At 44.9% G+C, this 72089-nt stretch overlaps 1 protein-coding gene across 2 annotated transcripts; it reads left to right on the top strand.

Moving 5' to 3' along the window:
- Positions 1 to 33053: 33053 nt before the first annotated feature.
- LOC140729785 (uncharacterized) lies at positions 33054 to 40494 on the top strand. 2 transcript variants are annotated; one of them, XM_073050002.1, is made up of 2 exons: positions 33054 to 33086; positions 36117 to 40494. In XM_073050002.1, exon 2 carries the CDS (start codon positions 36768 to 36770, stop codon positions 37569 to 37571), a length of 804 nt encoding a protein of 267 aa, XP_072906103.1. In that variant the 5' UTR covers positions 33054 to 33086; positions 36117 to 36767; the 3' UTR covers positions 37572 to 40494. The 2 variants fall into 2 exon arrangements, with proteins under 2 accessions (XP_072906103.1, XP_072906104.1); XM_073050003.1 differs by having other exon boundaries at positions 33068 to 33269.
- Positions 40495 to 72089: the final 31595 nt, after the last annotated feature.

The raw sequence follows: 72089 nt of genomic DNA, 5'->3' as shown, positions 1-72089 counted from the left end.
CACACCTTCAGAGGCATTGTCAAGGGACAGCTGACCCGCTTTCACCGCATTTGCACGAGGCCGGAGGACTTCCACCAGGCCACAACCATCCTCTTCTCTGCTCTTAGACACAGGGGCTACAGCAGAAGGAGACTTAGGCACATTAAATCTGACTTTCTGAAAAGTATCACAAATCCCCGACCACAGAACATCACAACACCGAAACTACCCTTGATAACGGGATACAGTGGGATGGCAGTGAATATTCACAGGATGGTCAAAACACGCTTTGAGCAACTGAAAACGGAAGTGGGGACACTGGGACAATACACCATTGTCTCAGCCTTCAAAAGGGGTAGGAATCTGAAAGACATACTAGTCAGTACCAAAGTACGAGCAGCGCCAAACTGTGAGGTGGGAAACTGCAGGGCATGCATATACCTGAGAATTTCAAAAAGCATACACAACAGAGCCACAGGAAAGTGGGCCGAGATAGAGCAGAGGATAACTTGTGAACAAAAGAATGTAGTATATGCCATCCTGTGCACAGAATGCCATATTATATACATCGGGGAGACGGGCAACAGCTTGAGAACCAGACTCACGGGACACCTCAGTAACATCAGAAGGGGAAACCAAAACAGACCAGTTAGCAGGCACTTCCAGGAGCATGGGACGTACCCCTTAAAAATATTAGGCCTGGAAACTAACATAAACTGGTCAAACGCCCAAAGAAAACTAGCAGAGAGGAGATGGATTGAAACACTGCATACTTATTCTCCGTACGGCCTAAATGAGGCCTAAAAAGCTAGGCTGCCCTGAAACTAACATCTTCACAACCCGTAAATACGGATGCTCTTCTCGCCAGGGGGCTAAACTCACCCCACACCACCAGTTATATACCCTTTAAAATAGCATTACCCTCAGAATTACATGCCTTTCATTGACTGGTCCAGGGGAAATACACAAACCAAGCCTGATCAGCTTTGGTGGGGCCACTTCGGGGAGGGTGTATGATGATTAAAGGCCCGAAACACCTGATGATCCGTGGGTGCATCACTGACGATGTGTCCCACTGCACACCCGGTTCGTTGAACCAAGTGGGACCGGACCACGACAATGAAAGGTATGGACCAGATTAACCGGACTTCCCTATATAAGCCTAGCCTCCAATACCAGCTCATACTCAAAACTCGGCAGCCTAACCTCTCCCAGCCAAACATATACATCCACCAGGCCTACACTCAAACCTAATCCTAAAGTCCAAAAGGGGCACACACCCACACAAACCCTAGGCACTTCCCGATTAGCCCTGGCTTCAGCCCCACAAACCCTAAACACACCCCGATTAACCCTTGCTCTCCCAGCCAAACATATACATCCACCAGGCCTGCACTCAAACCTAATCCTAAAGTCCAAAAGGGGCACACACACCCCCACAAACCCTAAGTATACCCTGATTAATACTGGTTTAAATCCCCATAAACTGGATATTCTGTGTTAAGAGGGGCAAGTTTCAATAAAGGCAAGTGTTGGACCTGGTTAATGAAGGCGTGGGCCAGTTCAAAGTGGCAGGGTCGCGTGAAATTGAATCTCAAGTGGCGAGATCAAAAAGCACGAGGGGTCTTTTTTGCCTACTGCCCGCATAATCTCAACCTAACCCTAACCCTAACCCTAACCCTAACCCTAACCCTAACGCTAACCCCTAACCCTAACCCTAACCCTAACCCTGACCCTAACCCTAATGCGGACCCTAACCCTAATGCAGACCCTAACCCTAACCCTAACCCTAACCCTAACCCCTAAACCCTAACCCTAACCCTAACCCTGACCCTAACCCTAACCCTGACCCTAACCCTAATGCGGACCCTAACCCTAATGCGGACCCTAACCCTAACCCTAACCCTAACCCTAATGCGGGGGACCCTAACCCTAACCCACAAACCCTACTAAAGTTTAGATGGGGTACACACCCCCACAAACCCTACTAAAGTTTAGATGGGGTACACACCCCCACAAACCCTACTAAAGTTTAGATGGGGTACACACCCCCACAAACCCTACTAAAGTTTAGATGGGGTACACACCCCCACAAACCCTACTAAAGTTTAGATGGGGTACACACCCCCACAAACCCTATTCACTCCCCGATTAACCCTGGCTTTAGCCCCACAAACCCAAAGCACATCCTGATTGACCCTTGCTAAACCCCCATAGACAGTGTCCCGTGTCAAGAGGGGTAATTTCAACAGGAATAAGTGTTGGGTCTGATTGGTGAAGGCGTCGGCCAGTTTAAATATATCCACTAGCCTAAAATTTAAACCTAATCCTAAGGTCCAAAAGGGGCATACACCCCCACAAACCCTAGGAACTCTGGCTTCAGCCGTACAAACCTAAAGCACACCCTGACTGATCAACAGGGATAAGTGTTGGGCCTGGTTGGTAAAGGCGTGGGCCAGTTTAAAGTGGCAGGATCGTGTGAAACTGAATCTCTGGTGGCGAGATCAGAAAGCACAAGAGGGCTGAATTGCCCACTGCCTGTATGGTTTAAAATTTAAACCTAATCCAGATGGGGTGCACATCCCCATAAATTTTAGGCACTTCCCGATTAACTCTGGTTTTAGCCCCACAAACCCAAAGCACACCCTGATTGACCCTTGTTAAATCCCCATAGACCTAGTGCTCCGGGTCGAGAGGGGTAAATTTCAACAGGGATGAGTGTTGGACTTGGTTAGTGAAGGCGTCGGTCATTTTGAAGTGGCAGGGTCGTGTGAAACTGAATCTCAAGTGGCAAGATCAGAAAGCACAAGAGGGCTGAATTGCCCACTGCCCGCATAATTTCACCCTAACTTAGTAAATTCCCATAAACTGGATATTCTGTGTTAAGAGGGGCAAGTTTCAATGAAGGCAAGTGGTGGACCTGGTTAATGAAGGCGTGGGCCAGTTCAAAGTGGCAGGGTCACGTGAAATTGAATCTCAAGTGGCGAGATCAAAAAACACGAGGGGGCTTTTTTGCCCACTGCCCACATAATCTCAACCTAACCCTAACCCTAATGTGGGGACCCTAACCCTAACCCTAACCCTGACCCTGACCCTGACCCTGACCCTTAAAGGCCCGAAACACCTGACGATCCGAGGATACATTACTGATGATGTGTCCCAGTGCACACCCGGTTCATTGAACCAAGTGGTGTCGGACCATGATAATGAAAGGCATGGGCCAGATTAACCTGGCTTTACCATACTAGCTCATTTGCCATAGCAGTTTATATATCGCCTTTCAAAACTCTGTATTCTAATATCTCCTAGCCAAACATATATATTCACTAGCTTAAAACTTAAACCTAATCTTAAAGTTTAGATGGGGCACACACCCCCACAAACTCTAATTACTCCCCGATTAACCCTGGCTTTAGCCCCACAAACCCAAAGCACATCCTGATTGACCCTTGCTAAACCCCCATAGACAGTGTTCCGTGTCAAGAGGGGTAATTTCAACAGGAATAAGTGTTGGGTCTGATTGGTGAAGGCGTGGGCCAGTTTAAAGTGGCAGGGTTGTGTGAAACTGAATCTCAGGTGGTGAGGTCAGAAAGCACAGGAGGGCTGGTTTGCCCACTGCCCACATAATTTCAAACATATATCCACTAGCCTAAAATTTAAACCTAATCCTAAGGTCCAGATGGGGTGCACACCCCTATAAACTTTAGGTACTTCCCGATTAACTCTGGCTTCAGCCGCACAAACCCAAAGCACACCCTGATTGACCCTTGTTAAATCCCCATAGACAGTGTCCTGTGTCAAGAGGGGTAAATTTCAACAGGGATAAGTGTTGGGCTTGGTTGGTAAAGGCGTGGGCCAGTTTAAAGTGGCAGGGTCGTGTGAAACTGAATCTCAGGTGGCGAGATCAGAAAACACAAGAGGGCTGATTTGCCCACTGCCCACATAATTTCACCCTAACTTAGTCAAACATATACATTCACCAGTCCAAAATTTAAACTTAATCTGAAAGTCCAGAAGGGGTACACACCCCACAAAGGCTAGGTACTTCCCGATTAACCTTGGCTTAGGCCCCACAAACCCTAAGTATACCCTGATTAATACTTGTTAAACCCCCATAAACTGGATATCCTATGTTAAGAGGGGCAAGTTTCAATAAAGGCAAGTGTTGGACCTGGTTAATGAAGGCGTGGGCCAGTTCAAAGTGGCAGGGTCGCGTGAAGTTGAATCTCAAGTGGCGAGATCAAAAAGCACGAGGGGGCTTTTTTGCCCACTGCCCGCATAATCTTAACCTAACCCTAACCCTAACCCTAACCCTAATGCGGGGCACACACCCCCACAAACCCTAGGCACTTCCTGATTAGCCTGGGCTTCAGCCCCACAAACCCTAAGCACACCCCGATTAACCCTTGCTCTCCCAGCCAAATATATACATCCACCAGGCCTACACTCAAACCTAATCCTAAAGTCCAAAAGGGGCACACACCCCCACAAACCCTAAGTATACCCTGATTAATACTTGTTTAAATCCCCATAAACTGGATATTCTGTGTTAAGAGGGGCAAGTTTCAATAAAGGCAAGTGTTGGACCTGGTTAATGAAGGCGTGGGCCAGTTCAAAGTGGCAGGGTCGTGTGAAATTGAATCTCAAGTGGCGAGATCAAAAAGCACGAGGGGGCTTTTTTGCCCACTGCCCACATAATCTTAACCTAACCCTAACCCTAACCCTAACCCTAATGCGAGGGCCCAAACCCTAACCCTGACCCTGACCCTGACCCTGACCCTCACCCTAACCCTAACCCTAACCCACACCCCCACAAACCCTAGGCACACCCTGATTAACCCTTGCTAAACCCCCACAAACTCGATGTCCTATGTCAGGAGGGGCAAAATTCAACAAAGGCAAGTGTTGGACCTGGTTAATGAAGGCGTGGGCGTGTTCAAAGTGGCAGGGTTGCGTGAAACTGAATCTCAAGTGACGAGATCAAAAAGCACAAGAGGGCTGATTCACCCACTGCCCGCATAATCTCAACCTAACCTTACAGTGACATGCTCTTCATTCTCTCAGTCCACAAAGTGCCAAAAGAAAGCCCAGATACACACAAGGCGAGAGAGAACCAGTAAATTAAACCCAAGATGGGACGACAGACAAGTCAGTGCTAAACTCAGGTGCAGTTCTGCTGAATGCCCAGTAAACACTGTCAATTTAACCCATGCAATCCCAGGCATACAGATGCCAGGTAATGATGTTTAAAAATATCATTACCCTCAGAAGTACATGCCTCTCATTATCTTTGTTCCTGGGAAAAACAGAAACAGTGTCTGAGCTGGACACTGTTGGGCCACCTCGGGGAAGGATATAATGATTGACGGCCTGAAACACCTGACGATCCGAGGATGCATTACTGACGATGTGTCGCAGTGCACACCCGGTTCGTTGAACCAAGTGGTGTGGGACCACGATAATGAAAGGCATGGGCCAGATGAACCTGGCTTCACTATACTAGCCCATCCGCCATAACACCTCAGACATCACCACTCAAAACTTTGCAGCCTAACATCTCCCAGCCAAACATATACATCCACCAGCCCAAAAGTCAAACTTAATCTTAAAGTCCAGAAGGGGTACATACCCCCACAAACCCTAGGCACTCTCGATTAACCCTGGCTTCAGCCCCACAAACCCAAAGCACACCCCGGTTAACCCTGGCTTCAGCCCCACAAACCCAAAACACACCCCGATTAACCCTTGCTAAACCCCCACAAACCCAATGTCCTATGTCAGGAGGGGCAATATTCAACAAAGGCAAGAGCTGGACCTGGTTAATGAAGGCGTGGGCCAGATCAAAGTTGCAGGGTTGCGTGAAATTGAATCTCAAGTGACGAGATCATAAAGCACATGAGGGCTGATTCATCCACTGCCCGCATACTCTCAACCTAACCCTAATGCCAAAGTAAATCCAAGAAGCTGGGAGATAACACCTTTAACCCTCCCACACTCCCCCATAAACCCTATGCCTCTCCCCGTCAGGGAGCCAAGTTCACCCCACCTCACCAGTACCATGCCATACCACAAACATCCCCAGTCCTACCCTTTACATTAACCCTAACTTCTAAGGGACCCCAATTAAACCAGACAGCACCCCAAATAACCCAAACCACACTGCACAAAAGGGCTCACATAATGGTCCTTTACCCTGTCCCTAAACCTAACATCTCCAACCATGTTACACACCCCCATAAACCCAAGCCATCAAGGAGACAGGTTCACCCAATATCACCAGCAGTTAGGCTCCTAGTCCAGTCCTCCCCCCTACTGAAAAGGAACACCCCCTGCCCCCACAATGCCATTTGCCACCCTACCCCACCTCCCTTCGCCGGGAATCCTCAACCCTCATTACCGAACTCTATACCCAGGCTGGTCCCTCCCCAAAACAACTTTCAATTAGCTGCTGCACAACCCCCAGATCACAGCTCCCAGTCCCTACAAAAAAAAACCCAATGCCAAAGCACAATCCATAATTAATAACTCTACCATTTTAACTTAAATTGCAGAATGGACGTTAAAGAGGAGGAAGATCCCAATAAAGGCAAGTTGGGGACCTAGATGATGACAACGTGGGCCAAAAAACAAAGTGGCAGGGTGAAGTGATACGCATCTCCAGTACGAGATCCACAAACACTAGAGGGTTATTTTGCCCACTGCCCGCATACACGCATCTTAACTCTAATGCAAGATCCTGCAGCCCCACCTCCCAGCCATACACCTAATCCTAACTCCTCCAACCCTCCTGTACTCCCCCATAAACTTGAGTCCTCTCTGCAGCAGGGAGCCAAATTCACCCCACATCACCAATAGCACGCCACCGCACAAACATCCCCAACCCTACCATTCACCTTAACCTTAACTTCTGCGCACCCAAACTAAAGCGGACAACACCCCAAGTAACCCAAGCCACACCCCACTAGAAGGGTTACGTAACAGTCTTTTGCCCTATCCCTAAACCTAACATTTCCAACCCTCTACACACCCCCATAAACCCTAGGCAAGCCCCGATTAACCTTAGCCAAAGCCCCACAAACTCAATGTCCTGTGTCAGGAGGGGCAAGATCCAAGAAAGGCAAGTGTTTGACCTGGTTAATAAAGGCATAGGCTAGACCAACGTGGCCGGGTTGTGTGAAACTGAATCTCAAGTGACGAGATCAAAAATCACAAGAGGGCAGATTCGCCCACTAGGCAAATATTCTCAGCCTAACCCTAATGTGAGGGCTTGTTGGGGGTGTGGCCAGGGTTAAGCGGGATGTGCCTAGGGTAGGATTAGGGTTAGGTTGAGAGTATGTGGGCAGTGGGCGAATCAGCCCTTTTGTGCTTTTTGATCTCGTCACTTGAGATTCAGTTTCAAGCGACCCTGCCACTTTGATCTGGCCCACGCCTTCATTAACCAGGTCCAGCACTTGCCTTTGTTGAATCTTGCCCCACCTGACATAGGACATCATCGTTGTGGGAGTTTAGCAAGGGTTAATCGGGGTGTGCTTAGAGTTTGTGGGGCTGAAGCCAGGGTTAATCGGGAAGTGCCAATGGTTTGTGGGGGTTTGTGCCCCTTTTGGACCTTAGGATTATGTTTGAGTGTTGGGCTGGTGGATGTATATGTGTGGCTGGCAGAGGTGAGGCTGCAGACTTTTGAGTGGTGATGTATGAGCTGCTATGGCGGGTGGGCTGGTATGGTGAAGCCAGGTTAATCTAGCCCATGCCTTTCATTATCATGGTCCAACACCACTTGGTTCAACGAACCGGGTGTGCACTGGGACACATCATCAGTAATGCATCCTCAGATCGTCAGGTGTTTCGGGCCTTTAAACACTAGAGTTGCTCCCCGAGGTGGCCAAAGTTGATCAGACTTGGCTTGTGTTTTTCCCATGGACCAGGATAATGAGAGGCATGTAATTCTGAGGGTAATGATATTTTTAAACATCATTACCTGGCATCTGTATGCCTGGGATTGCATGGGTTAAATTGACCATGTTTACTGGGCATTCAGCAGAACTGAACCTGAGTTTAGTACTGACTTGTTTTCTGTAGCCCAATCTTGGGTTTAATCTACTGGTTCTCTCTTGCCTTGTGGATATCTGGGCTTTCTTATTGGCCTTTTGTGGGCCGGGAGAATGAAGAGTGTGTCACTGTAAGGTTAGGCTGAGAGTATGCGGGCAGTGGGCGAACCAGCCCTCTTGTGCCTTTTTGATCTCGTCACTTGAGATTCAGTTTCACACGACCCTGCCACTTTGATCTGGCCCACGCCTTCATTAACCAGGACCAACACTTGCCTTTGTTGAATCTTGCCCTTCCTGACATAGGACATTGGGTTTGTGGGGGTTTTGTAAGGGTTAATTGGGGTGTGCTTAAGGTTTGTGGGGCTGAAGCCAGGTTTAATTGGGATGTGCCTAGGGTTTGTGGGTTTAGCAAGGGTTAATCGGGTTAATTAGGTTTGGGGTTAAGGTTAGGGTTAGGCTTAGCTATATTGTGTCCTGCGACAGTGACCTGTCCTTTGTGCATAACATTTCCAAGTCGTGGTTTTCTGCCACGATGTCAGTTCATCAGGTGTGGATAACAGTCCCACCTTTTGGGGTCCTGCTGCAAGGACTGATCTTTTGTAGACAGCAATCCAACCTTGTGCTGTTGTGCCACAATGACAGTTCAGCTGTAGACAATACTCCCACCTGCTGGTGTCCTGCCATAAGAACAGGATAGATGTGGACAACACTCCCACCTAGTGGTGTCCTGTCACAAGGACAGGTGCTGTGTGGACATGACTCCCACCTGGTGGTATCCCGTCGCAATGACAGTTCTGCTGTCGACAACAGACCGACCTGTTGGTGTTCTGTCGTAATAACATGCCCGCTGTGGACAACACTCCCACCCTGTAGTGTCCAGCCGCAATGACAGTTCGGCCATGGATAATACTCCCACCTGATGGTGTCCTGCTGTAACAACAGATCAGATGTGGACAATACTCCCACCTGGTGGTGTCCTGCCGTAACGACAGGTTAGATGTGCTCAACTCTCCCACCTGGTGGTGTCCAGGCAGAATGACAATTTCGATATGGGCAACATTCCTACCTGGTGGTGTCCTGTCGCAATGACAGTTCGGCTGTGGACAACACTCCCACTTGCTGGTGTCCTGCCACAATGACAGGTCCGCTGTGGAATACATTCCCAACTGGTGGGTCCTGCCACGATAGCAGTTCTGGTGTGGACAACAATCCCACCTGCTGGTGTCCTGCCATAAGGACTGATCCCTTGTAGACAATTTCCTGCTGCAATGACAGATCAGGCATGGACATTACTCCCACCTGGTGGTGTCCTGCTGTAACGACAGGTTAGATGTTGACAACACTCCCACTTGGTGGTGTCTTGCCTCAATGACAGGTCCGCTGCGGACAACATTACAACTGGTGGTGTCCTGCTGTAATGACAAACCTGCTATGGACAACATTCCCACTGGTGGTGACCTGCCTTAATGACAGGCCCAGTGTGGACATGACTCCCACCTGGTGGTGTCCTGTCGCAATTATAGTTCCGCTGTTGACAATACTCCGAACTGGTGGTGCTCTGACATAATGATATGCTCGCTGTGGGCATCACTCCCACTTGGTGTTTTCCTGCCACAATGACAGATCCGCTGTGGAATACATTCCCACCTGGTGGGTCCTGCCATGATATCAGTACTGGTGTGGCCAACAATCCCACCTGCTGGTGTCCTAACCCTCATGCCTGATCAAAGTGGCAGGGTTGCATGAAACTGCATCTCAAGTGACGAGCTCAAAAAGCACAAGAGGGCTGATTCGCCCACTGCCCGAACACTCTCAACCTAACCTTACGGTGACATGCTCTTCATTCTCCTGGCCCATGAAATGCCAATAAGAAAGCCCAGATACCCACAAGGCAAGAGACAACAAGGAAATTAAACCCAAGATGGGGCTACAGAAAACAAGTCAGTACTAAACTCAGGTGCAGTTATGCTGAATGCACAGTAAACACTGTCAATTTAACCAATGCAATCCCAGGCACACAGCTGCCAAGTAATGATGTTTAAAAATATAATTACCCTCAGAATTACATGCCTCTCATTATCCTGCTCCATGGGAAAAACACAAGCCAGGTCTGAGCAGACCCTGCTGGGCCACCTCGGTGACGCTGTCTAATGATTAAAGGCCCGAAACACCTGATGATCCGATGATGCATTACTGATGATGTGTCCCAGTGCACACCCAGTTCATTGAACCAAGTGGTGTCGGACCACGATAATGAAAGTCATGGGCCAGATTAACTTGGCTTCACCCTACTAGCCCATCCGCCATAGCACCTCAGACATCACCACGCAAAACTCCGCAGCCTTACCTCTCCCAGCCAAACATATATATTCTCCAGCCCAACATCAAAACCTAATCCTAAGGTCCATAAGGGGCGCACCCCCCCCCACAAATCCTTGGCACTTACCGATTAACCCTGGCTTCAGCCCCACAAACCCTAAGCACACACCAATTAACCCTTGCTAAACCGAGTGTACTTCCCAATCTGAAATACACCCACCCATTTTTTTAAAATTTACTTTTCACGGCTTTTTATCTATTTTTCTTTTTTGTCACGTTGTTATCCCAGTTAGCAGTCATTCCAAATCAATTCAGCTCAACATGATTAAAATTTATAACTAATAGTCTATGTCCTGCGGACTTCAGTTTACCTCTTGGAATGTAAGAGGATTAAATAAACTTGTCAAGTTAAAGCAAGTAATGAGTAGGATAAGATAGTTAAAAGCCAAAGTAGTTTTTCTGCAGGAGACCCATTTAACCCCTGAAGATATAGTTAGATTAAGGAAGAGATGGCTGGGACAGGTTTTTTCAGCGTCTTTTAACTCACACTCAAGGGGGGGTAATTACCCTTATACATAAGTTGGTGCCTTTTCACCTTGTTAATGTTACGGAAGATCAATCTGGCAGATACCTTATTATTCAATGTGAAATTTTCTCAACCAGGCTTAATTTGGTCAATGTGTATGGGACAAATGATGAAAATCCAGCTTTTTTCAGACGTCTGTTTTTATCATTAGTTGCTCTGCCGGGCTACCTTATTATAGGTGGTGATTTTAATTGTGCACTTCAACCTGAACTAGATACCCAGATAAACTAGCTTTTTCTTGCTATTCTAGCATTTGCCAGACCTTTTCCAGAATTGATTATTACTTAGTTTCAGCTACCTTAAAATCTACAATTTCAAGCTGCTGGTATGACAGCATATTAATTTCGGATCATGCTCCAGTTTAATTTACTTGGAACCAGCCTAACGCTTTACATTACTCCCCAAGGTGGCAGCTTCAAAATATTTGGCTTAGGGATCCACAATTTATAAAGTTTATTGGAGAACAGATAGACTACTATTTTGGAATTAATATGGACCAGACATCTGTGGCTATAAGATGGGAAGCCTTTAAAGCTTTTCTAAGAGGTCAGATGATTAACTTCACAAGCTTTAAGCAGAAATCTTTTAGATTTGAAATAGAACAGCTCGAGAAAAGAATAAAAGAGACTAAATCTGAAATTTTTCAATATCCCTCTCAGCAGCTATTTACAGAACTTAACAAACTGAGAGCTAGATATAAGGTATTGTCCATTGATAAGGCAACAAAAAATTTGATGAGATTGAAGCAATCCTATTATGAGCAGGGTGAAAAGGCTAGTAAACTCTTGGCCTGGCATATCAAACATATACAAACAGAAAGGACAATAAACTCTCTACAATCAGATGAGGGGGTGACAACTGCTGACCCAAAAGAAATAAATAATATTTTTTTGAGATTTTACAAAAATTTGTATACATCAGAATATTCAGATTCAACTCCACAAATACAAAAGGAATTTCTGGATTTGCTAGAACTTACACCCCTGGATGAAATGTCCTTGACCTCACTGGAGTATAACTTAGAGGATAAAGAATTGTCTGAAGCCATAACTAATATGAAGGGAGGGAAAAGTCCTGACCCTGATGGCATTCCGATTAAAATAAATAAAATCTTTAAAACTAAATTAATACCACCTCTGCTTGATATGTATCAGGAGTCATTTGATATTGGATCCCTTCCCCCCTGTCTTAATATGGCAGTAATTACACTACTACTAAAACCTGGAAAATCACCGTCCCTATGTGGATCTTACAGACCAATTACAGACCAAATAATGATCTCAAAATTCTTTGTAAGGTATTAGCTAGGAGGCTGGAGCCACTCTTGCCAACGATGGTCCACTCTGACCAAAATGGTTTTGTTAAGGGAAGACAGGGCTTCCACACCATCTGAAGAGTGCTTAATATACTCTACGAGAAGTCTGGAAGCTCTGATAGTGCTATTCTGTTACTGGATGCCGAGAAAACTTTTGACAGAGTGGAATGGCAATATTTGTTTAAAGTTTTAGAAAGATTCGGTATAGGGGGGAAATTTTTACGATGGATACAGCTTCTTTATTCTAACCCACAGGCTGAAATTTTAAATAATGGGCTTTTATCGGCACCTTTCAAACTCCAAAGGGGAACAAGACAGGGCTGTCCCCTATCTCCCCTCCTGTTTATCCTGGTCATTGAGCCGCTTGTTATGGCAATTCAAAAAGAGGCTACAATAGGAGGAATAACTATAGGAGATATAGAACATCGCATAGCCCTGTACGCAGATGATGTAATTTTGTTTTGTTCTAACTTGAAACAAACATTACCTGCCTTAACTGACCTGATAAGTACTTTTGGTACTTTTGTAGGTTACAAAATAAACAACAATAAATCTGTAATATTATTCATGGATAAAGATGAGAGACTCAATCCCTCATTTCAAACTCCATTCATGGTGTCAGTACAGGGTTTTACTTATTTGGGTGTTAAAATCACTCCTACCATTGATGAAATTATCCCAACTAATTATAATCTTCTCACAGACTCAGTTATTCAATTTATAAACAGATGGTCAAAATTGCCTATATCTCTGATTGGACGCATAAACATTCTAAAAATGTCAATTTTACCGAAGTTCCTGTACCTTTTTCAATCTATCCCACCTTCTCCTCCATCATCTTTCTTTTATTTATTAAAGAAAGTTTTTTCTGACTTTATCTGGAATAATAGACGTCCAAGACTCAGGCTTTCCCTATTATATTTGCTGTATGATAGAGGTGGCCTACAGCTACCAAATCTTATATGGTATTTTTAGGCAGCCCAAATTAGAGCTGGAATGTTCTACTTTGTTAAGGATCACTCCGCTACTTGGGTCTCAATGGAATCCCAGTCAATCAATATCCCTCTAGATCTTTATTTGAATATATAGAATAGAATAGAATAGTACTGCACATTACAGGCCCTTCGGCCCACAATGTTGTGCTGACCCTCAAACCCTGCCTCACATAATTCCTCCATATATCTGTCTAGTAGTCTCTTAAACTTCACTAGTGTATCTGCCTCCACCACTGACTCAGGCAGTGCATTCCACGCACCAACCACCAACCATCCAAGTGAAAACCTTCCTCTAATATCCCCCTTGAACTTCCCTCCCCTTACCTTAAAGCCATGTCCTCTTGTACAGAGCAATGGTGCCTTGGGGAAGAGGCGCTGGCTGTCCACTCTGTCTATTCCTCTTAATATTTTGTACACCTCTATCATGTCTCCTCTCATCCTCCTTCTCTCCAAAGAGTAAAGCCCTACCTCCCTTAATCTCTGATCATAATCCATACTCTCTAAACCAGGCAGCATCCTGGTAAATCTCCTCTGTACCCTTTCCAATGCTTCCACATCCTTCCTATACTGAGGCGACCAGAACTGGACACAGTACTCCAAGTGTGGCCTAACTAGAGTTTTATAGAGCTGCATCACTACATCGTGTCTCTTAACCTCTATCCCTCGACTTATTAAAGCTAACACCCCATAAGCTTTCTTAACTACCCTATCTACCTGTGAGGCAGATCCCTCAGATCCCTCTGCTCCTCCACACTACCAAGTATCCTGCCATTTACTTTGTACTCTGCCTTGGAGTTTGTCCTTCCAAAGTGTACCACCTCACACTTCTCCGGGTTGAACTCCATCTGCCACTGCTCAACCCACTTCTGCATCCTATCAATGTCTCTCTGCAATCTTTGACAATCCTCTACACTATCTACAACACCACCAACCTTTGTGTCATCTGCAAACTTGCCAACCCACCCTTCTACCTCCACATCCAGGTCGTTAATAAAAATCACGAAAAGTAGAGGTCCCAAAACAGATCCTTGTGGGACACCACTGGTCACAACCCTCCAGTCTGAATGTACTCCCTCCACCACAACCCTCTGCCTTCTGCAGGCAAGCCAATTCTGAATCCACCTGGCCAAATTTCCCTGGATCCCATGCCTTCTGACTTTCTGAATAAGCCTACTGTGTGGAACCCTGTCAAATGCCTTACTAAAATCCATGTAGATCACATCCACTGCACTACCCTCATCTATATGCCTGGTCACCTCCTCAAAGAACTCTATCAGGCTTGTTAGGCACAATCTGCCCTTCACAAAGCCATACTGACTGTCCCTGATCAGACTATGATTCTCTAAATGCCCATAGATCTTATCTCTAAGAATCTTTTCCAACAGCTTTCCCACCACAGACGTAAGGCTCACTGGCCTATAATTACCTAGACTATCCCTACTACCTTTTTTGAACAAGGGGACAAAATTCGCCTCCCTCCAATCCTCCGGTACCATTCCTGTGGACAACGAGGACATAAAGATCCTAGCCAGAGGCTCAGCAATCTCTTCCCTTGCCTTGTGGAGTAGGCTGGGGAATATTCCATCAGGCCCCGGGGACTTATCCGTCCTAATGTATTTTAACAACTCCAACACCTCCTCTCCCTTAATATCAACATGCTCCAGAACATCAACCTCACTCATATTGTCCTCACCGTCATCAAGTTCCCTTTGTATTCAGCAGATAAGAAAAAACTGATTAAACAAACTAAAAATCCTTTTAAAAAAAATACAATGATGATTTGGCACGATGCTGTTGCATATTTGGAAGAGACATCACAGTTATCACAGTTTACCCCCATCTTTGGTAATGATGGCTTTAGGCCCGGCAGAGCAGACCATGGTTTTAAAACATAGTAAAGACATAGTAAAGGTGTCTGATCTTTATAAGGGCGATACATTTATGTCATTTGAAGAACTCAAGGCCACATATGGAATTTCAACAAAACACTTTTTTAAATACCTTCAATTGCGAAGTTTTATTATGTCCAGGCAAGGCAGCAGTTTGAAACTCCCTCCTTTATCTACCCTAGAAAACATCACTCTGAACTTATCTGAAGCTAGGGGACATGTTTCTGTACTATACAATTTACTTGCAAGCAAATGCAAAGAGTCATCGAACAACATACTTTAAGCATGGAGAATTGATTTGAATGAGAATCTATCTCTGAAAGAATGGTCAGAAGCTTGTTCCTTAGCTCAAACCCAATCAGTGAACACTCAGTCTAAATTATTACAATATAAATGGATAACCAGACAGTACATTACTCCAGTCAGATTGCATCATTTTAACCCCAATATTTCAGACACTTGCATTAAATGTAACCATCAAAAGGGGTCTTTGTTTCATTGTATGTGGGAGTGCCCCCAGATAATCTGTTTCCGGAAGAAGGTGCTGGATTTGATTAGTCAGATTATTGGGAAAAAGGTGCCCCTCAATCCTAAATTACGTATTCTGAATATTTATCCAAATGACTTTGTAACTTCCAAAAAAGCAAGGTCTCAGCTTAACATTTGTTTTTTGGAAGTTAAGCACTGCATAGCCTGTTCATGGAAGAAACCATCAACTAGTGGACTCTCACAATCGTTGAAAGGAATGACTTCTTATCTTCTTCTGGAAAAGAAAAGCTACATTACAAAAAACAAACTTGACAAATTTCGAGAAAAAATGAACATTTTCTACAAGTTCCTGGAGAATAATGTTCAAGATGATGAAAGTAATGAACTGAATTGACTGCTTTTTTTCTTCACGGTGGGATGGTTGCGTCTTTTTCTTGATATATTTTTTTTCTATTTTGTTTTCCAATTTTTTTCCTTCAACTTTGTTGTATTTTCCACTTATGAATGATATATATTTTGTTATTTTTTCTTTTTATTCCATAAAAATAAAGAGATGTTTTAAATAAAACCCTTGCTAAACCCCCACAAACCCGATGTCCTATGTCAGGAGGGGCAAGATTAAACAAAGGCAAGTGCTGGACCTGGTTAATGAAGGCGTGGGCCAGATCAAAGTGGCAGGGTCGCTTGAAACTGAATCTCAAATGACGAGATCAAAAAGCACAATAGGGCTGATTCGCCCACTGCCCGCATACTCTCAACCTAACCTTACAGTGCCATGCTGTTCAATCTCCCGGCCCATGAAATGCCGATAAGAAAGCACAGATACCCAAAAGGCGAGAGAGAACCAGTAAATTAAACCCAAGACGGGGCTCAGAAAACAAGTCAGTACTAAACTCAAGTGCAGTTATGCTGAATGCCCAGTAAACACCGTCAATTAAACCCATGCAATCCCAGGCATACAGATGCCAGGTAATGATGTTTAAAAATATCATTACCCTCAGAATTACATGTCTCTCATTATCCTGGTCCATGGGAAAAACACAAGCTGTATCTGATCAACTCTGGCTGGGCCACCTCGGGGAGGATGTATAGTGATTAAAGGCCCGAAACACCTGACGATCCGAGGATGCTTTACTGACGATGTGTCCCAGTGCACACCCGGTTCGTTGAACCAAGTGGTGTCGGACCACGATAATGAAAGGCATGGGCCAGCTTAACCTGGCTTCACCATATGAGCCTATCCGCCATAGCACCTCAGACATCACCACGCAAAACTCCGCAGCCTTACCTCACCCAGCCAAACATATATAACCACCAGCCCAACATCCAAGCCTAATCCTAAAGTCCAAAAGAGGCACACACCCCAACAAACCATTGGCACTTCCCGATTAACCCTGGCTTCAGCCCCACAAACCCTAAGCACACCCCGATTAACCCTTGCTAAACCCCCACAAACCCGATGTCCTATGTCAGGAGGGGCAAGATTCAACAAAGGCAAGTGCTGGACCTGGTTAATGAAAGCGTGGGCCAGATCAAAGTGTCAGGGTCGAGTGAAACTGAATCTCAAGTGACGAGATCAAAAAGCACAAGAGGGCTGATTCGCCCACTGCCCGCTTACTCTGAACCTAACCCTAACCCCCAACCTAATCCTAACGTCCAAGGTACCACATACCTCAACTAAACCAGACGGCACCTCAGTGGACCCTGGCCACACTCCCACAAGGGGGCCTACTTAACGCTGGAATCCATGCACCTTTTCTTCCCACCCCCCCCCCCCCCCCATTGGGAAGTCTGCATGCACCGTCCTTGGCTGTAATCCTAAGCAACTTCATCCATCCTATGCACCCCCATAAACCTAAGACCCCTCACCCTACTACACCATTGGTTTGGGTACTCTAAGCCTAACCCTAACCCTCCCACGACCACAAGGTCCCGTGGTCCCATGGCCCAGCCATACACCTCAGCCTAACATCTCCAACCCTTCAGCACTCCCCCATAAACCCTAGGCCTCTCCCCTCCAGGGAGCCAGGTTCACCCCACATCACCAGTACGCCACCCCACAAACATCCCCAACTCTACTTCACTATAATCCTAACTTTCAATGGATGCCGCACTCCAACTAAACCAGACAGCACCCCAAATAATCCAAGCTAGTCCCCAAAAAGGAATTTACTTAACACCGGCCCCCACCGTCCCCTCTCACACCCCACTCCACCATCAGCCCGGGTGCGCTCTCAACCACTCTCTCCACCGCAAGGTCCCGCAGCCCTATCTCCTAGCCATACCCCTAATCCTAACACCTCAAATCTCCTACACTCCCCCATAAACCAGAACCCTCTCCCCACCAGGTAGCCAAGTTCACCCCACATCACCAGTACGCCACCCCACAAACATCCCCAATCATACCCTTCACCCTAACCCTAACTTCTAATGGACCGCGCACCCCAGCTAAATTAGACAGCATCCCAAATAACAACAGTCCCCAAAAAAGTGTTTACGTAACACCGACCCCCACTGTCCCTTCTTGCACCCCACCCCAGCATCAACTCTAACCCTAATATATCCAACCCTGCTACACACCCCCATAAACACAAGCCATCAAGGGCCAAATTCACCTAATATCACTAGCAGTTAGGCTAGTTTACGTAACACTGGCCCCCACCCCACCATTGGCTCGGGTGCTCTTTCTACCACTCTCTAATACAAGGTCCTGCAGCCCCATCTCCCAGCCATACCCCTAATCATAACACCTCAGACCCTCCTACACTCCCCCATAAACCTGAACCCTCTCCCCACCAGGGAGCCAAGTTCACCCCACATCACCAGTACCATGCGACCCCACTAACATCCCCAATCCTACTTTTCACGCTAACCCTAACTTCCAATGGGCCGCGCACCTCAACTAAACCTGACAGCACCCCAAATAACCCAAACCACACCACACAAAAGGGCTTACGTGATGATCCTTTGTCCTACCCCTAAACCTAACATTTCCAACCCTGCTACTCACCCCCATAAACCCAAGCCATCAAGGAGCCAATATCAAGGAGCTGCTCCCCAATATCACCAGCAGTTAGGCTCCTATTCCAGTCCTCCCCCCTACTGCAAGGACCCAACCCTCCCCCGCAATGTCATTTGCCACTCCACCCCACCTCCCTTCGCAGTGAATCCTTAACCCCCCCCCCATTACCTAACTCTATCCCCACGCTGGTCCCTCCCCACAACACCCCTCAATTAGCTGCTGCACAACCCCCAGATCACAGCACCCAGTCCCTACAAAAAAACCCTCAAATCCAAAGCACTACCCATAAATAATAACTCTACCATTTTAACTTAAACTCCAGAATGGAGGTTAACAAGGAGGAAGATCCCAATAAAGGCAAGTCAGGGACTGAGATGATGACAATGTGGGCCAAAAACAATGTGGCAGGGCTGCATCTCCAGTACGAGATCCACAAACACTAGAGGGTTATTTACCTACTGCCCGCATACTTGCATCCTAACCCTAACCCTAATGGGAGGCCACCGAAAGGGATCAGCCAGGCGCACAGACTGACCAAATTTATTAGGCCTGCGAATCCTTCTCAAGAAACGCTTCGTAAAATTGCTGCGAATGCGGACGCTTGGGCTAAAGAAACAAGACGATTTTTAATTGGGCATTACCAAAGTAGCCTGCAAGAATTGGAACTAAAATTTATTGAATCGAATCTGACTGATCGCTTACAAGAAGCGGTAGCCAAAGCCGTAATCTGGAACAAACGAAATTTAAAGGACAATTTTCAAATCAAATTGGAGGTGGCCAGCAACATATTTTCGATCTGGTCTCGGGACCTGTGCCAGAACGGCAGGCCGCTGCGAATCGGACCCACGAGGGACCCCACGCTTCCCCACTGACCACAGAAGCCGCATCCCAGGGGGAAGAGAGGAACAGACCCTGGATCTCCAGACACGGCTTCTGGGTTTGCCATGACCAGACCCGTGTCACACCCGAGCCCCGGGGAAAGGCCGTCCAGGCTGCACCTCGTCCGTCGGCACCGAGTAAAGCGAGCCTGTGTCCACTGATACAGCTGCGGTACATTTTGGGACCGGCATGTACAGTGGAAGTACCGGCACAGTCCACCCGAGGGCGCTGGAACTCATTAACCCTCTCGACGCCGATGCGGCCCCACTGCCCCTGCCGCAGAAACAAAGAAGACGCCGGGTGCGCCCCTCCCCAACCACGAGCCCCTCTGAGAAGACGCAATCCAACCTAGGAACACAGGAGACCCAGCCCGCCACCCCCACGACTTCCCCGACCCAGGACTCTGGGGAATCAGCACCCCACTCCACACCTGTACGAATGGGTAGACAGACAAGGGGAGTCAGTGCACAAGGACCGAGCAAGTCTTCCACCCCAGGGAACCACACAGCCCGAGAGTCGCAGGACAGCGAACAGACAAGAGGACAGGTAAGCCCCATTTGCAACAGCCATGGGGGGTCAAATAACTAGGCATCCTAACTCTAAACAGAAAAATGTAACTTGGGAACTAAGGCCCCTTAAACCTACACTAAGTATAGGGGACTCTAACATTTTCAGATTAAAAGATGCCCTAATAAGGATGTTCAATTGGACAGCTTTCCAGGAGCCAAATTCATCCATGTCACTGCTATCCTGGAAAAGTTAGAGCCACAGCTAGAAACTAAGAAGGTTATCCTTTCCTTTGGAATAAACAACAGGTCACATAAACCAACAACTGTGACTAAACAGCTTCAGCAACTACTAAGAATGGCCAGTATTAAATTTCTCCATGCCAGTATCTGGGTGCCAGAATTAAACTTTAGCAACAGTTTGACAGAGGCAGAACGAGCAACCCTGGGCCAACTAAATGAGGTTATTAGAACTAAGAATTATATCCCTGCAATCCCGGCGAGGCAGTTTAAGATAGACACAGACCATATCCATTGGACAGACAGCACAACCCAGATGATAGTCAAGAGGTGGATGCAGTCTTTAAACAAGAGTGGAGACAAAGTTGAGAGAGGCAGGGTCCACGAATGGGAGAGACCATCGTGAACCTCTCCCGTACGTTCACCCCTACAGAAACCCAGCAAAAAGTTCTGAACAGGGGCCTCACTTTTGTACCGACTGCAAAACTCCATAAGGAGCAGATTAAGAGGGACATGGATAAGTTCTATAGGAGACTGGTACTTGTCAACTATTTCGGTGAGTCAGAACATAGAAAGACCCCTTTCACCTCTCCCTCAGACTGGATGCCCAAGAGGAGGTACAGGTCAGAAGGGGTTCTAGAATTTGAGAGCACACTGGATGAGATAATAGAGAGGGAGAGAGAAGTACAGGATAAACCCAATCTAACTAGGAAGGAAAGAGCAGCCCTGAAAGAGCTGAGGGAAAACATGGATATTGTTATCAAGCCAGCGGACAAAGGGAGCAGCATAGTTATCATGGACAAACAGCAATACCTACTTGAGGCACACAGACAATTAAGCAACACGGAGCACTTCACTGAACCCATATATTAGGAAACACACACAGAAATCAGGAACATTTTGCAAGAACTAGAAAGGACTAGATACCTTGAAGGAAAGTAAGTGGAGTACCTGACAGGGATATAGCCACGAGCAAGAAAGTTCTATATCCTCCCCAAAATACTCAAGAACCCAGATGCATGGACTGTTCTGGGGGAAGTACCACCTGGCAGGCCCATCATGTCAGACTGCAGCAGAGAGTCATACAGGATAGCAGAGTTCATTGATGCCTTCCTTAACCCACTATCGCAGAAACACTCCAGCTACATCAAGGACACATACCACTTTGTCCAGATAGTCAATTCCATGTCAGTGCCCCTTAAGGCCATACTCTTCACCATGGACATTGAAAGTCTGTACACCAATATCGAAATGGACAGGGGTATAGAGGCAGTTAGGTATACACACTCCTACACACAGGGAGCCACTATCCCAAATACACCTTCAGAGGCATCGTAAAAGGCTGACCCAGTTTCACCGCATTTGCACCAGGGCGGAGGACTTCCACCAGGCCACAACTATCCTCTTCTCTGCACTTAGACACAGGGGCTACAGCAGAAGGAGACTTAGACACATCAAATCTAACTTTTTAAAAAGTATCACAAATCCCCAACCACAGAACAACACAACACGGAAACTACCCTTGATAATAGGATACAGTGGGATGGCAGTGAATATCCACAGGACGGTCAAAACACACTTTGAAGAACTAAAAGCGGAAGGGGGGACACTGGGATAATACACCATTGTCTCAGCCTTCAAAAAGGGTAGGAATCTGAAAGACATACTAGTCAGTACCAAAGTACAAGCAGCGCCAAACTACGAGGTGGGAAACTGCAGGGCAGGCATATACCTCCCAGCTTCCCTCCATAGGGTACGATGCATCCCAAACACATGGCCCTGCCCTGAAACCTTACATCTACACACCACATAAGCACAGGTCCTCTTCTCGCCAGGGGGCCAAACTCACCATACACCACCAGTTATACCTTCCACCGCCCAGCAGACCCCCCCCTCAACACTACCCCCCAACCTAATCCTAATGTCCAAGGGACCACATACCCCAACTAAACTGGATGGCACCCCAGTGGACCCTGGCCACACCCCCACAAGGGGGCCTACTTAATGCTGGACCCCATGCTCCTGTTCATCCCACCCCCCCATGGGGAAGCCTGCATGCACATTCCTCGGCCGTATCCCTAAACATAACTTTGCCCATTCTACGCACCCCCATAAACCTGAGCCTCCTCTCCACCAGAGGTCCAAGTTCACCCCACTACACCATCGGTTTGGGCACTATGACTAACCCTAACCCTCCCATGACCACAAGGTCCCGTGGCCCCATGACCCAGCCATGCATCTCAGCCTAACACCACCAACCCTTCAGCACTCCCCCATAAACCCTAGGCCTCTCCCCACCAGGGAGCCAGGTTCACCCCACATCACCAGTACCACGCTACCCCACAAATATCTCCAATCCTACCCTTCATGCTAACCCTAACTTCCCATGGACTGCGCACCCCAACTAAACCTGACAGTACCCCAAATAACCCAAACCACACCACACAAAAGAGCTTATGTAATGGTCCTTTGCCCTACCCCTAAACCTAATATCTTCAACCCTGCTGCACACCCCCATAAACCCAAACCATCAAGGAGCGAGATTCACCCAATATCACCAGCAATTAGGCTCCTATTCCAATCCTTGACCCTACTGCAAGGGCCCAAAATCCCCCCCCCCCACTGTCATTTGTCACCCCACCCCACCTCCCTTCGCCATGAATCCTCAACCCCCATTACCTAACTCTATCCCCAGGCTGGTCCCTCCCCACAACACCCCGCAATTAGCTGCTGAACAACCCCCAGATCACAGCTCTCAGTCCCTACAAAAAAAAAACCCAAATCCAAAACACTACCCATAAATAATAACCCTACCATTTTAACTTAAACTCCAGAAAGGAGGTGAACGAGGAGGCAGATCCCAATAAAGGCAAGTCGGGGACTGAGCTGATGACAATGTGGGCCAAAAAAGAGTGGCAGGGTGAAGTGATACTGCATCTCCAGTACGAGATCCACAAACACTAGAGGGTTATTTTGCCTACTGCCCACATACTCGCATCCTAACCGTAACCCTAACCCTAATTTAACCCATGCAATCCCAGGCATACAGATGCCAGGTAATGATGTTTAAAAATATCATTACCCTCAGGATTACATGCCTCTCATTATCCTGGTCCATGGGAAAAACACAAGCCGGGTCTGAGCAACCCTGGCTGGACCACCTCGGGGAGGTTGTCTAATGATTAGAGGCCCGAAACACCTGACAATCCGAGGATGTATCACTGATTATGTGTCCCAGTGCACACCCGGTTCGTAGAACCAAGTGGTGTTGGACCACAATAATGAAAGGCATGGGCCAGAATAACCTGACTTCACCACGTGAGCCCATCCGCCATAGCACCTCATACCTCAGCACTCAAAACTCCGCAGCCTTACCTCTTCCATCCACACATATACATCCACCAGCCCAACACTCAAATCTAATCCTAAGATCCAAAGGGGGCACACCCCCCCAAAAAAACTCTTGGTACATCCCGATTAACCCTGGCCAAACCCCCACAAACTCGATGTCCTGTGTCAAGAGGGGCAAGATCCAACAAAGGCAAGTGTTGGACCTGGTTAATGAAGGCGTGGGCCAGATCGAAGTGGCAAGGTCGCGTGAAACTGAATCTCAGGTGATGAGATCAAAAAGCACAAGAGGGCTGATTCATTGACTGCCTGAATACTGTCAACCTAATCTTACAGTGACATGTTCGTCAATCTCCCAGCCCACAAGATGGCAATAAGAAAGCCCAGATACCCCCAAGGCGAGAGAGAGCAAGGGAATTAAACCCAAGATGGGGCTATAGAAAACAAGTCAGTACTAAACTCAGGTGCAGTTATTCTGAATGCCTAGGAAACACTGTCAACTTAACCCATGCAATCCCAGGCATACAGATGCCAGGTAATGCTGTTTAAAAATATTATTACCCTCAGGATTACCTGCCTCTCATTATCCTGGTCCATTGGAAAAACACAAGCTGGGTCTGAGCAACCCTGGCTGGGCCACCTCGGGGAGGATGTCTAATGATTAAAGGCTCGAAACACCTGATGATCCGAGGATGCATTACTGATGATGTGTCCCAGTGCACACCAGGTTCGTTGAACCAAGTGGTGTCGGACCACGATAATGAATGGCATGGGCCAGATTAACCTGGCTTCACCATACCAGCCCATCCACCATAGAACCTCAGACATCACCACTCAAAACTCTGCAGCCTTACCTCTTCCAGCCAGACATATACATCCACCTGCCCAACACTTAAACCTAATCGTAAGGTGCAAAAGGGGCACACCCCCCAAAAAACCCTTGGTACATCCCGATTAACCCTGGCCACACCCCCACAAGCCCTAGGCACACCCGGATTAACCCTGGCCAAATCCCCACAAACTCAATGTCCTGTGTCAGGAGGAGTAAGATCCAACAGTGTTGTACCTGGTTAATGAAGGCGTGGGCCAGTTCGAAGTGGCAGGGTTGCATGAAACTAAATCTCAAGTGACGAGATCAAAAAGCACAAGAGGGCTGATTCACCCACTGCCCGAATATGCTCAACCTAACCCTAATGCGAACACAGGGCTCCAGGCATAGGGAAGGAAGGGAACAGTCCAGCCTCAGGGTCATGGCAATGATGGCCTGACTTACCCAATGGAGGCAAGGACCGGGAGGGGCAGATCCCACCGTAGGGTAACGGCAAGGATGGCCTGACTTACTCTATAGAGGCGAGGACAGGATATAACCATATAACCATATAACAATCACAGCATGGAAACAGGCCATTCCGGCCCTCCTAGTCCGTGCCGAACTCTTAATCTCACCTAGTCCCACCTACCCGCACTCAGCCCATAACCCTCCACTCCTTTCCTGTCCATATACCTATCCAATTTTACCTTAAATGACTCAACTGAACTGGCCTCTACTACTTCTACAGGAAGCTCATTCCACACAGCTATCACTCTCTGAGTAAAGAAATACCCCCTCGTGTTCCCCTTAAACTTTTGCCCTCTAACTCTCAAATCATGTCCTCTCGTTTGAATCTCCCCTACTCTCAATGGAAACAGCCTATTCACGTCAACTCTATCTATCCCTCTCAACATTTTAAATACCTCGATCAAATCCCCCCTCAACCTTCTACGCTCCAATGAATAGAGACCTAACTTGTTCAACCTTTCTCTGTAACTTAAGTGCTGAAACCCAGGTAACATCCTAGTAAATCGTCTCTGCACTCTCTCTAATTTATTGATATCTTTCCTATAATTCGGTGACCAGAACTGTACACAATATTCCAAATTTGGCCTTACCAATGCCTTGTACAATTTTAACATTACATCCCAACTTCTGTATTCAATGCTCTGATTTATAAAGGCCAGCGTTCCAAACGCCTTCTTCACCACCCTATCTACATGAGACTCCACCTTCAGGGAACTATGCACTGTTATTCCTAGATCTCTCTGTTCCACTGCATTCCTCAATGCCCTACCATTTACCCTGTATGTTCTATTTGGATTATTCCTGCCAAAATGTAGAACCTCACACTTCTCAGCATTAAACTCCATCTGCCAACGTTCAGCCCATTCTTCTAACCGGCATAAATCTCCCTGCAAGCTTTGAAAACCCACCTCATTATCCACAACACCTCCTACCTTAGTATCATCAGCATACTTACTAATCCAATTTACCACCCCATCATCCAGATCATTTATGTATATTACAAACAACATTGGGCCCAAAACAGATCCCTGAGGCACCCCGCTAGTCACCGGCCTCCATCCCGATAAACAATTATCCACCACTACTCTCTGGCATCTCCCATCTAGCCACTGTTGAATCCATTTTATTACTCCAGCATTAATACCTAACGACTGAACCTTCTTAACTAACCTTCCATGTGGAACTTTGTCAAAGGCCTTGCTGAAGTCCATATAGACTACATCCACTGCCTTACCCTCGTCAACATTCCTCGTAACTACTTCAAAAAATTCAATAAGGTTTGTCAAACATGACCTTCCACGCACAAATCCATGCTGGCTACTCCTAATCAGATCCTGTCTATCCAGATAATTATAAATACTATCTCTAAGAATACTTTCCATTAATTTACCCACCACTGATGTCAAACTGACAGGTCTATAATTGCCAGGCTTACTTCTAGAACCCTTTTTAAACAATGGAACCACATGAGCAATACGCCAATCCTCCGACACAATCCCCGTTTCTAATGTCATCTGAAAGATCTCCGTCAGAGCTCCTGCTATCTCTACACAAACTTCCCTCAAGGTCCTGGGGAATATCCGGTCAGGACCCGGAGATTTATCCACTTTTAAATTTCTTAAAAGCGCCAGTACTTCCACCTCTTTAATTGTCATAGGTTCCATAACTTCCTTACTTGTTTCCCACACCTTACACCATTCAATATCCTTCTCCTTAGTGAATACCGAAGAGAAGAAATCGTTCAAAATCTCTCCCATCTCCCTCGGCTCCACACATAGCTGACCACCCTGATTCTCTAAGGGACCAATTTTATCCCTCACTATCCTCTTGCTTTTAATATAACTGTAGAAGCCTTTCGGATTTACTTCCACCTTATTTGCCAAACCAAACTCGTAACTTCTTTTAGCTTTTCTAATCTCTTTCTTAAGTTTCCTTTTACATTCTTTATATTCCTCGAGCAATTCCTTTACTCCATGCTGCCTATATCTATTGTTGACATCCCTCTTTTTTCGAACCAAGTTTCTAATATCCCTTGAAAACCATGGCGCTTTCAAACCTTTAACCTTTCCTTTCAACCGAACAGGAACATAAAGATTCTGTACCCTCATAATTTCACCCTTAAATGACCTCCATTTCTCTATTACATCCTTCCCATAAAACAACTTGACCCAATCCACTCTCTCTAAATCCCTGCGCATCTCCTCAAAGTTAGCCTTTCTCCAATCAAAAATCTCAACTCTAGGTCCAGTCCTGTCCTTCTCCATAATTATATTGAAGCTAATGCTATTGTGATCACTGGACCCGAAGTGCTCCCCAACACATACATCTGTCAGCTGACCTATCGCATTCCCTAACAGGAGATCCAACACTGCCCCATCTCTAGTCGGTACTTCTATGTATTGTTGCAAAAAACTATCCTGCACACATTTCACAAACTCTAAACCATCCAGCCCTTTTACAGAATGAGCTTCCCAATCTATGTGTGGAAAATTAAAATCTCACACAATCACCACCAATCCCACAAATATCTGCTATCTCCTTACACATTTGCTCTTCCAACTCACGCTATTGACGGGATGAAACCCAAACAGAGGCAAGGACAGGATACTGACAAGGCGAACCAGCCCCTACACTCGAATGCAGGGCCACTTATACTCCCGGCCCCAAGACGAGAATCAGGTGCCCACGATTAAGCTCCTAATGAGGCAAGGGACAGCCGTAAGACCCGGAGTCTGGAGTTCACGGGCCAGACCGTGAGCCGGAACATGGACTTCACAGACTGGACCATGACAGTATCAGATGATGAGAGGCATTGATCGTGTGGATAGCCAGAGGCTTTTCCCCAGGCATGAAAGGGCACAGTTTCAAGTGCTTGGAAGTAGGTAGAAGGGGAATGTCAGAGATAAGTTTTTGACACAGAGGGTGGTAGGTGTGTGGAATGCACTACCAGCAAGGGTGGTAGAAGTGGATAGAATAGGGTCTTTTAAGAGACTCTCAGGTACATGTAGCTTAGAAAAATAGTGGGCTATGCTGTAGGGAAATTCTAGGCAGTTTCTTGGGTAGGTTACATGGTCAGCACAACATTGTGGGCTGAAGGGCCTGTAATGTGTTGTAGATTTCTATGTTTCTAAAAATTCAAACATCAGAGATACAAAAGAACTCTCGGAAGTTTAATTTACAGTTTGTGCCTGTGGTAAAGAAGGCAAATGCAATGTTGCCATTTATTTCAAGGGGAATAGAATATAAAAGCAAGGAGATAATGCTGAGGCTTTATAAGACACTAGTTGGCAACAGTTTTGGGCCCCATATCTCAGACAGGATATGTTGTCGTTGGAGAGAGTCCAGAGGAGGCTCACAGTAATGATTCGGGAAATGAAGAGATTAACATATGAGGAGCGTTTGGCAGCTTTGGGCCTGTACTCACTGGAATTTAGAAGAATGCCAGGAGCTTTCATTGAATCTTATCGAATATTGAAAGGACTATATAAGATGGATGTGGAGAGGATGCTTCCTGTGGTAGGGGTATCCAGAACTGGAGGGCACAGCCTCAAAACTGAGGGGTGATCTTTTAGAACAGAAGTAAGGAGGAATTTTTTTATCCAGAGTGTAGTGAATCTGTAGAATGCTCAGCCACAGACTGCTGAGGAGGCCAAGTCCATGGGAATACTTAAAGTGGAATTTGATAGTTTCATGATTGGTCAGGGCATGAAAGGATATGATGAGAAGGCAACACACACAACACGCTGGGGGAGCTCAGCAGGTCGGGCAGCATCTGTGGAAATGACTAGTCAATGTTTTGGGTTGAGACCCTTCAGCAGGATGAGAAGGCAGTTGTATGGGTTTGAGTGGGATCCAGAATCAGGCATGATGGAATGGCGGAGCAGACTGGATAGGCTGAATGGCTTAATTCTGCTCCTATGTCTTGTGGTCTTATGGAGAATGAAGAGCTAAAGTCAGATCTGTTAGTGCTACAGTGGTTCAAAGAGAATTATTGGCATAAGAGAGGAGCTAGCCATAATTGATTGATGGGGAACACTTGCAGGGATGACAGTAGAGCAGCAATGTCTGGAATTTCTGGGAACAATTTGGAAAATATAGGAGATATTCCAGTTTGATATATTCCAGTTTGAACTGGAAGAAATATTTTAAAGTCAAGGTGACCCAACCATGACTGACAAGAACATTCAAAGCCAACATAAAAGCCAAAGAGAGGGCATATAATACAGCAAACATTAGAGGGGTGTTAGAAGATTGGGGAGCTTTTTAAAAAGCAACGTAAGGGAATTAAAAAAGTCACAAACAAGGAAAAATTGAAATATGAAGGTAAGTTTGCCAATAATATTAAAGAGTATACCACAAGTTTTTCAGATGCATGAAGTGTACAGAGAGGCAAGAGTAGACATCAGAATGCTGAAGTGGTAGTATTGGAAGAACAGAATCGGGTATTTTGCAGTAGCCTTCACTTTGGAAGACACGAACAGTACACTGGAAGTCTGAGAGAGTCAAGGGGCAGAAATGTATGAACTTGTCATTACTAGACAGAAGATACTTGGGAAACTGAAAGATCTGAAGGTAGATAATTCAACTGGACCAGATGCCATATACTCCAGGGTTCTGAAGATGGTGGTTGAAGAGATTGTGGAGATATTAATAATGATCTTTGAAGAATGAATAATTTCTGGTATGGTTCCAGAGAAATTGAAAGTTGGAAATGTCACTCCGCTCTTCAAGAAGGGAGAATGGCAGAAAAAAGGGAAATTATAGGCCAGTTAGCATGACCTCAGAGACTAGGAAGATGTTGGAATTCATTGTTAAAGATGTGGTTTCAGGGTACTTGGAGGCACATGATAAAATAGGCCGTAGTCAACATGGTTTCCTCAAGGGAAAATCTTGCCTGATAAATCTATTGGAGTTCTTTGAAGAAATAACAAGCAGAGTAAACAAAGGAGAGTTTGTGGATATTATGTCCTTGGAACTTCAGAAGGCCTTTGACACTGTACCACACATGAGGCTTCTTAACAAGCTACAAGCCCATGGTATTACTGGAAAGACACTAGCATGGATAAATTAGTAGCTGATTAGCAGGAGGCAAAGAGTGGGAATAAAGGGAGCCTTTTCTAGTTGGCTGTTGTTGACTAGTGGTGTCCCACCGGGATCTGGGTTGGGACTGCTTATTTTTATGTTATATGTCAATGACTATGATAATGGAATTGATGGTTTTCTGACAATACAAAAGTAGGTGGAGGAGTAGATAGTTTTGTTTAAGTAGAGAGGCTATTGAAGGACTTAGACATTAGGAGAATGGGCACAGAAGTGGTGGATGGAATACAATGTTGTGTCATGCATTTTGGTAGAAGGTTGAGTCAGTGGTGAGGAAGGAAAATACAATGTTAGTGTATATTTCAAGAGGATTGTAATATAAAAGGAAGGAGATAATGTTGAGTCTTTATAAAGCACTGGAGAGTCCTCAACTGGAGCAGTGTAATAGTTTTGGGTCCCTTATCTAAGAAAGGATGTGCTGACATTGGAGAGGGTTCAAAGGAGCTTCATGTGAAGAGCGCTTGATGGCTCAAGGCATGTACTCACTGGAATTCAGAAGAATGAGTGATGACTTCATTGAAACCTATTGAATGTTGAAAGGCCTCCACAGAGTGGATGTGGACAGGATGTTTTCTATGTTGGGGGAGTCAAGGACCAGAGGACACAGCTCAGAATAGAGGGATGCCCTTTCAGATGAGGAGGAATTTCTTTAGCCAGAGAGTGGTGAATCTGAGAATTTCATTGCCACAGGCAGCTGTGAAGGCTAAGTCATTGGGTATAGTTAAAACAGCAGTTGATAGATTCTTGATTAGTCAGGGCATGAAGGGATACATGGAGAAAGCAGGAGATTGAGTTAGGGATGGGCTGATCCTCTTCTGACTGGCTGCTGGTTACCAGTGGAGTTCCACAGGGGTTGGTGTTGGGACCACTGTTTTTTACGATGTACTATATGTCAATGATTTGGGCTATGGGATTAATGGATTTGTGGCTAAATTTGCCGATGATACAAAGATAGGTGGAGGAGCGGGTAGTGTTGACGAAACAGAGAGCCTACAGAGAGACTTAGATAGTTTAAGGGAATGGGCAATTAAGTGGTAAATGAAATATAATGTTGGAAAGTGTATGGTCATGCACTTTGGTGGAAGAAATAAATGGACAGACTATTATCTAGATGGAGAGAGAATTCAAAATGCAGAGATGCAAAGGGACTTGGGAGTCCTTGTGCAGGATACCCTAAAGGTTAACCTCCAGATTGAGTCCGTGGTGATGAAGGCGAATGCAATGTTGGCATTCATTTCTAGAGGTATAGAATATAAGAGCAAGGATGGTGTTGAGGCTGTATAAGGGAGTCGTGAGATCACACTTGGAGTATTGTGTGCCGTTTTGGGCTCCTTATTTTAGAAAGGATATAATGACATTGGAGAGGGTTCAGAGAAAATTCATGAGAATGATTCCAGGAATGAAAGGGTTACTGTATGAGGAACATCTGGCAGCTCTTGGGCTGTATTCCCTGGAGTTCAGGAGAATGGGGGGGATCGCATAGAAATATACTGAATGTTAAAAGGCCTGAACAGATCAGATATGGCAAAATTATTTCCCATGGTAGGGGATTCTAGGACAAGAAGGCACGACTTCAGGATTGAAGGGCATCCATTTAGAACAGCGATACAGAGAAATTACTTTAGTCAGAGGGTAGTAAATCTGTGGAATTTGTTGCCACGAGTGGCTGTGGAGGCCAAGTCATCGGGTGAATTTAAGACAGCGATAGATAGGTTCTTGAATAGCCAGGGCATCAAAGGGTGTGGGGAGAAGGCAGGGAAACTGGGATGACTGGAAGAATTGGATCAGCCGTGATTGAATGGTGGAGCAGACTCGATGGGCCGAATGGCTTACTTCAGCTCCTATATCTTATGGAAGCACTTCAGCGAAAATGGCTCTGCATGCAGCATGCAGTGGGCTAGCAATGCAGTGCTGAAGTGAACTAATCTGAATACTACAGGACTTCTGGTTTGTGGTTTCATACTTAATGTACACATGCTTTTTGCCATTTGTGTAATTTGTTCTTTTTCAGTACAGTGGGTGTTTGATGTTTTCTTGAATGGTTCCATGGTGTTTCTTTGTTTCATGGCTGCCTGCGTAAGTTGAATCTCAGGGCTGTATTCTGTATACATTCTTTGATAATAAATGTTCTTTGAACCTTTGAATCTGCAGAAATCACCTGACTGTGTGGCTAGGCATATCTCAAATGCAATCTATAAATTGCTGTTGATACATCCATTGTTGGTAGAATCTCAGATGGTGACGAGAGGGCATACAGGAGCAAGATAACCTTGTACTCAATGTCAGTTGGACCAAAGAGCTGTTTCTGGACTTCAGAAAGGGTAAGACGAGGGAACACATACCAATCCTCATTGAGGGTTCTGAAGTGGACTGAGTGAACAATGTCAAGTTCCTGGATGTCAATATCTCTGAGGATCTAACCTGGTCCCAACATATTGATGCAGCTATAAAGAAGGCAAGATAATGACTATACTTCATTAGGAGTTTTAGGAGATTTAGTTAGTCACCTAAAACACTCAAATTTCTACAGATGTACCGTGGATAGCATTCTTACAGGCATCATCACCATCTGGTTGGGGGGGGGGGTTACTGCACAGAATCATAGCGATCTGCAGAGCATTGTAAAATTAGTCAGCTCCATCATGGGTATTGGCCTCCATAGTTATCAAGACATCTTCAAGGTGCAGTGTCTCAGAAAAGCGTCTTCCATCATCAAGGACCCCCCAAGTCGTGCCCTTTTCTCACTGTTACCGTCAGGTAGGAGGTACAGAAGCCTGAAGGCACATGCTCAGCGATTCAGGAACAGCTTCTTCCCGACTTTGAATCTATGTATTTAACAAACACACATACACACAGACAAACACGCATATATTTACTATAATTAAGTCTTTTCTATATGTATTTATGTATTGCATTGACCTGCTGCTGCAACGTTAGTGACCCAGCGATCAAACACGCAGGCGTAAGGGTCAGAGATAATTTCTAAAATCGCGCATGCGCTTAGTGGACGAAAGCCTCTGGATGATCGGTAGCAGGTAGGAGTGGGTTCCGGGTAGGGAAGGGTTTCAACTGTGTCCGCACCGCAACTGAGGGACAATTGCTGCGAGCTCCGGACATACTATGGCCCCGCAAAACCGGGACAGTCCCGATTTTTTTTCTTCTCTCTCAGCTCCATGATCCTACCCGGCCCCCGGAGAGCTTTCCGCTGATGAGCAAAGGTGCTGGCGCCATTTCTTCGGCGCATGCGCAGCACTGGGTTCCTGACGGATAAATGAGTAGTTTTCGGGGTTTTGAGGCGGCCAAGGGTGACATTTAGTCCCTTTACCCAACACGCTAGTCTGTACGGCGTGTTTAGAAGCGCAGGCGGAGGGAATGGCTGTGCCAAACACTGCCGAGCTCCAGCTATCTAAATCCAAGGATTAAGAACTCGGAACAAAATTACAGTTCCGAGTTGATCGCGAATGAAGAGTTTACCTTCCAGTCAATGAAAATGTCAAGTAACACATACAAAATGCTGGAGAAGCTCGGCATCTATGGAAAAGAGTAAATAGCGGACGTTTCCTTTCGAGACCTTCATCAGGACTGGAAAGCGGTGGGGGGGGGGGGGTGAGTAGAATACAACTTTGGGGGAGGAGAGGAAGAAGTACAACGTGGCAGGTGACAGGTGAAACGGGAGTGGAGGGCCCATGAAGTACAGAACTGGAAATATGATTGGTGAGAGAGAAAAGGTTGGAGAAAGGAATATCTGATAGGAGAGGACAGAGATCATGGAAGAAAGGGGAGGGAGCACCAGAGGGGGATGATGGGCAGGTAAGAAGAGAAGGTATGAGAGGGAAACAAGAATGGGGAATGGTGAAGGAGGGGGTTGTTTCAGGAAGTTAAATCAATGTTCATGCCATCGGTTTGGAGGCTATCCAGATGTAACATAAGGTGTTGTTCTTCCAACCTGATGCACCATCAATAACTCACTCTGAGACGTAAGAAGCGAGATATCGGCTTTTATTGACCGGAAGAATGAACAACACTACATCCTGGAGAATGAGGCCAGGCTCAGGCCTCAATCGCCTTTATACAGGGGTCTGTGGGAGGAGCCACAGGAGCAGTCAGCAGGGGTCTGTGGGAGGAGCCACAGGAGCAGTCCAGACAGGTATATGTAGTTCACCACACAACCTAAGTGTGTGCTCATTGTAACAGTAGAGAGGGTCGTGGACTGACACGTCAGAATGGGAAGTAGAATTGAAATTGGTGGCCATTGGGAAATACTGCTTTTTGTGGCAGACAAAGTGAAAATGCTTAATGAAGTGGTCTCAATCTATGTTAGGTCTCATTGATAAAAAGAGGTTGCCATGTCGGGAGCACTGGATACAGTAGATGACCCCAACAGGTTCACAGTGAAGTGTCGCTTCACCTGAAAGAACTGTGGTGTCCCAATTGATAGTGATGGAGGAGGTATAGAGATAGGTGTGGCACTTGTTCTGCTTGCAAGGATAAGTGCCTGAAGGGAGATCAGTGGAGGGATGATTGAACAAGGGTTTTGCGCAGGGTGTGATCACTGTGGGGAATAGGTGGAAGGGAAAGATGTGCTTTGTAGTGGGATCCCATTGGAGATGGCAGAGGTTATGGAGAATTATGTGCTGGAAGAAGGGGCTTGTGGGGTGGTAGGTGAGGACAAAAGAAACTCTATCCCTGGTGTGGCAGCAGGAAGATGGGATGAGGGCAGATGTGCACGGAATGGAAGAGATGCGGGTGAGGGCAGTGTTGATGATGGAGGAAGGGAAGCCCATTTTTTTGAAATAGGATGACATTTCAGTTGTTTTGGAATGAAAAGCCTCATCCAGTGAGCAGGTCTGCCAGAGTTGGACAAACTGAGAAAAGAGAATGGCATTTTTACAAGTGACAGGGTGTTAAGATATTTATGAGAGTCAGTGAGTTTGTAAAAGATATCAGTAGATAGATTGGCCCTAGAGATGGAGACATAGAAATCGAGAAAGGGGAGAGAGGTGTCAGAAATTGACCAAGTAAATTTGAAGGTAGGGTAGAAGTTGGAGGCAAAGTTGATGAAATTGACAAGCTCAGCATGGGTGTAAAAAGCAGTAACAATGCAGACGTCAGTGCAGTGTAGGAAGAGTTGTGAAGCGATGCTGGTGTAGGCTTGAAACATGAATTGTTCCATGTATCCAACAAAAAGGTAGGCATAGCTGGGACTCATACCAGGATCAGTTCTGCCAGACAGAGGAAGCTGATGATGCAGGGGAACTGGTTGGGTCTGTTGACCGGGGTAACAAGTAACCTATAGCTTTCACATCAGAAAATTGCCACACTCCAGTGAGAAAAACTAGTGCCCTCCCCTTTGTGTAACACACACAAAATACTGGAGTAACTCAGCAGACTAGGCAGCATATATTGAAAAAAGTACAGTTGATGTTTCGGGCAGAGACCCTTTGACAGGATTGGAGGAAAAAATGAGTAGATTTAAAAGGTGGGGGAGGGCAGAGAGAAAAACAAGGTGATAGGTGAAACCAGGAGGGGGAGGCATGAAGTAAATAGCAGGGAAGTTGATTGGTGTAAGAGATACAGGCTGGAGAAGGGGGAGTCTGCAAAGTGGGGATAGAAAGCCATGAAGAAAGAAAAAGGGGAGGAGTACCAGAGGGAGGTGATGGGCAGGCAAGGAGATAAGCTGAAAGAGGGAAAAGGGGATGGCGACTGGTCAAGGAGAAGTCGGGGGAGTGGGGCCATTACCAAAAGTTCGAGAAATCGATTTTCATACCATCAGGGTAGAGGCTACCCGGACAGAATATAAGGTGTTATTCTTCCAAGATGAGCATGGCCTCATCACGACAGTCAAGGACGGGCCTATTGAAGATGAGCAGATGACACAGATAAAAACAGAGAATTTGAGATCAGTCTGGGTGCCTGCACTGTGTCTAGTTAGAAGATAAGTTTCTCCAATTTGGGTTGAACCTTGCTGTAACAATGTGAAATCAGAGCTTACAGTAGAGACTAAAATTACCTCATATGAAATATTGTCCTTCACCCATTGATGACTTTTGCAAATCTTTTTACAGGTTAGAAACAGCAAAGAATTTGCGTACAGGAATCTCAATCACAAGAAGTCAATTTTGCTGCCTCTGTCCAGATATTTAAGGAATGACCAGATATTTCCTTTGTAATAGCAATATATCTGTTGTTGATCCTTGGAGATAAAGAAGTATCTCATCTCAGCTGGAAACATGCTTTGTGTCTGAAATGAAGTTTTCTGTTGTAACTCAGTGAATTCCATTGGAACTGAGGTGCTGAGAACACACCAGCATTTGTTCACTGGAGATCAGTTCTTCAGCTGCATTGATTGTACAAGGGATTCACTATGTCTGATATCTGACTTGATGGATTGCCAGAGAATTGATAGCACAGAGATGTCATTCACCTGGTCTCAGTGCAGTAATGCTGACCTACACCAGTGAGTTCACAATGGGGAGAGGCCATTTACCTGTACTGTGCGTAGGAGGGTATCTACGCAGTCATCCAGCCTGAAGATACATCAAGTTCACACCACAGTGAAAAAGTTCACTTGCTCTCACTGCAGGAAGTGATTCATTCTGTTGTTCAAGCTTAAAATACATCAGAAAATTCACAGCATTGAGAGGCTGTTCACTTGCTCAGTACGTGGGAAGAGATTCACTCACTCATCCCACCTATAGACATACCAGTGAGTTGTTATGGGAGAGAGAGTGCTAACTGTTCCATGTATGCGAGGAGATGCACTCAGTCACCCGATCTGCTCTGAATGTGGGAAGGGATTCACTTTGTCGTCCCACGTACAGGCACATCAGTTAGTTCACACTGGGGAGAGGCTGTTCACCAGCTCAGACGGTGGGAAGGGATTTTCTCGATCATCTGACCTAATGGCACACCACACTGGGGAGATACCATTCATCTGCTCAGATTGTGGGAAGGGTTTTACTCATTTATGTCACTTAATGATACACCAGCGAATTCACACTGGGGAGAGGCCATTCACCTGCTCAGACTGTGGAAAGGCATTTGCTCGGTCATCAAACCTGCAGAGACACCAGCGAGTTCACACAGGAGAGAGGCCATTCATCTGTTCTGTGTGTGGGAAGGGATTCACTCAGTTAAGCAACCTTCGGACACACCAGTCAGTTCACACTGGGAAGAGGCCGTACATCTGCTCTGAATGTGGGAAGGGATTCACTCAGTCGTCCCACCTACAGACACACCAGTCGGTTCACACCGAAGAGAGGCCATTCACCTGCTCAGACTGTGGGAAGGGATTCACTCGGTCATCTCAGCTACTGGCACATCAGTCAGTTCACACTGGCGAAATGCCGTTTACCTGCTCCGACTGTGGGAAGGGATTTCCTCGATCATCTGAACTGAGGCTGCATCAGCGAGTTCACACTGGGGAGAGGCCGTTCACATGCTCTGAATGTGGGAAAGCATTTACTCAGTCATCCAACCTTGTGACACATCGACGAACTCACACCAGGGAAAAAGTTTAAATAAGTGGCCTGCTGGATATTTCACCATCGTGGTTGCTGAAAGCAGAGGCAAGTTCAAAAGTGGCTGTTGGTGTTGAGCTGTGCAATTATTGTTGCTGCTTATTACACCCATTTCTGACCCTGGTCACTAAGCATGGGAAGCACAGGAGTTTAATATTAAGGATCTGTGACAAATAAATCAGTTTTATTTTAAACAATGTCTTAGTGAATCTGCAACACACCCAGTGTACAGTATGAAGTCAACTCAGCCCAGTTGGTGCCTGCCAGTGTTTCTGTTCCAAAACAGTCCTTTTGAATCCATCTCTGCTGTTCACAGCTTGCTCTCCCTGTGTGATGGGATCCAAACAGTCACCACACTGTGGGTGAATAGGTTTCCCTTGAATTTCCTGCATGACTTTCTGCAGGCTGAAGAAGACCATAAGGCAAAGGTGCAGAATTAAGCCATTTAGCCCATTGAGTCTGCTCCACTGTTCAATCATGGCTGATCCTTTCTTCCTCTCCTTAGCCCCACAAGATGAGATGATTGCAATTATGTCTAATGTGTTCTTTGTGCCTCAAATTTCTGGGCTGAGAAAGAAGGACATTGGTAGTTAATCTCCTTATTCTTGCTCATTTCAACGTTATGGGTCATTTTCACTGCTTTTAAAGGGCTGTGTCTCACACAACTGGCTTGTTAGAATATACCACTGTAACTCTCGCTTGGGCTAGCAGCTTAATATGGGGGATGATAGCCTCCTGGCCCAGCCAAATTCAAGAAATCTTGTTTGGGTGGATGCTGCATGATGTGTCCCTATTACAAATCAGTACCCCGAAATAATAAACAGTACACAATATGCAGTTAAACTTTATAATTCTTACTTTGACTATATAGTAGAGAAAAGAAATAAAAGGAAAAAAAGGGCCCAATCTTATTAAACAGCCTGTTGCGCAAAGTTGGACCTCACTGATAAATTGATCGTTCACCATTGACCTTCGATCATCACCGCCCTTTGGACCCTCGCTCCGAGTCCACCCCGTCTGGCAGTCTACGATCTCTCCATTCGTGTCTTCTGTCCTCATCTCTCCCCGGCAAAAGCCCGCAAAAAATTTACTTCCTGATTCACAAGAGAGCAACAAAATCCTGATTGGCTAACATGCATACAACAGTCCTGTTTTCTCCAGCCATAACCCAAACATTGCTGCTATAGCGAAACCATTACCTCAGCAGTGAATATTACAGAGAAGCCAATTCATTAGCCTTAGCAGTGAAACACTACAGAGAAGCCATTATAGCGCGTTACACCACTGTCCTCTAAAATCTGAAAGCAGAATAGGGAACCATTAGTTGGATGAATAAACTCTTCTCTGGTTTCCAGCTGGGCCCTGTTGTCAATTGTAACAATGTTTCAATGGCAAACTCTACCATCTTCTTCAGGGATTATGCCTGGGCATGTCTCGTCCAGTGGTATTTATAGCCTTTCACCCATTGATATCTTTTGAAAACTTTTACCGGACAGAAAAGGCAAAGGATTTGTGTACAACAATATCAAACACAACTCATGAGTTCTGTGAATGTCAGATCACGAGCACTTGAATACCATTGATCTTTGAATGTGCCGTTTCAGATATTAGATAGCATTCTAGATAGATACCACACCAGTCATAGTAAGGAGAACCCGGCCACATGTCAGATTTGGATGAAGCAACCTGTAGCTAAATCTTGTAAATTGTCTCCAAGTTATTGAAGAAGTGAACACCAGGGTCCTTAGAATATTCCAGCATATCTTCATTAGAGATCAGATGCTCAACTGCTTGAAGTGTGTGTAACCGCAGTATATCAGTTGTTGATCCTTGGAAAATAAGGCATATCTCATCCCAGCTTGAATTGTGCATCTGCTTTGTATCTGAAATGAAGTTTTCTAGTTCGCACTAAAAAGGCCATTTATCTGCTCAGACTGGAAAAGGATTCATTCAGTTATCCCAACTTGTGAGGCAATAGTGAGTTCACACTGAGAGGCTGCAAAGTGGTTTACTTGGTCAACCCACTTGTTCAAACACCAATGTTCACACGGGGAGGTAGTTTAAATAACTATGTTAATTTTTAACATTGCATTTGGTGAGCCCAGTTGCAAATTTAACAGTGAATGTTGGTGCCAGATTATGCAGTTATTTCTGCTGTTCATCACAGCTGGAGCTGAACCCTGGTCACTGGGCACAGGAGGGGTTTGTTCTGATGACACTAGCCTTTAATTGCATTGGTGGTAAATACTGTAGATATGTCATAAATAAATCAGTTCTATTTTAAATCTTGTGTCTCTTGTCCTTGCTGCCTCTGCACACGCTTATTGTACTGTAGAGTGGCCATTCTTGCCCTCTGGTCCCTTCTTTACCTCTGTTCACTCAGCTTCCTTTAAATCCATCCTTGCTGTTCATCTCCGACTCCCCCTATAGTGATGGTTTCTGAATGGTCACCACTCTGGATGAAGTGACATCACTGATCAACTAGTCTCTGATAAGTTACACTCGTTCTTCATTCAAACTTAATTAACTTGTGCATAAGGGCAACAGTCCAACCTTGTCTTTGAATTGCTCTGAAACTTCTGCTCAGAATTGTCAAATTTTTATGGGTATTGACGAATTGAAATCTTTGACATCACTTCTCCAGAATAAGTTGTTGACATTTCAGGTCGAGACCCTTCATCATCCACACTCTAGGTCTTGCTATTCCCCACGCCTCCCGTAATCCCCATCTGCTCTCCCCATCTCATGATTTCCCCCTTCTCTGGGTCTCCCCTCTCAACAGTCTTTAGGTGGCTTCACACCCTGCTCCTCTGTCCCTTCTCTGGGTTGCTCAGTTTCCTCAAACACGTCTCTGGGATGCCTCCCTCACCCCACATCTCTGGGTTGCTCCTATTCTCCCAATGTCTGTCACCCCTTTACCCCCTTCCTCCTACACTATATCACTCCCTTCTGCCCTCCCCTGTCTACTGGGTGACCCATTCCCCTGCTCAGTCTGGGTTTCACTCTTCCTCTCCTCACCCCCTCCAGCTGTAACATAGAAAGCCTACAGCACAATACATGCCCTTCGGCCCACAAAGTTGTGCCAAACTTGTCCTTACCTGAGAAATTAACGAGGGTTACCCATAGCCCTCTATTTTTCTGAGCTCCGTATACCTGTCCAGGAGTCTCTTAAAAGATCCTATCATATCTGCCTCCACCGCCATCACCGGCAGCTCATTCCATGTATTCACCACTCTGCGTGTAGCCCACCTGGCTTGCCGCTCATGTTCGTCTAGGGAAATCAGCTTTCGGCCCCGCTGAACAGGGTATTCAAGTTTGGGTGGATGCTGTGTAATGTACCCCAGTACAAACCCCCAATACAAAATATAAGACAGTACACAATATGCGATTAAATGATTACAGTACACTTTATATCTCTTACTTTGCTATGTGGTTGGTAGAGAAACAAAATATAAAAGGAAAAGGCGCCACTTTTATTAAATAGTTCATGTACAAAAATCTTCGGAGCTCACACATCAGGTGTTCCTCCGTAAATGACCTCCGCTGAAATGTCGCCAACCTCCGGACCCTCGAATTCCCATATACGCCATCCAGTGTTCACCGAGCACTCTTCACACTCATCCTTCCTCCTCACTCTCCTCCACCAAAAGCCCACGAAAAACCCCGCTTCCAGACATACAAGAAAGAATAACATTTCTCCCATTGGTTCACTACCCGTTATCAGTAGTTATAACCCAAACATTACTGCTATAGAAAAACCATAACCTCAGCAGTTAACATTACAGAGAAACCATTACATTAGCCTTAGCAGTTAACATTACAGAGAAGCCATTACATGCATAAAACACTTACCCCTGATGTCTCCTCTGTACCTACTTCCAAGCACCTTAAAACTGTGCCCTCTTGTGCTAGCCATTTCAGCCCTGGGAAAAAGCCTCTCACTATCCATGGGATCAATGCCTCTCATCATCTTATACATCTTTATCAGATCACCTCTCATCCTCTATTGCTCCAAGGAAAAAAGGCCGAGTTCACTCTACGGTTTCCACATCCTTCCTGTAGTGAGGCGACCAGAACTGAGCACAGTACTTCAAGTGGGGTCTGACCAAGGCAGCAGCTTTGAGTGTCCTATGGACTTGGACCCCAAGATCCCTCTGATCTTCCACAGTCAAGAGTCTTACTGTTAGTACTATATTCTGCCATCCTATTTGACCTACCAAAAGGAACCACCTCACACTAAACTGGGTTGAACTCCACCTATCATTTCTCAGCCCAGTTTTGCATCCTATCAATGTCCAGCTGTAGCCTCTGACAGCCCTCCACATGATCCACAACACCTCCAACCTTTGTGTCATCAGCAAATTTACTAACCCATCCCTCCACTGCTTCATCCAGGTCATTTATAAAAATCATGAAGAGTAGGGTTCCCAGAACAGATCCTGAGGCACAGATCCCTGAGGGTCCCTCCAGGCAGAATATGACCCGTCTACAACCACTCTTTGCCTTCTGTGGGCAAGCCAGTTCTGGACCCACAGAGCAGTGTCCCCTTGGATACTGTTCCTCCTTACTTTCCTTATAAGCCTTGCATGGGGTACCTTATCAAATACATTGCTGAAATCCATATACACGACATCTACTGCTCTATCTTCATCAATGTGTTTAGTCACATCCTCCAAAAATTCAATTAAGTCACCCACTTCCCTCAGCTTCACAGCTTCCATCACCAGGTTAACCTTGCCCCCTTCCATATCCTCAATCACCCCCCCACCCCTGTCTCTGGGTTACCCCTGTCCCATCTCCCTCAGCCCATTTCTGTGTCGCCCCTTCCCACCTCCTTTGCTTACCACCACTCCTACCACGTCTCTGGGTCACCCTCTTTCCCCACCACTGCTGTTCCTGGGTCACTTCACCCACCCACATTTGAATTGCTGCATTTCACCCTCTCCCCTCACCTTTCTCTATATTGATCCTTTTTCTGTCCCCCAGTGTCCCTGGGTCTCCCTCTTCCCAACTCACTCATCCCTTCAGGTCTCCTATCACCCTCCCTCCCCTGATGGTGGGTTGCCCCCTTCCCGTAGTCTCCGGAGCTCCTTCCGTATTCCCTCATCTCTAAATCTCCTCCCCTCTACTGTCATCTTTGGATCTCCTTCTACCCTCGACTTTGGATCTCCTTCCCCCTACTTGCACCTATAGATCGCCACCTTGCCCCTATCCTCGTCTCTGGATCTCCTCCTTCCCACTGCCGTCATCTCTGGATCTTCTTCTCCTTTGGTTCAAGAGTATGAGGTTTGAGGGGTAATAACTGTCCCTAGCCATGGTAGTGTGAGTCCTGAGGCTTCTGAACCTTCTTCCTGATGGCAGCAGTGAGAAAAGAGCATGCCCTGGGTGGTGGGCATCCCCCATGATGGTTGCTGTATTCCTGTGACAATGCTTCATGTAGATGTGCTCCATGGTGCTGAGGGCTTTACCTGTGATGGACCGGACCATATCCATTTCTTCTGGTAAGATTTTCCATTCAAGGGCATTGCTGTAACAAGAAGGGGTCAATAAATACTGGGTGTTTTTTATAGACCACCCAGTAGTAACAGGGACATTGAGGAGCAGATAGCGAGACAGATTCCAGAAATGTGTAAAAATAACAGGGTTGTGGTGGGAGATTTAAATTTCCCAAATATTGATTGGCATCTCCCTAGAGTGAGGTGTTTAGATGGGGTGGAATTTGTTAGGTGTGTTCAGGAAGGTTTCCTGACAATATGTAGATAAGCCTATAAGAGAGGCTGTACTTGATCTGGTATTGGGAAATGAACCTGGTCAGGTGTCAGGTCTCTCAGTGGGAGAGCATTTTGGAGATTGTGATCACAATTCTATCTCCTTTACCATAGATTTGAAGAGAGATAGGAACAGACAAGTTTGGAAAGTGTTTAATTGGAGTAAAGTGAAATACGAAGCTATCAAGCAGGAACTTGGAAGCATAAATTGGGAACAGATGTTCTCAGGGAAATTATGGCAGGAATGTGGCAAATGTTATGGGGATATTTGCATGGCGTTCTTCATAGGTACATTCCAATGAGACAGGGAAAGGATGGTAGGGTACAGGAACTGTGGTATACAAAGGCTGTTGAAAATTGAGTCAAGAAAAGAAAAGCTTATGAAATATTCAAATAACTAGGTAATGATCGAGATCTAGAAGATTATAAGGCTAGCAGGAAGGATCTTCAGAATGAAATTAGGAGAGCCAAAAGGAGCCATGAGAAGGCCTTGGCGAGGAGGATTAAGGGAAACCCCAAGACATTCTACAAGTATGTGAAGAGCAAGAGGATAAGACATAGGACAATAGAACCAATCAAGTGTGAAAGTGGAAAAATGTGTATGGAACTGGAGGAGATAGCAGAGGTACTTAATGAATACTCTGCTTCAGTATTCACTATGGAAAAGAATCTTGGCGATTGCAGGGATGACTTACAGCCAATTGAAAAGCTTGAGCATATAGACATTAAGAAAGAGGATGTGCTGGAGGTTTTGGAAAGCATCAAGTTGGATAAGTCGCCAGGACTGGATGAGATGTACCCCAGGCTACTGTGGGAGGCAAGGGAGAAGATTGCTGAACCTCTGGCAATGATCTTTGCATCATCAATGGGGACGGGAGAGGTTCCTGAAGATTGGAAGCTTGCAGGTGTTGTTCCCTTATTCAAGAAAGGGAGTAGAGATAGCCCAGGAAATTATAGACCAGTGAGTCCTACTTCAGTGGTTGGTAAGTTGATGGAGAAGATCCTGAGAGGCAGGATCTATGAACATTTGGAGAGGCATAGTGTGATTAGAAATAGTCAGCATGGCTTTGTCAAAGGCAGGTTGTGCCTTACAAGCCTGATTGAATTTTTTGAGGATGTGACTAAACACATTGATGAAGGTAGAGCAGTAGACGTAGTGTATGTGGATTTCAGCAAGGCATTTGATAAGGTACCCCATGCAAGGTTTATTGAGAAAGTAAGGAGGCATGGGATCCAAGGGGACTTTGCTTTGTGGATCCAGAACTGGCTTGCCCACAGAAGGCAAAGAGTGATGTCGATGGGTCATATTCTGCATGGAGGTCAGTGACTAGTGGTGTGTCTCAGGGATCTGTTATGGGTCCCCTCCTCTTCGTGATTTTTATAAATGACCTGGATGAGGAAGTGGAGGGATGGGTTAGTAAATCTGCTGATGACACAAAAATGGGGGGTGTTGTAGATAGTGTGGAGGGCTGTCAAAGGTTACAGCTGGACATTGATAGGATGCAAAACTGGGCTGAAGTGGCAAATAGAGTTCAAACTGGATAAGTGTGAGGTGGTTCATTTTGGTAGGTCAAATATGAGGCAGAATATAGTATTAAAAGTATGACTCTTGGGCAGTGTGGAGGATTAGCGGGATCTTAGGGTCCAAGTCCATAGGACACTCAAAGCTGCTGTTGACTGTGTGGTTAGGAAGGCATATGTTGCATTGGCCTTCATCAACCATGGGATTGAGTTTAAGAGCCAAATGGTAATGTTGCATCTATATAGGACCCTGGTCAGACCTTACTTGGAGTACTGTGCTCAGTTCTGGTCACCTCACTACAGGAAGAATGTGGAAATAATAGAAAAGGTGCAGAAGAGATTTACAAGGATGTTGTCTGGATTGGGGAGCATGCCCTATGAAAATAGGTTGAGTGAATTTGGCCTTTTCTCCTTGGAGTGATGGAGAATGAGAGGTGGCCTGACAGAGATGTATAAGATGAAGAGAAGCATTGATCATATGGATAGTCAGGGGCTTTTTCCCAGGGCTGAAATGGCTAACATGAGCAGGCACAGTTTTAAGGTGCTTGGAAGAAGGTACAGAGATGTCAGGGTTAAGTTTTTTTACACAGAGGGTGGTGAGTGCGTGGAATGCACTGCTGGTGATGGTGGTGGAGGCAAATACGATAGGGTCTTTTAAGAGACTCCTGGAAAGGTGTATGGGGCTCAGAAAAATAGAGGGCTATGGGTAACCCTAGGTAATTTCGGAAGTTAGTACATGTTCAGCACAGCATTGTGGGCCGAAGGGCCTGTATTGTGACCCTCTCCACCTCTGACCCTCCGATGAGTACTGTTTCATGAATATCTGATTTCTCTACCTTGAAATCTACAATCAGTTCCTTGACATTGCATGAGACGTTGTTATTACACCACTCATCCAAGTTTTCAATCTCCCTCCTGTATGCTGATTCATCACCCCATTTACCCCACAGCAGAGGTGTCATTAGCAAACTTGTATATGGTGTTGGAGCTAACCTTAGCCACACAGTCATAGGTGTAATGCGAGTAGATTAGGGGGCTAAGTACACATACCTGCAGTACTCCTATGTTGATGGAAATTGTGATGGAGAGGTATTTGCCAATCCATAACTGACTGGGGTCATCAAGTGAGGAAATCCATGAGCCAATTGCACAAGAAGGTATTGAGGCCCATGTCTTGGAGTTTACTGATTAGTTTTGAGGGGATGATAGTGTTAAATACCAAGCTCCAATTGATAAAATGCAACCTAATGTATGCACCTTTGCTGTCCGGATTTTCTAGGGTTGTATGAAAAGCCAATGAGATAGCCCATGTCTCGTTGAGACTCATGTCTTGAAGTTTACTGATTAGTTTTGAGGGGATTGTAGTGTTAAATACCAAGCTCCAATTGATAAAAAGCATCCTGATGTATGCATCTTTGCTGTCCGGATGTTCCAGGGTTGTATGAAAAGCCAACAAAATAGCATCTACTGTAGACCGCTACTTCAGTAGACAAATTGGAGTGGATCCAAATCACCACTCAGACAGGAGCTGATATGCATCAACACCAGCCTCTCAAAACACTTCAGCACTCTGGATGTAAGTGCCACTGGGCAATAGTCATTTAGACAGATTACCACACTCTTCTTGGACACTGGTACGATTGAAGCCTGCTTGAAAACAGTTGGGTACAACACACTGCTGGAGCAAAAATTTCAAGATATCCGTGAATACACATCCCAGTTGGTCAGCACAAGTCTTCAGTACTCAACCAGATACTCTGTCTGGACTGAATGCTCTTTAGGCTCTATCTGTATGCAGGTAGTAGGAAGACAGCCAAGTTATCTGACTTACCAACATGCGGTCGCGATAGACATTCTTTATCATAGGTGTGGCAGTGTAACAGGTTATGTGCTATAATTGGGCAGGGTTTTCTTTGAACAGGATTGGTTAAAATCACCGACGGTAATTTGATGACATCATTGCCATCACCCTCCATCTGGCCCTAACCCACCTGGACAAAAAAGACACGTACATTCGAATGCTGTTCGTAGACTTCAGTTCAGCAATCAACACAATCATTCCTCAGAAACTGATTGGAAAGCTGAGCCTACTGGGCTTGAACACCTCCCTCTGCAATTGGTTCCTAGACTTCCTGACTGGGAGACCCCAGTCAGTCCGGATCGAAAGCAGCATCTCCAGCACCATCACACTGAGCACAGGAACCCCCCCAGGGCTGTGTGCTCAGTCCACTGCTGTTCACTCTGCTGACCCATGACTGTGCTGCAACACACAGCTCGAACCACATCATCAAGTTTGCCGATGACACGACCATGGTGGGTCTCATCAGCAAGAATGACGAGTCAGCATACAGAGAGGAGGTACAGCGGCTATCGGACTAGTGCAGAACCAACAACCTGTCTCTGAATGTGAACAAAAGAGATGGTTGTTGACTTAAGGAGGGCATGGAGTGACCATTCTCCACATTGACGGCTCTTCGGTAGAGATTGTTAAGAGCACCAAATTTCTTGGTGTTCACCTGGTTCCTCAACACCAGCTCCATAGCAAAGAAAACCCAGCAGCGTCTCTTCTTTCTGTGAAGACTGAGGAAAGTCCATCTCCCACCCCCCATCCTCACCACATTCTACAGAGGTTGGATTGAGAGCATCCTGAGCAGCTGCATCTTTGCCTGGTTTGGAAATCACACCATCTCGGATTGCAAGACCCTGCAGCGGATAGTGATGTCAGCTGAGAAGATCATCGGGGTCTCTCTTCCCGCCATTACAGACATTTACACCACACGCTGCATCTGCAAAGCAAACAGCATTATGAAGAACCCCAAGCACCCCTCATACAAACTCTTCTCCCTCCTGCCATCTGGGAAAAGGCACTGAAGCATTCAGACTCTCACGACCAGACTTTGTAACAGTTTCTTCCCCCAAGCCATCAGACTCCTCAATACCCAGAGTCTGGACTGACACCAACTACTGTGCCTATAGTCTTATTTATTATTTATTGTAATGCCTGCACTGTTTTGTGCACTAGTCTAGTGTAGTCTAGTGTAGTTTTTTGTGTTATTTTATGTAGTTCAGTGTAGTTTTTGTATTGTTCAATGTAGCACCATGGTCCTGAAAAACGTTGATTCATTTTTTACTGTGTACTGTACCAGCAGTTATGGTCGAAATGACAATAAAAAGTGACTTGTCGACTTGAAATGCGTTGCATTGGGTCATTTCTTGTTTACAGACAGCATCGTGCAGTTTCCAAGTCTAATCGGCTTCTGGTGATATGTAACCTGTAGTCAGGATCATGGATGAGATCTCCCAAGGCAAGTAGAATCATTTAATCATTAGCTGTTCTAAATCAGGGGAACAAGAAGTCGACATAACCTCAAAGTCAATGTAATGAGAATTGACTAAACAGCATATGCAGTCTCCTCTTTTCTTACCAGAATTTGAGGTTGAATCCATTCTGAAAATCATTAAACCTTCCGGTTAGGGAGCTGTGTGAACGGAGTGTTCACTGTTAACCTAGTCCCAATGCAACACACAATTGAGATCTGCCTCTGATACAGCAGCATTGCCCCAAGATCATCAGTCTTATTTTCAAGTGACTGTATATTACATAAGAACATAAGAGATAGGAGCAGGAGTAGGCCAATCGGCCCCTCAAGCCTGCTCCGCCATTCAACAAGATCATGGCTGATCCAATCTTAACTCTAGTTTTCACCGAATCCCACAAGGCAACAGTGCCAACCAACAGGGCACCATGCCGCCCATTTTATTTTATTATTCATCCCGCCCAAACCCATGTGATCACCCGGGGAAAAAAAAACGAGTTGCCAATTGAGGAGAAAAAATCTGGAAAATTCCTCTCCGACCCTAGGATGCAAGCCATCCGGTCCAGGGGATTTATCCACCTTCAGTCCCATTAATTTATCAAGTACCGTTTCCTTGGTGATTTGAATTGTAGTTAGCTTCTCTCCCCCTAGAGCCCCCTGTTTATCCAGTGTTGGGATATTTTGAGTGTCCTCTACTGTAAAAACTGATACAAAATATTTGTTCAGCGTTTCCGCCATCTCCATGTCCCCTACCATTAATTTCCCGGTCTCATCTTCTAGAGGACCAACATTTACTTTAGCCACCCTTTTTCTTTTTATGTAACTATAAAAACTCTTACTATCTGCTTTTATGTTTTTCACCAATTTACTTTCATAATCTATCTTCCCCTTCTTAATCAATCTTTCTGTTATTTGCTGCTGATCTTTAAAAGCTTCTCGATCTTCAATCTTCCCACTAGATTTAGCTACCTTATATAACTTTCTTTTTAGTCGTATACTTTGCTTTATTTCTTTACTTAGCCACGGATAACTATTTTTTCTTTTTCACCCTTTTTTCTTCAGTGGAATATATTTTTCTTGATAGTTGTAAAATAACTCCTTAAATATACACCACTGTTCAAGTACCGATCTACCCTTTAATCTATTTTCCCAATCCATCTTAAGCAATTCTGCTCTCATACCATCATAGTCTCCTTTATTTAAGCTCAGTACACTTGTTTGAGATCCAACCCTCTCATCCTCTAATTGAATATGGAATTCGACCATGTTATGGTCACTCATTCCAAGGGGATCCTTTACTAGGACATTTTTTATTAGTCCTGTCTCATTACACAGGACCAGATCTAAGACTGCTTGCCCCCTTGTCGGCTCAGTAACGTATTGTTCAAGGAACCCATCCCGAATACACTCAATAAACTCTTCTTCAAGGCTGCCGTGTCCAACTTGATTAGTCCAGTCAATATGAAAGTTAAAATCCCCCATAATTATAGCTGTTCCCTTATTACAAGCCCCAACTATTTCCTGATTTATGCTCCGACCAACTGAGTTACAGCTGTTTGGAGGCCTATAGACTACTCCCACCACTGCTTTTTTCCCTTTACTATTTCTTATTTCTACCCAAATTGTTTCGTTATCCTGATCCTTTGAGCCAATATCATTTTGCTTTATTGCAGTGATTTCTTGCTTTATTAACATAGCCACCCCACCTCCTTTTCCTTCTTGCCTGTCTCTCCTAATTGTCGAATACCCTTGTATGTTTAATTCCCAGTCCTGGTCACCCTGCAGCCATGTTCCCGTAATTGCCACAATATCATAACCATACGTAATTATTTGTACTGTCAACTCATCAATTTTATTCCTAATACTACGTGCATTCAAATAAAGGACTTTCAAATATGTTTGACACTTATTTCCTACCTTTTCCTTTTGTACAACTTTACGCTTATCTCCGTACATTCTTTCCCCTCCTGACACACTCTGTCTTTTTATTCCTCCACTTTTACCTACATCAATTACCTTCTCCATTGTCTTTTTAATTATTTGCTCTCTAGAATCCTCCCCCCCACTAGTTAGTTTAAAGACCTCTCTGCAGCCCTAGTTATATGATTCGCCAGGACACTAACCCCAGCCCGGTTCAGGTGAAGCCCGTCCCTCTGGAACAGTTCTCTCCTGTCCCAGTACTGGTGCCAGTGTCCCAAGAAGCAAAACCCACTTCTCCCACACCAGTCTTTGAGCCACGCATTTAACTCCCTAATTTTATTTAACCTAGCCAAATTTGCTCGTGGCTCAGGTAATAATCCAGAAATTATTACCCTTGAGGTTCTGTTTTTTAATTTGACCCCTAGCTGCTCATATTCCTGTAACAGAACCTTCTTCCTTGTCCTATCTATGTCATTAATACCGACGTGTACTAAGACAACTGGATCCTCCCCCTCCCACTGCAAGTTTCTCTCCAGCCCAGAAGAGATATCCTTAAACCTGGCACCAGGCAGGCAACATAGCCTTCGGGACTCTCGCTCTCGGTTGCAGAGAACCCTATCTACCCCCTTGACGATACTGTCCCCTATTACTACAACATTTCTATTGACTCCCCCCTCTGGAATGGCCCCCCACTCCACGGTGCTATGGGCAGGTTGCTCATCCTCCCCACAGTCCCCGCTCCTGCCCTCACAGGGAGTTAAAGCCTCGAATCTGTTGGACAAGAGCAAGGCCTGCATCTCCTCCAGCCCTACCTCCTGGATTCCCCTACTTGCCTCACTCATAGCCACACCATCCTGTGCTTGACTGCAATCTACATTAGTTAATCTATTAGGTGTGGCTATCTCCTGGTACACAGAGTCCAGGTAACTCTCCCCCTCCCTGATGTGTCGCAGTGTCTGAAGCTCGGACTGCAGCTCATCAATATGAAGCTGGAGTTCCTCGAGCAACAAACACTTGCTGCAAATGTAGTCGCCGTGTCCCTCAATGGGGTCTACCGGTTCCCACATCTCGCAGCAGTAACACATCACCTGCTCCATGCTATATAGTTAATTTAATGTACTAGTATTAGTTATGCAAGAACCCTTTGCCCCAATACAGCTAACTATCACACTATTTAACAATACTTTTAAAGTTATAAGTGTAAAAGGAAGCAGGACTACTTACCGATACTTACCAAGCAACTAGCTGTCAGAGCTCTGCAGCTCTGGTCTTCCTCGCCTCGCCCGGTTCCGCCGAAGCCCGTTGAGCCAAAGCCCTTAAGCCTCCACTCTACTCCTGGCTCACTCGACTGCCCGCAACGATATTTGCCAACAAGATGGTAACATGCCCCTGCTCCTCAGTCTGATTTGAATTCCACCTCTCCTGCTGCGTTTTCGGCCTTGTTCTTAGCCTTGGCATTGACCCTTAAAGGTACCATGCTTTAAGAGACTACATTTAACCATTGAGTGTGAGATCTGAAGATCATTGATGTAATTTTGTAGTTCATTAAGAGGAAATTTACATGTTGCAGATTGCAGCGAAAGTAGTTCAACAAAAGGAGTATATTTAAGAGGAAAACTGATACAAATTCCTGCAGCCCACAAAGTTGCTGATGAACGGTGTATTATTATTATTATTGAGACAAAAAGATATTAGTTAAAAGCAGGGTTAAATAAATAGGTATTGAGTTGGCGTTTAAAAGTGTCAACAGAGTCTGCATCCCTTATAGTTTTAGGTATTGATTTCCACAGTTTAGGAGCGTAGTTCAAAAAAGGTGACCTTGTAGCGGTGTGCTACACGCAGCGCTAAAATAACGACACGGAGTCGGTAAACTGCAGTTAAAGAAAGATTTTATTCGAACTTCACAGCCTTGCTTTAAAGCCTCCCTGATCCCGCCCTCCCCGGGCGCGGATGCTGTAGGGGCACGTACTCACAATCCCCCGCAGGCTTTTCCCTTTGTTGGTGAAGCAGACCTGGCGCCCTTTTGGGACTGGCCTTTGTGCCGGCGCGCTGGCTATTTGTGAGCCGGTTCGAGTGCGCTAGGAAGTGGGTTGCCACAACCTGTCAATTATCTTTTGAGGGACATCGTTTAAATTTAAGATACTGCTGGAAAAAGATCTGGGAGCTCGAGCAGGATTATAAAACAAAAGAGATTTTGTGATGTACTCTGGTTCAATACTATTGAGAGCTTTAAAACAAGTAAGAGAATTTTAAAATCAATTCTAAAAGGTACAGAGACATGTCAAGAAGCTAGGACAGGAGTGATATTTTCCCTTATCCTGGGTTTAGTTAAATGTCTAGCAGCAGCATGAGTTGAAGTTTGTCAATTGATTGCTATAGAAGGCCAATAAAAAATGCATTGCAGTAATCTCGTCTATAATATAAATGCATTAATTAGTTTTTCAACATCATTACGTGACAGAAACAGAAATAATCTGGCAAGTACTTGGTAAGGCTCTGAAAACCTGTGCCAGCCAACTAGCGGAAATATTCAAGGACATTTTCAACCTTTCACTGCTACAGGCGGAAGTTCCCACTTGCTTCAAAAAGTCAACAATTATACCAGTGTCTAAGAAGAATAATGTGAGCTGCCTTAATGACTATCACCCAGTAGCACTCACATCGAGTGATGAAATGCTTTGAGAGGTTGGTCATGACTAGACTGAACTCCTGCCTCAGCAAGGACCTGGGCCCATGTGCAATTTGCCACAAGAGGTCAATGGCAGACACAATCTCAATGGCTCTCTCCATGGCTTTAGACCACCTGGACAATGCAAACACCCATGTCAAGGTGCTGTTCATCGACTATAGCTTAGCATTTAATACCATAATTCAGATGGTGAAAAGAGGGCATATAGGAGTGAGATATGCCAACTAGTGGAGCGGTGCCTCAGCAACAACCTGGCACTCAACATCAGTAAGATGAAAGAGCTGATTGTGGACTTCAGGAAGGGTAAGATGAAGGAACACATATCGATCCTCAGAACGATCAGAAGTGGAGAGAGTGAGCAGCTTCAAGTTCCTGGGTGTCAAGATCTCTGAGGATCTAACCTGGTCCCAACATATTGATGTAATTATAAAGAAGGCAAGACAGCGGCTATACTTTATTAGGAGTTTGAAGAGATTTGACATGTCATCAAATACATTCAAAAATGTATATAGATGTAGTGTAGAGAGCATTCTGACAGGCTGCATCACTGTCTGATATGGAGGGGCTACTGCACAGGACCGAAAGAAGGAGCAGAAGGTTGTAAATCTAGTCAGCTCTATCTTGGGTACTAGCCTACAAAGTACCCAGGACATCTTTAGGGAATGGTGTCTCAGAAAGGCAGTGCCCATTATTAAGGACCTCCAGCAGCTGGGGCATGCCCTTTTCTCACTGTTACCATCAGGTAGGAGGTACAGAAGCCTGAAGGCACACATTCAGTGATTCAGGAACAGCTTCTTCCCCTCTGCCATCTGATTCCTAAATAGACATTGAATCTTTGGACACTACCTCACTTTTTAAAATATATAGTATTTCTGTTTTTGCACGGTTTTTAATGTATTCAATATATGTAATTGATTTAGTTGTTTATTTATTATTTTTTTCTCTGCTAGATTATGTATTGAATTGCTGCTGCTAAGTTAACAAATTTCATGTCACATGCCAGTGATAATAAACCTGATTCTGATTCTTAGATTTCTTATGTGTAGAAATGCTGCCCTGGTCATTTTCTTTATGTGGAAAATGAAAAATCCATCTTGATCCATCTGAATCAAGGATAACATCCAGGCTAGTTACTTTTGATTTTTTTAAGAGGAGCCAAAGTTCCCAAGTTATCAAGCACTTAATTTCTTTTGGTTTTGGGACCAACCAAAAGTATTTCCGTTTTATTTTCATTTAGCTTTGGAAATTACTGCTTATCCATTTGTTTATTGCAGATATATCAGAAGTCAGAGAAGATAGAGTGTTATTATCATCAGGCTCAACTGCTATTTACAATTCTGTGTCATCTGCATAACTGTGGACATCAAGTTTATGCTCTCTAATGTTGTCTCTTAAGAGGAACATGCATAAGGAGAGGAGTATGGGACTAAGACAGCCTCCCTGAGCAACACCAAAATGTACATGACAGACCCTCCAGATGGAGACAGGAGTTAGAGTACAGGCCGAGTAAGAGTTGTGGGGTCACTTCTCTCTCCAACAACCACTTCCCTTCCATATATCATTCATTTCTTATCTCCCTCTCTACATGTATGGCTGCCTACCTTAAATGTGGCTTATCTCCTTCATTTGTTCTCCATTGAACCTAAGTAAAGCAGCCAGCATAATCAGAAACACCTATCCCTGATATTCTTTCTTCTGTCCACCAGGTTCAAAGATACCTTCTACTCTTCTGTAATAAGACTATTAAATAGTCCCCTAGTGAATGGATTTTTGACTTCACAATCTACTTTGTTATTAGAACCATAGAATCATAGAACATTACAGCACAGAAACAGACCTTTTGGCCCTTTTTGGCTGTGCCGAACCATTTTTCTGCCTAGTCCCACTGACCTGCACTTGGGCCATATCCCTCCAAACCCCTCTCATCCATATACCTGTCCAAGTTTTTCTTAAATGTCAAAAGTGAGCCCACATTCACCACTTCATCTGGCGGCTCATTCCACACTCCCACCACTCTCTGTGTGAAGAAGCTCCCCCTAAAGTTCCCTTTAAACTTTTCCCCCTTCACCCTTAACCCATGACCTCTGGTTTTTTCTCCCCTAGCCTCAGTGGAAAAAGCCTGCTTGCATTCACTCTATCTATATCCATCATAATTTTATACACCTCTATCAAATCACCCCTCATTCTCCTACGCTCTGGGGAATAAAGTCCTAACCTATTCAACCTTTCTCTGTAACTCAGTTTCTCAAGTCCCGGCAACATCCTTGTAAACCTTCTCTGCACTCTTTCAACCTTATTAATATCCTTCCTGTAATTAGGTGACCAAAATTGCACACAATACTCCAAATTTGGTCTCACTAATGTCTTATACAACCTCATCATTACATTTCAACTCTTATACTCAATACTTTGATTTATAAAGGCCAATGTACCAAAGGCTCTCTTTCCGACCCTATCTACTTGTGCCGCCACTTTTAGGGAATTGTGTATCTGTACTCCCAGATCCCTCTGTTCTACTGCACTCCTCAGTGTCCTACCATTTACCTTGTATGTTCTACCTTGGTTTGCCCTTCTGAAGTGCAATACCTCACACTTGTCCGCATTAAACTCCATCTGCCATTTTTCAGCCCATTCCTCCAACTGGTCCAAATCCCTCTGCAAGCTTTGAAAACCTTCCTCACTGTCTACTACACCTCTAATCTTTGTATCATCAGCAAATTTGCTGATCCAATTTGCCACATTATCATCCAGATAATTGATATAGATGACAAATAACAATGGATCCAGCACTGATCCCTGTGGCACACCACTAGTCACAGGCCTCCACTTGGAGTAGCAATCCTTCACTACCACTCTCTGGCTTCTTCCATTGAGCCAATGTCTAATCCAATTTACTACCTCTCCAGTATAACTAGCGACTGAATCTTCCTAACTAACCTCCCATGCGGGACCTTGTCAAAGACTTTTTAGACCAAGCTATTAGCCTGGTTAATGTGCCTTAATGACTACCAACCAATGGCTATGACATCCACCATGATAAAGTGCTTCAAGAGGCTGGTCATGGCACATATCAACAACAAACATCCCAGACAATCTTAACCCACTGCAATTCGCCTACCGCTACAGTAGGTTTGCTTCAGATGCCATCTCCCTGACTCTACTCTCATCTTTAGAGCATCTGGACAGTAAAGACACCTACCTTAGACTGTTATTTATCGACAACAGCTTGGCCAAGAAAGCTCTTGAGCGCCTCTACTTCCTCAGGAGGCTAAACAAATTTGGTGTGTCACCTTTGACCCTCAACAATTTTTATTAATGTTCCATAGAAAGCATGTTGCATACGGCTCAGTATGGCAATTTCTCTGCACGTGGCAGCAAGAAAATACAGAGAATAATGGACACACCTTAGCACATCATGGAAACCATCATGGACTCTGATTATTCTGGCTACTTTTCTGAGGCAGCAAGAGTATAGATAGAGTCCATGGTGATGCAGAGTCCATCCCACCCACCCTCGACATTCTCTCTTATCCCCTCTCCCATTAGGCAAAAGATACAAAAACCTGAAAGCATATACCAACAGGCTCAAGGAAGCTGTTATAAGACTATTGAATATTCCCCTAGTATGATACAATTTTCTTACTGTATGCTTTCCTTTACTCCTTAATCAAACAATGCAGAAGGTTGTCATAGGTTACAACAGGACATTGGTAAGCTTGCAGAGCTGACCTGAAAAGTGGCAGATGGCATTCAACCTAGGCACTAGACACTAGAAACTAGAATACTACAGCACAGTACAGGCCCTTCAGCCCTCGATGTTGTACTGACCCATATATTCCTTATAAAAAGTACTAAACCTACACTACCCCATAACCCTCTATTTTTCTTTCATCCATGTGCCTGTCCAAGAGGCATTCAACCTGGAAAAGTATGAAGTGATTCAGCTCAAACTTGAAATAAGAATACAAGATTAATGAAATGTAGAGGAACAGAGGGATTTTTGATGGACCCACGTCTGTAGATCTCTCAAAATTACTGGATCAGTTGACAGGGTTGTTCAGAATGTGTATGATGTATTGGCCTTATTTAGTTGAGAAACTAAGTTCAAGAGTCTCAAGATAGTGCTAGAGCTCTTTTCAGCTCTGGTTAGACCACATGAAGTATTATGTTCAGTTCTGGTTGCCTCATTATAGGAAATTTGTGGAAGCTTTGGAGAGGTACAGAGAATATTTACCAGGATGTTGCATGCATTAGAGAGCATATTTAATGAAGATGAGTTGAGCAAGATAGGACTTTTCTCTTTGGAGAAGAGGAGGATGAGAGGTGACTTGATAAGGGCACAGATAAAATGGACACCAAGAGACTTTTTCTAAGGGTGGAAATAGCTTATACAAGAGGGCATAACTTTAATGAGGAAATTAGGGGCAAGTAGAAAGTAGGGAGGAAGAGGGGTGGTGGTAGAAGCAGATACATTAGGGACATTTAGGAGACTCTTTACATAGACACATGGATGAAAGAACTATTGAGGGCTATGTGGGAGGGATGGTTAGAATGATCTTAGACTAGGTTAAAGGTCGGCAGTACATCATGGCAGAAGGGTTTGTAGTATTCTGTAATGTTCTATATTTTGATGTTCTTAGCCCTCCAGGTTCCCCAGAATGCCTTTCTTGGCTTTCACCCTTATGGGAACATATTGGACCCAAACATATATTAACACTTTAGCTGAGCACAGCCTTTTTTTTTTTTTTACCATTTTCTGTCTTTGACTCTAACTGTAACGGCCCCACCCTCAAGGACATCCCCAACAAAATATTGTCCCTTTAGTCATTTGCAAAATTGAAATTATTCTGATATCTCCCTGGAGCGATGCATATGCTCTCTACCTAAACTGTGGCTTGTGAACAAACATTCTAAGCTCCAAAAACTCACTGTTTTAGAAGTTATCCTGGGGAAATCTCCCAATTAATCATGTTTGATTCTTTGTCAATGATATTTTCAACATAGAACAGATTTCCCACATTCTATAAATTAAAACTCTTTGCTGATCAAAGCAAAGTATATATTTAAATGGAATATGTAATGTCTTTCATTAACAAAAATAGATTACAGAAGAAAAAATTTAAATGTCTAAAAATTCTTTGAATGCAACAAAAACAGTTGTGAGTAACTTAACTGTTTCATCAACTTAATTACACTGGGAAAATGAACCTATTCATTGTGAGGCTGGTCTTCTTCCTTTTGATTTATGCTTGAGACTTACCACATGCACCCATCCCTTGGTGTGGTTAGCTAATGCCATGTCAACTCAATCCAAATGCTCTGAAAAAAAGGTTTTTTTAGAAAAATAGTAGCAAGCTGGATTTAGGATCTCCAGACCTAAATTGCCTCCAAAAGTAGAGGCAATTTTTGTTCACTAAAGGTTTGAATAATTCTGAATATTTTGAATTAGAGTGTCTCTCCTTGTATTTAATTTCCATGACCAGGAATCATAGTCATTGATAGTAAATCACTCAGTTTTTAATAACTCTTTTTATCAGATTAAAAGACTTTTGGTTAAGTCTTTTAATCAGTGCTTGCTTATCATTATTAGTATTATTATTCATACATAAAGTGGCATTACATTTGACTTTACTAAACACAAGCTATCAATCCACCCTTTCTAGTTTATGCACATAACATAATGATCACGAGAGAGTTTACTTGTATTATGTTCACTCCCAAAATTAAACAGACAGAAAATGCTGGAAATGCTTTGTAGTTCAGGTGGCATCTGTTAACAGATAAATAATTAATATTTTGGATCCAGGCTCCCTCATGGAAACTGGTAAAGAGAGAAAAAAGTTAGTTTAATTCACAGAGGAAGGAAGGGTAGAATGAAGGGACTATCATAAACACAAGAAATTCTGCAGATGCTGGAAACTCAGAGCAACACACATTGTTAAGGATCCTACCATTATTCCTGTACCTTCCCTTCAAGTCTGACCTTCCAATGTGAATCAATTCACTCTTTTCTAGATTGAACTCCACTTGACACTTCTCAGCCCAGCTCTGCTTCCTACGTCTTATTGTAACCTACAGTAACCCTCCACACTCTCCACAACCTTTGTGTCATCTGCAGACTTACCAATCCACCCTTCCACTTCCACATCAAAGTAATTTATAAATATTACAAAAGAACAGGGGTCCCAAAACAGATTCTTGCAGAACACCACCGGTCATTGACCTCCAGGCAGGTTGCACCCCATTCTCTACCACTCTCTGCCTTCTATGGGCAAGCCTATTCTGAATCCACACAGCTAAGCTTGAGGAGAATGTGTCCAGAACCCCAAGCAATTGCTTCCAAAACAACGTCCACATTTCTGCAGTGCATTTCCCTGAGTTCATCCATTCACAATTTAAACTCCCAAGCCATTGTGCAAGCTGCCTTCAGGAGGGTGAACCAACAAAAAGCATCCATTCCAGATGGGGCACATGGCTACATTCTAATGTCCTGCACTGATAAACTGGCTGGAGTGTTCAATAAGACCTTTAACCTCTTGCTTTGGCAGTCTGAGGTACCCTCCTGCTTCAAGCAGTTCCAGTTTCCTAGCATGGTTTGTGAAGAGCTGTGGCTGAATGCAGAAAAAAGCTGCAGCTGGAAGAAAAGAGAGAGGCATACACATTGAATAAGCAACTGAGAATTAGTGAATCTCTATATAACTGCAATTTTAAGAATGCACTTCAGAGGGAAGATAGGAGGACAAAAAGATGAAGAGAGGAAAATCTAGCAGGCAAATTATGGCAAAACCCAAGAAACTCCCTAGGTGTATTGAGCAGAAGGTTCACTTTGGACAACATGGCTACCTATGTATGGAACCAAAGGAAACAAGACCATAAGATACAGGAGCAGAATTAGGCCATATGGCCCATCGTCTGCTCCATCATTTCTTCATGGCTGATCCATTTTTCCTCTCAGTCCAAACTCCTGCCTTCTCCCCAATTCCCTCCATGCCCTGACAAATCAAGAATCTATAATGGTCTGCCTTAAATATAAAGACTTGTCCTCCACAGCTTCCTATGGCAAAGAATTCCATAGATTCACCACTCTCTGGCTGAAGAAATTTCTCCTTATCTCCATTCTAAAAGGGCACCCCTCTATACTGAGGCTGTGTCCTCTGGTCTTAGACTCTCCTACCAAAGGAGACATCCTCTCCACATCCACTTTATTAAGGTCTTTCAATGTTCGATAGGTTTCAATTAGATGATAGATAGATAGATAGATAGATAGATAGATAGATAGATAGATAGATAGATACTTTATTCATCCCCATGGGGAAATTCAACATTTTTTCCAATGTCTCATACACTTGTTGTAGCAAAACTAATTACATACAATACTTAACTCAGTAAAAATATGATATGCATCTAAATCACTCTCTCAAAAAGCATTAATAATAGCTTTTAAAAAGTTCTTAAGTAGTTTACTTAAATACATTAAATACAATCAACCCCGGCACTTTAACATATCTTACTCCTGGCGGTTGAATTGTAAAGCCTAATGGCATTGGGGAGTATTGACCTCTTCATCCTGTCTGAGGAGCATTGCATCGATAGCAACCTGTCGCTGAAACTGCTTCTCTGTCTCTGGATGGTGCTATGTAGAGGATGTTCTGGGTTTTCCATAATTGACCGTAGCCTACTCAGTGCCCTTCGCTCAGCTACCGATGTTATACTCTCCAGTACTTTGCCCACGACAGAGCCCGCCTTCCTTACCAGCTTATTAAGACGTGAGGCGTCCCTCTTCTTAATGCTGCCTCCCCAACACGCCACCACAAAGAAGAGGGCGCTCTCCACAACTGACCTATAGAACATCTTCAGCATCTCACTGCAGACATTGAATGACGCCAACCTTCTAAGGAAGTACAGTCGACTCTGTGCCTTCCTGCACAAGGCATCTGTGTTGGCAGTCCTGTCTAGCTTCTCGTCTAACTGTACTCCCAGATACTTGTAGGTCTTAACCTGCTCCACACATTCTCCATTAATGATCACTGGCTCCATATGAGGCCTAGATCTCCTAAAGTCCACCACCATCTCCTTGGTCTTGGTGATATTGAGACGCAGGTAGTTTGAGTTGCACCATATCACAAAGTCCTGTATCAGTTTCCTATACTCCTCCTCCTGTCCATTCCTGACACACCCCACTATGGCCGTGTCGTCAGCGAACTTCTGCACATGGCAGGACTCCGAGTTATATTGGAAGTCTGATGTGTACAGGGTGAACAGGACCAGAGAGAGTACGGTTCCCTGCGGCGCTCCTGTGCTGCTGACCACCGTGTCAGACCTACAGTCTCCCAACCGCACATACTGAGGTCTATCTGTCAAGTAGTCCACTATCCAATCCACCATGTGAGAGTCTACTCCCATCTCCGTTAGTTTGTGCCTTAAGATCTTGGGCTGGATGGTGTTAAAGGCACTAGAGAAGTCCAGGAATGTAATCCTCACAGCACCACTGACCCCATCTAGGTGAGAGAGGGATTTGTGCAGCAAATACGTGATAGCATCCTCCACTCCCACCTTCTCCTTATACGCAAACTGAAGAGGATCCCGGGCGTGCCTGGTTTGTGGCCTCAGATTCTGTATTATCAGCCGCTCCATGGTCTTCATCACGTGCGACGTCAAGGCAACAGGTCTGAAGTCATTCAACTCCTTTGGTTGTGGTTTCTTTGGTACCGGGACAATACAGGATGTTTTCCACTGTCTGGGTACTCTTCTCTGCTCCAGGCTCATGTTGAAGATGCGCTGTAGTGGTTCTCCCAGCTCAGTCGCACAGGCCCTCAGTAATCGTGGGGAAACTCCATCCGGTCCCGCCGCCTTGCTGGTACAGATCTTCCTCAGTTGACCTTCTACCTGTGCAGCCGTAATCCTGGGCGTGGGCAAGGTCTCCTGTGAGTGGCTATTTTCCTGTGAGGGAAGTAAGCCTGGTGTGGAGTTCTGCGGTGAGGATGAGATTGTGCTGTCGAACCTATTGAAGAAGTTGTTCAGCTGGTTCGCTTTCTCCACATCTCCACTTATGTTTGCCCCCCGCTTTGCACCGCATCCGGTGATGATCTTCATCCCATCCCACACCTCCTTCATGCTTTTTTCCTGCAGCTTTTGTTCTAGCTTCCTCCTATACTGCTCCTTTGCCCCCCTTATCTGTACTCTGAATTCCATCTGAACTCTTTTAAGCTCCAGCCGATCACCATCTTTAAAGGCCCTCTTCTTCTGGTTTAGGAGGCCTTTGATGTGACTAGTGATCCAGGGCTTATTATTGGGATAGCAGCGAACAGTTCTAACAGGAACAACGGCATCCACACAAAAGTTAATATAGTCCGTTGTGCATTCAGTGACCTCCTCAACGCCCCCACAGAGCCCCCCTTGCAGTACATCCCAGTTAGTAGTACCGAAGCAGTCTCTCAGGGCCTGTTCAGCTTCAGGAGTCCACTTTCTAAAAGAGCGTGTGATAGTGGGATGCCTCATCACAATTGATTTATATCTGGGCTGTAACAAAACCAGGTTGTGATCAGCTTTCCCCAGTGAAGGCAGCGGGGATGCACTATATGCATCCTCTACGTATGCATACAGTAGGTCAATAGTCCTATTACCCCTGGTGTAACAATCCACGTACTGGGAGAAAGCAGGTAGTGTCTTGTCCAAAGTCACATGGTTGAAGTCCCCTGTAGTTATCACCAGTGCCTCAGGGTGCTGTGTCTGAAGCCTAGCAACAGCGGAGCTGATGACGTCACACGCTACCGTTGTGTCGGCACGCGGCGGGACATACACATTCACCACAATGACGTTTGCGAATTCTCGCGGCAGGTAATATGGCCTCATACTCACGGCGATCAGCTCAATACACAGGTCCAGAACCATTAAATGCTCTTCATAAGACAAACCATTGAATCCTGGAATCATTTTCATGAACCTCCTTTGAACCCTCTCTAGTGTCAGCCATCCTTTCTAAAATAAGTGGCCCAAAACTGCTCACAATACTCCAAGTGAGGCCTCGCCAGTGCTTTATGAAGTATCAACATTACATTTTTGCTTTTATATTCAAATTCTCTTGAAATGAATACTAACTTTGCATTTGCTTTCCCCACCACAGACTCAACCTGCAAATGAACCTGTAGTGAATCCTGCACAAGGATTCTCAAGTCCTTTTGTGCCTCAGTTTTTTGTATTTTCTCTCCATTTTTCTACCAAAGTATATGATATTACACTTTCTGACACTGTATTCCATCTGCCACTTCTTTGTTTTTTCTCCTAATCTGAGTCTTTCTGTAGCCTTACTACTCCCTGAAAACTACCTGCCCTCCACTTATCTTCATATCATCTGCAAACTTTGCAACAATGCCATCAAAGGGAGCCTTTTCTGGTTGGCTGCCGGTGACTACTGTTGTGCTTTTTACATTATATGTCAATGACCTGGATGAAGTACAAGTGTGTAGTTCACTAAAAATGGTGTCACAGGTATACAGGGGGCTGAAGAAGGCATTTTGGCGCTGAGTATAGGAGTTTGGAGTATTCCTGTTATATAAGACATTGGGTGAAGCCTCACTTGGAGTATTGTGCATAGTTTTATTCACCCTGTTATAGGAAAGATGTAATTAAACTAGAAAGAGTGCAGAAATGATCTACCTTGACTTGAGGACATCATCTCTCTAAGATCTGTAACTTCTCGTTTCTAACTATTTTGTTTCTAATCACTTAAGCAAGTTCCAGAGAGCCAGACACTGGTATTCCTTCCATACACCTTTACTGTATTCTCCACCTTCAAAGATGATGCCACCACTGTTCTCAAGCATTTGATACCTCATGGCCTCATGGTTTGTGTTAAATTTTAATTAATTTTATTGCAAGTTCTCATCAGAGATTTTGCTGTGTTAAAGGTGCTTTGTAAATGCATGTTAACATTTGTTGTCTCTGGAAAATCATTTTGATGTAGCCTGCTGTGTAAGGGTCTCAGCCCAAAACATCAACTGTTTATTCATTTCTATAGATGCTGCCTGACCTGCTGAGTTCCTCTAGCATTTATTTTGTGTTTCTCTGGATTTCCAGCATCTGCAGAATCTCGTGTCTCTATTTTAACCACTACCTTCTTTCACATGAGTTCTTCCTTTTTAACCTGTGTGAATAAGTTGCATTAAAATATTTCTCTCAAAACACTGAAAAAGATCAAAAATCTGAAACATCTGAATGAAGTAAGAGAGGAATAATTCAGTGCTGTTCTTCAATCATCCTATTCACTGTAGAATGGATAGTTGGTTATGACTGTCAAAGACAGTAAATCAATGAAATTGCAAGATGTGGAGAGGATCTATTTTCAAAAGCTTCTCATTGAAACTTCCTTTGATGTAGACTGATTATTATCCAGTTCCTAGCAATCTGCTGATTTTTTAAAAATAACCAAAGCAGAATTTGTGGTCATCTGATTTCATTTATAGTTTAATCTTTGTACATTCATCATTTCTTCCAATGCACAAGTGCCACTTTTCAGGAACGGAAGTATGGAAATGTGAAACTCCTCCTCAACTTGAACTATATAAATGGATCAGTAGAAATCAGACTTGCTTCTCACTGTGGGTTATCACTTCTAGTTTCAAATGGAGACAATAGACTTTGCATCACAGCCTAAGGCAGAAGAAGCAACAGGAAGCAGGAAACCTCAACAGCCCAGTACTACGGTGGTGGATATGAAGGGCATTAACCAGCCCCAACCCCAGCCCCGTCCCATAAAAGACTACATCATCTGGTCCCTGTTTAATGCATTCTATTTAAATGCATGTTGTCTTGGATTCCTTGCACTCGTCTATTCAATCAGAGTAAGTCTACATTTTTATGTTCATGTTGTAGTTACTGGTTCATTATTAAAGTCTCCTGTTACAAAGACCAATATCTTTGATGTTTCACTTGGTGCTTTGGCTGACAGACTTGTGCAGTTGTAGAGGAACCATTATCATCTGAAACATGGAAAAGCAGGATTTTTGTCAATAATATTTGTTACCTCTTGGAAGTTTCATATAAATGAGGGTCATTCTTCCTTTAGAGACCAAGATAATTGATCTTCTGATGGTAATGTTTAGCAGTTTGAGATATAGAACTGAACCTCAGTAACTATATAGCTCAAAACTTAGAATAATTCATTAATCTTAGGGTGAATGGATTTACTAAGTGAATGAAGGTTTTACATTGTAACTTTCTGCTAAATGATTTGCATCAAATGCTGAACTGTGGGATGACTGAAATGTCAGACAATGCTTCACAGAGGGAGTTCTGTATCATCAGAGGAGGTGAGGTTGAGCAAGTGTTGCATTTCAAAGGGAACAGGTCTGAAATGTACCTGCACCTTCAGAAGGATAGATCTGAGGTCAGTGTGGAGACAGTCAGAGCATCATGACTGAGGACTGCAGCAAAAAGGGAAAGATCTGAAGGAATTGTTTTAAAAAGGTAGTAAAAGCAAACCAGATTACAGACTGGACAGTCTGACATTGGTGGTGGGTAAGTTGCTGGAGGGGTTTCTCAAGGACAGGATTTATTGACATTTTGAGAGATTAGATTGGATTCAGGACAGTCAGCATGCTTTGTGTGTGGGAAGTCATAGCTCAAAGTTCAAAATACCTTTTATTAGGAATGTATATATATATATATATATATATATATATATATATATATATATATATATATATATATATATGTCTCCATATACACACACACACACATATATATATATATATGTCTCCATATACGAAACTTATAATAATTTTCTTGTGGGCACATTCAATAAATCTATAGAATAATAACCATAACAGAATCAATGAAAGACTGCCCAACTAGGGTGTTTGACAAGAGTGTAGAAGACAAACAGTTCTTTGTGGTAATGGGACCCACTCTCAGGGTGTCATGACTGGCCATTATCCAACATGCCAAGGGCATGGCCTAACAGCTCAGCTTGCCTTTGGAGGCCTAGGATCTCGGGACTCTGGAGACGGGCGAACTGAAGGTCAATGACCCGGACTGTGTCATGGGAGCTGGAAGATCTTTGGTTGTGTGCCCAGAGACCTGAGATCTTTGGGCACAGAGCTTCGAAAAAGTAATGCAATAAACTTTTAACATTTGTTATGTCTCTCCTCTCGCTGTGAAACGGAGACATCTCTTTCTCCCTTATTAGGGAGAGAGACAGAGAACCTGTGGTATGTCAAATACTGGGTGAACACTAGTTTTTGGAGTACTGCAAGTCTGTGTCTTTGCTGTTGCTTTTGCTGCACGCTTGAGTGCTTGGTGGCAGGTGCTGATGCTTTTTTTTTGCCAGTGAGGGAAGGGAGGGGATTGTTGCTTGCTGTCGCTTACGCGCGGGAGGGAGGGGAGCTGGGGGTGGACTTTGGGGTTGTAACATTTAACTGTCATTCATTCTTTGGGGAATTTCTCTGTTTTCATGGATGGTTGCGAAGAAAAAGCATTTCAGGATGTATATTGTATACATTTCTCTGACATTAAATGTACCTTTGAAACCCTTGAAACCTCTGAAACACAAAAAGCAGAAATAATAAGTAAATAAGCAATAAATATGTAGAACATAAGGTGACGAGTCCTTGAAAGTGAATCTATTGGTTATGGGAACATTTCAATGATGGGGCAAGTGAAGTTGAGTATAGTTATCCGTTTTGGTACAAGAGCCTGATAGTTGAGGGATAGTAACTGTTTCTGAACCTGGGTTGTGAGTCATGAGACTCCTGTACCTTCTTCCTGATGGCAGCAGCAAGAAGAGAGCATGGCCTGGGTGTGGGGGGACGCTGATAATGGATACTGCTTTCCAGTGACAGTGTTTCATGTAGATCTGCTCAATGGTTAGAGGACTTTATCTATGATGGACTGGGCAGTATCCAGTACTTTTGTAGGATTTTCAAATGCATGTGTGATTCCATACCAGGCCATGATGTAGCCGGTCAATATATTCTCCACTACACATCTATAGAAATTTGCCAAAGTTGTAGATATCATGCTGACTTCCCAAGGAAGTTAAGCTGCAGTCATGCTTTCTTTGTAATTGTACTTACGTGCTGGGCTCAGAACAAGTACTCCGAAATAATAACACCTAGGAATTTAAAGTTGCTAGCCTTTTCCACCTCTGATCCTCCAATGAGGACTGGCTCATGGACCTCTGGTTAACTTCTCCTTAGGTCTATACTGACATTGAGTAAGAGGTTGTTGTTATGACGCCACTTGGCCAGATTTTCAGTTTCCTTCCTATATACTGATTCAACACCACCTTTGATTCGGCCTATGAGTGGTATCATCAGCAAACTTGAGTATGGCATTGGAACTGAGCTTAGCCATAGAATCATAAGTGTAGGTGAGTAGAGTAGGGAACTAAGCCCACAGCTCTATGGTGCACCTGTGCTGATGGAGAACATGGAGGAGATGTTGTTGCCAATCAGAACTGACTGGGGTCAGTTCTAAGGCACCGGTGACCCGTTTCCATTCAAGGGGTCAGTGTGGACATGGTGGAGGATTACAAATACCTGGGGATACGAATTGACAATAAACTGGACTGGTCAAAGAGGCTGTCTAAAAGAAGGGTCAGAGCCGTCTCTATTTCCTGAGGAGTCTGAGGTCCTTTAACATCTGCTGGACGATGCTGAGGATGTTCTATGAGTCTGTGGTGGCCAGTGCTATCATGTTTGCTGTTGTGTGCTGGGGCAGCAGGCTGAGGGTAGCAGACACCAACAGAATCAACAAACTCACTCGTAAGGCCAGTGATGTTGTGGGGGTGGAACTGGACTCTCTGATTGTGGTGTCTGAAAAGAGGATGCTGTCCAAGTTGCATGCCATCTTGGACAATGTCTCACATCCACTCCATAATGTACTGGTTAGGCACAGGAGTACATTCAGCCAGGGACTCATTCCACCGAGATGCAACACAGAGCGTCATAGGAAGTCATTCCTGCCTGTGGCCATCAAACTTTACAACTCCTCCCTCGGAGTGTCAGACACCCTGAGCCAATTGGCTGGTCCTGGACTAATTTCCACTTGGCATAATTAACTTATTATTATTTAATTATTTATGGTTTTATATTGCTATATTTCTACACTATTCTTGGTTGGTGCGACTGTAACGAAACCCAATTTCCCTCGGGATCAATTAAGTATGTCTGTCTTTCTGTCTGTCTGTCTACAAGTGAGGAAATCCAGGATTCAACTCCATTGAGGCCAAGGTCTTGGAACTTATTGATTAGTTTTGAGGGGATGATGGTATTGAAAGCTGAGCTGTAGTTGATGTATGCATCTTTGCTGTCCAGATGTTCCAGACAAATATCTTGAAATTCAAGGATATAACCAGGAGGAAAGAACTGGGGAGGGCACTGAATGTAGGCCTTGCTAAAATCATGGCAGGCTGGTCTGGTAATGTGCCAAGACGTTAATGCTGGGATCATTGTTGTTTGTAATTTATATAAATGATTTGGATCTAAAATGTACAAGACAGGATTGATAAGTTTGCAGATCACATTAAAATAGGTGGTACTGTAGACAATGTAGAAACTTATAAAAAATTACGGGTGGATCTTGATCAGCTGAGAATGTGGGATGAGGAACAGCATAAGGAATCCCATCTCTCATCCATGCCCGGTCTTCACCATTCCCTTCGACCCTCAACTCTCTGAGGCAGAGCGCTCTGTCCTCAGTAAGGGCCTCACCTTTGTTCCCCTTCGCCCATACCTCAGCGAGTTCTGCGTACGCCATGATGCTGAACTCTTCTTCCACTGGCTCTGTTTCCGAACTTAACTTCTTTAGCAAGGACTCTCCTACCCCCACCAATGACCCCTTCTCTCGTCTTCAACCCTTATCCTCTTCATGGACACCTCACTCTGGTCTTCTGCCTGCTCTGGATCTCTTTATTGCTAATTGCCGATGGGACATCAACCGTCTTGACTTCACCACACCATGTTCCAATTTCAACCTCACTCCTTCTGAATGCTCTACTCTCTGCTCCCTCCGCACCAATCCCAACCTTACTATAAAACCCACTGATAAGGGGGGAGCTGTTGTAGTCTGGCGTACTGACCTCTACCTGGCCGAGGCACAGCAACAACTCTCTGATACCTCCTCTTATTTACCCCTTGATCATGACCCCACTAAAGAGCACCAGGCCACTGTCTCCTATACCATCACCAACCTTATTAGCTCTGGGGATCTCCCATCCACTGCCACCAACCTCATAGTTCCCACACTGTGCACTTCCCGTTTCTACCTCCTACCCAAGATCCACAAACCTGCCTGTCCAGGTAGACCCATTGTCTCAGCTTGCTCCTGCCCCACCGAACTCATTTCTGCATACCTTGACTGTTTTATCCCCCTTGTTCAATCCCTTCCCACCTATGTTCGTGACAATTCTCACGCTTTGAGTTTTTTCAATGATTTTAAGTTCTCTGGTCCCCACCACCTTATTTTCACCATTGACTTCCAGTCCCTATTTACCTCCATCCCCCCACCAGGAAGGTCTCAAAGCTCTCCACTTTTTGGATTCCAGACCTAACCAATACCCCTCTACCACCACTTTCCTCCATCTAGCAGAATTAGTTCTTACTCTCAATAATTTCTCCTTTGGCTATTTCCACTTCCTCCAGACCAAAGGTGTAGCCATGGGCACCCACATGGGTCCCAGTTATGCCTGCCTGCCTTTTTGTTGGCTTTGTGGAACAGTTCATGTTCCAAGCCTATATGGGTATCCGTCCCGCTTTCCTTTGCTACATCGATGACTGCATTGGCGCTGCCTCCTGCACGCATGCTGAGCTCGTTGACTTCATTAACTTTGCCTCCAACTTTCACCCTGCCCTCAAATTTACCTGGTCCATTTCTGACACCTCCATCCCCTTTCTTGATCTTTCTGTCTCCATCTCTGGAGACGGCTTATCCACTGATATCTACTATAAGCCTACAGACTCTCACAGCTACCTGGACTATTCTTCTTCACATCCTGTCTCTTGCAAAAGTGCTATCCCCTTCTCACAATTCCTCCACCTCCGCCACATCTGCTCACAGGATGCTGCTTTTCATTCCAGGACAAAGGAGATGTCTTCCTTTTTTAAGCAAAGGGGCTTCCCTTCATCCACCATCAACTCTGCTCTCAGATGCATCTCTCCTATTTCCTGCACATCTGCCCACCACCCCACTCGGGATAGGGTTCCCTGTCCTCACCGACCACTCCACCAGCCTCCGGGTCTAATGTATAATTTTCTGTAACTTCCGCCACCTCCAACGGGATCCCACTACCAAGCACATCTTTCCCTCGCCCCCTCTTTCTGCGTTCCGCAGGGATCGCTCCCTATGCAACTCCCTTGTCCATTCACCCCCCCATCCCTTCCCACCGATCTCCCTCCTGGTACTTATCCTTGCAAGCGGAACAAGTGCTACCTGCCCTTACACTTCCTCCCTCACCACCATTCAGGGCCCCAGACAGTCCTTCCAGGTGAGGCAACATTTCACCTGTGAGTCGGCTGGTGTGGTATACTGCGTCTGGTGCTCCCGGTGTGGCCTTTTATATATTGGTGAGAACCGACACAGACTGGGAGACCGTTTCGCTGAACACCTACACTCTGTCCGCCAGAGAAAGCAGGATCTCCCAGTGGTCACACATTTTAATTCCATGTCCCATTCCCATTCTGATATGTCTATCCAAGGCCTCCTTTACTGTCAAGATGAAGCCACTCTCAGGTTGGAGGAACAACACCTTATAGACTGGCTGGGTAGCCTCCAACCTGATGGCATGAACATTGACTTCTCTAACTTCCGTTAATGCCCCTCCTCCCCTTCTTACCCCATCCCTGATATATTTAGCTTTTTCCCCCCCTCCTTTTTTTTCTCTCTTTCTGCCCATCACTCTGCCTGTTCTCCATCTCCCTCTGGTGCTCCCCTCCCCCTTTCTTTCTCCCTAGGCCTCCTGTCCCATGATCCTTTCCCTTCTCTGGCTCTGTATCCCTTTTGCCAATCACCTAACCCCTCCGGTCTTCTCCTATCAATTCACATTTTCCCCTCCCCCTCCTACTTTCAAATCTCTTAACTATCTTTCCTTTCAGTTAGTCCTGACAAAGGGTCTCGGCCCAAAACGTCGACAGCGCTTCTCCCTATAGATGCTGACTGACCTGCTGCGTTCCACTAGCATTTTGTGTGTGTTGCTTGAATTTCCAGCATCTGCAGATTTCCTCTTGTGAGGAATGGCAAGTAGCTTTCAATCCAGATAAACGTGAGCTCTCACATTTTTGGAGGTCAAACCAGAGTAGGACTTAAACAGTGAATGGTCAGACCCTGGGGAGTGTTATGGAATAGAAGGAGCAAGAAGTGTGTATTTCACTGGAAGTGGTATCATGGGTAGACAGGGTGATTACACCTTCTCACGACACTCAAGGTGAGGCCTCACCAGTGTCTTATAAAGCCTCAGTATCATCTCCCTGCTCTTCTATTCCAGTCATATTTAAATGAATGCTAACGTTGCATTTGCCTTCCTCACCACCGACTCAAACCTGTAAGTTAACTTTTAGGGTGTTCTGCACAATCACTCCCAAGTCCCTTTGCATCTCAGATTTTTGGATTTTCTTCCCATTTAGAAAAAAGTCCACACATTTATTCCTATTGCCAAAGTACATGACCATGCATTTTCCAACACTGCAATTCATTTGACACTTTCTTACCCATTCTCCTAATCTGCCTAACACTACCTCCACCAATCTTCATATCAAGTCGAGTCATGTCAAGTCAAGTCACTTTTTATCGTCATTTTGACCATAACTGCTGGTACAGTACACAGTAAAAACGAGACAGCGTTTTTCAGGACCATGGTGCTACACGAAACAGTACAAAATTACACTGAACTACCTAAAAACACAGAAAAAATTACACTAGACTACAGACCTGCCCAGGACTGCATAAAGTACACAAAACAGTGCAAGCATTACAATAAATAATAAACAAGACAATAGGCACAGTAGTTGATGTCAGTCCAGACTCTGGGTATTGAGGAGTCTGATGGCTTGGGGGAAGAAACTGTTACATAGTCTGGTTGTGAGAGCTTGAATGCTTTGGTGCCTTTTCCCAGATGGCAGGAGGGAGAAGAGTTTGTATGAGGGGTGTGTGGGGTCCTTCATAATGCTGTTTGCTTTGCAGATGCGGCGTGTAGTGTAAATATCTGTAATGGCGGGAAGAGAGACCCTGATGATCTTCTCAGCTGACGTCACTATCCGCTGCAGGGTCTTGCGAGCTGAGATGGTGCAATTTCCAAACTAGGCAGTGATGC

Source organism: Hemitrygon akajei, chromosome 6 (assembly GCF_048418815.1).
Source record: "Hemitrygon akajei chromosome 6, sHemAka1.3, whole genome shotgun sequence".
Classification (NCBI taxonomy): domain Eukaryota; kingdom Metazoa; phylum Chordata; class Chondrichthyes; order Myliobatiformes; family Dasyatidae; genus Hemitrygon; species Hemitrygon akajei.
Note: the sequence above shows the minus strand (reverse complement) of the source record. Positions and strands in the feature narration are given on the sequence as shown.

Bases quoted from the DNA above. Each gene is read 5' to 3' on its own strand.
- LOC140729785 (XM_073050002.1), top strand. From the start codon at position 36,768: ATGGGAGAGAGAGTGCTAACTGTTCCATGTATGCGAGGAGATGCACTC.